We start from the raw sequence: 71,679 nt of genomic DNA, 5'->3' as shown, positions 1-71,679 counted from the left end.
TCCTCTCCAACACTTTTTATTTTCTATTTTAAAAATAAATTTTTTGATAGCCATCCTAATGGCTCTCACATGGTATCTCATTGTGGTTTTGATCTGCATTTATGTAATGATCAGTGATACTGAGTATCTTCTCATATCCTTTTTGGCTATCAGTATATATTCTTTGGAGAAATGTCTATTCATATCATTTTCCCATTCTTAAATGTCACTTGCAATGTTTCTGACACAAAGCTTGCTGTCAACTTTATCTTTGTTCCTCTGTAAATAATGTGTCTTTATTTTTCTGGAGGCTTTTAAGATATTCTCTTTATTACTAGTTTTGAGCAATTTGGTTATGATGTGTCTTTGTTTCCCCAACCAGAGGGACTCCAATCATGCATAACATAGAGATAACAATAGAATTGACAACATAGGGTTAGGGTCCTTGTGGTCAGGAAGCAGAAAAACATTTGAAAAAATAATGGCTGGAAACTTTCTGAATTTGATAAAAACTATAATCCTACTGATTCAAGAAGCTCAATGAACCCCAAACCCAAAATAGATGAAGCAAACTACACCAAGGGATATCCCCCCGAGACTGGAAGGTATTAAGGAAATCATAGATACCAAAAAAGTGATCCCATAAAGCTGTGTATGAATCCATGATCTCACCTCCAAGTAATGCATGTGTGAATTCCACCCACTGTACACCAAAATTTTGGAAATTGAACTATGGGGTAGAGAACCTCCCAGGTCTGAGACTGACAACTAGGTGGTGCACATACAGGAAGATCTGAACAGCACTGTAGCAGCTTTGAAAACTGAGCTAATGAAGTTGTAGTTCCCAAAAAGTTGATAGAATATAGAGAATTAGAGCTAACGTGTAGAGCACGTCAATGGCCTGCTAAAACAAAGCAAAGTAAAACAAACAAACAAACAAACAAATAAACAAAATCAACATTTTCCATAGGATTTATATAAGACCCAGGGTCTCGTAACACAATATTCAAAATGTTCAGGATACAATGCAAAATTGCATGCATATTAAGAACCATGAAAATATCAAATTATTTAAAAAGAGATTTTATTTACTTATTTGAAAGAGAGAAAGAGAGAGGGAGGGAGGGGTAGAGCAAGAGGGAGAAGCAGGCTCCCTGCCGTGATGCAGGACTTCATCCCAGGACCTAGAGATCATGACCTGAGCTGAAGGCAGATACTTAACTGACTGAGCCACCCAAGCACCCCGGAAATGTCAAATTCTAACAAGAGGAGAGACAGTCATCATGTAGCTCAGAGGTGACACAGACGTTGGGATTATCAGACAGACTTTAAGTTCATTATAACCATGCTCCAAGAAAAAGGATGAGCACACTTGAAACAAATGGAAAGATAGGCGGGTTTGGCAGAGAAATAGAAGATTTCAAAAAGAACCAAAAAGAAATTATAGAGTTGAAGAACACAATAACTGAAAGGAAAAAAAAACAGCTAGATTGGATGACTAATAGAATGGAGATAAGGGGAAAAGGGTTGGTGAACATGAAGACAGTTTAAGCTGAACAACAGAGAGAGAGAGAAAAAAAAACTAAACTAAAAACAAAAAAAGTCACAAGGACATTTAGAACAATACCCAGAAGGTCTAATGTTTATGTCATTTGAATTCCAGAAAGACAGTAGGAAAAGCACTATGTGTAAAAAGTATTTGAAGAAATAATGGTCTGAAACATTCCAAATTTGGCAACAGATTGAAATTACAGATTGAAGAAACTCACCAAAATCCAAACAGGATGAACAGATCCATCCCCAGACACATCACAATTAAACAACTGAAAATAAAAGACAAAATCAATATTCTAAGCTGCCAAAGAGTAACAAAGAACTACATATAGGGAAAGAATGATTAAAATAATTTCCAATTTCTCATCAGAAAACATGGGGGTCAGAAGATGTGGGACAACATTTTTCAAGTGCTGAAAGAAAAGAACTGCAAACACCTAATTCTACATCCCACAAAAATACCTTTCAAGAATTAAGACAGACTAAAGACATTCTTGGAAGAAAGAAAATGAAGAATTTATCACATATAGACCTGATATAAAAGAAATCTGAGGGGTATCTGGGTGGCTCAGTTGTTAAGTGTCTGCCTTTGGCTCAGATCATGATCCCAGGGTCCTAGGATTGACCCCATATCGTGTTCCCTGATTGGTGGGAAGCCCGCTTCTCCCTCTCTCACTCCCCTTGCTTGTGATCCCACCCTCGCTGTCTTTCTGTCAAATAAATAAGTAAAATCTTTGAAAAAAAAAAAAAAGAAATCTGAAAAGAGTTCTTCAGATGGAAGGGGAGGGAGGGATACCAGAGGGAAACCTGAAAAGGTAGGAATAAAGAAGAATAACAGAAATGGTGACTATCTAGGTAAAGCCTTTTTTTTTCCTTAAATGCTTTAAATTTTTTCTTCTTAGATTCTTTAAAATATATATAATGTTTGAAAACCAAATTTATAATATGGTCTGTGAATAGCCAAAACAACTTGGAAAATCCAAAACAAAACTGGAGGTATCACAATTCCAGACTTCAAGTTACAAAGCCATAGTAATTAAAACAGTATGGTATCGGCATAAAAATAGACACCTATATCAATGGAATAGAATGGAAAAGCCAGAAATAAATGAACAACTATATGGTCAGTTAGTCTTTGACAAAGGGGGAATGAATATACAATGGGGAAAAGACAGTCTCTTCAGAAAATTGTATTGGGAAAACTAGACAGCTACATGCAAAATAATGAAACTGGACCACTTTCTTCCACCATACACAAAAATAAATTCAAAATGGATTAGAGACCTAAATGTGAGACCTGAAGCCATAAAAATCCTAGAAGAGAGAACACTCAGTAATTTCTCTGACATTGGCCATAGCAACATTTTTCTATATATATCTCCTGAGGCAAGAGAAATAAAAGCAAAACCAAACTATTGGCACTACATCAAAATAAAAAGCTCTGCCCAATGAAGGAAACAATCAACCAAACTAAAAGGCATCTTACTTAAAGGGAGAAGGCATTTGCAAATGACATATCTGATAAAGAACTAGTATCCAAAATATATAAAGAACTGAAACAACTCAACACCTAAAAAAATAAATACTCCAACTTAAAAACGGGCAGAAGACACAAACAGATATTTCTCCAAATAAGACATCTAAATGGCCAACATACACATGAAAAGATGCTCAACATCACTCATCACCAGGGAAATGCAAATCCAAACTCCAGTGAAATATCACTGCACACCTGTTAGAATTCCTAAAATCAACAACACAAGAAACAAAAAGTGTAGGCAAGAATGTGGAGGAAAAGAAACCCTCTTGCACAGTTGGTTAAATGCAAACTGGTGCAATCTTTGTGGAAAACAGTATGGGTATTCCTCAAAAAAATAAAAATAAGGGGTGCCTGGGTGGCTCAGTGGGTTAAAGCCTCTGCCTTCAGCTCAGGTCATGATCCCAGGGTCCTGGGATTGAGACCCGCAACAGGCTCTCTGCTCAGCAGGGAGCCTGCTTCCCTTCCTCTCTCTCTGCCTGCCTCTCTGCCTACTTGAGATCTCTGTCAAATAAATAAATAAAATCTTAAAAAATAAATAAAACTAACCTTTGATCCAATAATCTCACTATTGGATATTTACCCCCAAAATGCAGAAACACTAATTCAAAGGGCTATGTGCACCCCTATGCTTATTGAAACATTATTTACAATAGCCAAACTCTGGAAGCAGCCCAGGTACCCACTGATAGATGAATGGGTAAGGAAGTTGTGGTATATTTTATACAATGGAATATTACTCAGCCATAAAAATAATGAAATCTTGCCATTTACAACAACATGGATAGAGCTAGAGAGTATAATGCTGAGCTATGGAAGTCAGCCAGAGAAAGACAAATACCATATCAGCTCAATTATATGTGGAATTTAAGAAACAAATGAGCAGAGGAAAAAGAGAGAAACCAAGAAATAGACTCTTAGCTGAAGGGAGGTTGGTTGCAGGATGGGGGAAATAGGTGATGGGGACTAAATAGTGTACTTACCATGATGGAAAAAATGTATAGTAAGATCTGATGGGGTTTCCAGTGTTTGTAGATGTAAAATGTGACAACCACAACAGAAAAGGGGAGGGTAAATGGACCAAATAGTGATAAGATTTGTATATTCTACTTGAAGTGGTAAAATATTTATTCCTAGTAGTATATGAAAAGTTAAATAAGTATTGTAATCCTGGAGTATATATTGTAACCACTAAAAAAAACTCAATAGAAACATGAAAAATAATAAAAATGTCAAGTAATCCAAAAGAAGGCAGGAAATAAAACAACAGAGAATTGAAAAACAGAAGAAACAAACAGAGAACAAGTAATGAAATGGTAGGTCTAAATCCAATTACATGCACGATTACATTAAATATAAATGTTTTAAACACACACATTACAGAATTGAGATTGTCCAAATGGATTAAAAAGCTGATCCAAGGGGCGCTTGGGTGGCTCAGTGGGTTAAGCCTCTGCCTCATGTCATGATCCCAGGGTCCTGGGATCGAGCGCCGTGTTGGGCTCTCTGCTCAGCAGGGAGCTTGCTTCCCCCTCCCTCTCTCTGCCTGCCTCTCCGCCTACTTGTCATCTCTCTCTCTGTTAAATTAAAAAAAAAATCTTAAAAAAAAAAGTTGATCCAAGTATAATTTACCTGCAAGAAACTCACCTAAAAGTTAATGCAAAGAAAAAAAGTAAAAGGGTAGGAAAAGATATGCTTTGAAACACTAGTCAAAAGAAAGTTGGAGGTGGCTGTATTACTGTCAAACAGTAAAATTGTGTAAAGAGAGTTGTGCATAGTATTCTCTTATTACCCTTACAGTATTTGTAGATTCTGTAGTGATATATCTTACAAGGAAAATTAACAGAGATAAAGATAATGCTGAAAGAGTCAATTCATCAAGAGGACATAACAATCTCAAATGTGTATAAACTTAACCTCAAAATATATGAACAAGATTGATTTTAAAAAGTTGAAATGGACAAACCCATAGTTATAGTTGGAGATTTTAACATTGCTCTGTAAGTAACTGATAGAACAAGTAGACAGAAAATAAGCAAGGAAATAGAAAAACTGGGGGCGCCTGGGTGGCTCAGTGGGTTAAGCCTCTGCCTTCAGCTCAGGTCATGATCCCAGGGTCCTGGGATTGTGTCCCACATCAGGATCCCTGCTCGATGGGGATCCTGCCTCTCTCTCTGCCTACCGCTCCCCCTGCTTGTGCTCTCTCTCGGACAAATAAATAAATAACATCTTAAAAAAAAAGAAATAGAAAAACTGAACAACACCATCAAACAGCTGTATCTAATTGATATTTCATACAACACTTTATCTGATAACAGCACAATACACATCCTTTTCAAATGCACATGGAACATTCCGCAAGATGTTCATAACACAGGTCTTAACAAATTTAAACAAATTGGAATCATACGAAGTATGTTCTTTAAATAATGGAATTAAAGAAGAAATCAAGAACAAAAACGTAACTGGAAACTTTTAAGTACCTGGACATGGAAGAATACACTTCTAAACAGTTTATGGGTTGAAGTTGAAGTCTCAAGGGAAACCAGAAAATATTTTGAACTGGATGAAAATTAAAATATAATATATCAAAATTTCTGAGATGCAGCTAAAGCAGTGCTTAGAGAAAATAGTATGGCATTACACATTGTATTAAAAAACAAGTTCTTAAATCAACAACTTAAACTTCCAAGAAAACTACAGAATAATATCATTCATGAACATAGGCACATAAAACCTCAACAGAATATTAGCAAATTGAATTCAGCAATAGATAAAAAGTCATACAATGACTAACGGGTTTATCTCAGGAATGCACGAGTTGTACATTGTTTGAAAATCAATGTAACCCATCATATTAACAGCCTGAAGGAGAGGAACTATATGATCATATAAACTGATGCATGCAGAGAAAGCATTTGTTAATATTCAACATGCATTCATGATTAAAAAAAAAAACTCTCAGAAGACTAGGCATAGAAAAAGGAACTGCTTAATCAGATTTTTTAAAAGTGTCTACAAAAAGCTCATAGCTAACATGATTCTTAATGGTGAAAAAATGAATTTTCTCCCAAGATGAGGAAAAAGGCAAAAATAATTTTTAAAATCCTAAAACAAAACAGCTAATCAACACCCAAATATCTTAGTATTTAAAATCCTTGAGCCTTGGGGCTCCTGGGTGGCTCGGTGGGTTAAAGCCTCTGCCTTCGGCTCAGGTCATGATCTCAGGTTCCTGAGATCGAGCCCCGCGTCTGGCTCTCTGCTCAGCGGGGAGCCTGCTTCCTCTTCTCTCTGCCTGCTTCTCTGCCTGCTAGTGATCTCTGCCTGTCAAATAAATAAATAAAATCTTTAAAAAAAAATAAAATCTTGAGCCTTCAATTTTTATGTAAGAAGCAACTGGACAATGAATGTCATGGTATCTTCTACTTATTTCATATCTCAGGAAACTACGAAACAGACATACTCAGTACATAGTATATTTTTTCTCGGTTTTTGACATATAACACACATGCCATAATCTTTCACCCTTTCACAATTTAGTTGTATAATTCAGCTGTTTTTTGTATATTACAAGGCTGTGCAACCATCATCACTACTTAATTCCAGAACATTTTCTTCACGCTAAAAAGACATTGATTTCCCATTAGTAGTCACTCGCCATTCCCTCCTACATCCTCCTATCTCCTGGCAACAATTAATTTACTTTCAATCTCTATGGATTTGCTTAATCTGGACATTACATAATTGAAATTATGCAATTTGTGACCTTTAATGTTTGGCTTCTTTTACTTATCATGTCTTCTTGGTTCATCCATGCTGTAGCACGTGTCACAATTTCCTTCCTTTTCAAGGCTGAATACTATTCCATCGCATGGATATACCACATTTTGTTTATCTGTTCATCAGTTGATAGGCATTTGGGTTGTTACTACCTTTTGGTTATTGTGCATAATGCTCTTATGGGCATCCATGTGTAAGTCTTGGTGTGAATATGGTTTTTGCATATTCTTGGATTTATACAAAGGAATGGAAGTTCTGGGTCAAATGATAACTAAGTTTACCTTTTCAAGGAAGTGCCAAACTGTTTTCCAAAGCTGTTGTACCATTTTACAAGCCTACCAGTAATGTGTGAGATTTCTTGTTTTATGTGCTTGCTGCATTCAGAATTTCCAGTCTTCTCAATTTTTGCTGTTCTGGTAGGCGTGTAGTGGTATCTCACTGTGGTTTGGATTGGCATTTCCTTAATGAGCAATGATGTGGAGTGTCTTTTCTGTGCTTCCTGGCCATACCTTCTTTGGAGAAATGTCTATTTATTCATGTTGCTCATTTTATGATTGAGTTATTTGTCTTTTTACTCTGAAGTTGTGAGAGTTCTTCACGTATTCTGAATAAAAGTCCTATTCCAGATATATTTTCTCTCATTCTGTGGGTTATTTTTTTACTTTCTTGGTAGACCCTTTTGAAGCACAAAAGCTATAAAATTGTGTTGAAGTCCTTTATTTTTTCTTGGGCAGGGCATATTTGAAATATACCCTGACACCGCTTTCCTTTTCAGTCAACTAGCTGCTCCCTCTTAACCCAGGTTAAGATTTCTAAATTCTAAAATTTCTCTCTCTATAGCAAATGAAAAGCATGGTATTCTATGCCTTGGAGAGAACTCCATGCAAAGGGAGTTTCTAGATACCTAGGGAGCTATGGGAAAATCTTCCAGAACCAGGAGCTTGAGAGGAAAATTAGATAGGGAAGCAGTCAGATGTTGGCCCTGGCTTCTTCTCACCCTGAGTCAGAAGTCTCAAGGGGCAGGTCGGTTAGAAACCACAGTGTTCCCAGAGCTCTCCTGGCATCAACAGGGAAGAAGTTAAGTCTTCTCTGAGACAGATCATGTAAACTGAGGCCTGGGTCAATGTAGCCCCTCAATGGCAGGCCTGCAACATCTGTGGGAGGTGTCTCCAGCATTAAGTGGACCTGAGATAGTGTCTTGCACAGGTTATGCTGTGACTCACACATGCCCAGTGCTGCAAGCAGAGTGGTTAGAACATGGAGGTTGCAATGTGGGGACTTTGTGAAGAATCAAAAGGCCAGGACCACAATCTTCAGGAGCTGGGGCAAGCAGACAACCCCAAAAGGCTAAGGGGGTCACATGTACCTCAGGGTAGACCAACTTAGGGATCGGGGCAAGTACAAGAAGCTATACCCTGTGGAGAGAGCAAGAACAGTGGGCAGATCCAAGCTTCTGCCCTGCTACCACCAAGGAGACGTTAAGCTTTCTTCTTGTGGACACCATGTTGGCAGGGTGGGATCCCCAGTAAACAGTAGCCTGGACAGTGGAAGAAGAACAGGCTCAAGGGTAGGGGTGGCAGTCAGGAGATCCTTATCTATTTTATGCAAAGACAATGTTTTGTCCTCAACCCATAGGGCGAAATAATCCTTTTTATCATAAAAATCAGCTCTTGTACACTCTGGGCTATTTTTAAATCAAGAACAACTTTTTGCATGCCTTTTGTGTGCCAAGCATAGGAAGGAACCTGGGGAAGTATGTAGTGAATCACAGCTTTGGCCTGTGAGTGAAAGAGAGAACATATGGAAAGCCTTTGGTACACAGCAAGCCCTCAATAAATGTGAGTTCTTTTTTTTTTTCTTGAAAGGTTTGTTTATTTTAGAAAGAGAGAAGGGGGAAGGGGCCAAGGGAGAGAGAGAGAGAGAGAATCTCGAGCATACTCTCTCCTGAGCGTGGAACCCCATGTTGGGCTCAATCCCATGACCCTGAGATCATGACCTGAGCTGAAATCAAGAGTTAGACGCTTAACTGACTGCACCCCCCAGGCACCCTTGGCAGTTCTCTGTTCCACCCTAACCAGTTAGCAGAAAATCTAGGTTAATGCAGAGATTGGAAGATCATGTGATGGGAAGGATTGGTTTGAAGTCATACGGGCTTGAATCACAGGTCAAATGTGTTAGTTCCTAGCTGTGTCACCTGGGAAAAGTTACATCACCTCTCTGAGGCTATGTCTACCCTGTGAAATGATGATGCCTACCTCATACGGTCATCATGAAGAAACAACAAAATAAAGTGCTTGTACACTGTGTGTAGGTCATCACGTTTGAGAGAAATCAAGTATCAGGTAACACAAGATCAACAACTCTCAAGGTAACACAACTGATAGACACCGAGTGTCTACTTTGTACAGGACTCCGTTGTGAATGCTGTAAGCTTAAAAAGTCATGTGATTCCACAAGAACCCTAGGAGACAGGTGCTACTGTTATTCCAATTTTGCAAATGAGGAAATCTGTTTAAAGACATGTCAAAGTGTCATAACTGGTAAGTGCCAGAATCATGATTAAAACCCAGGTGGTTGATGTCCAGAGCCTGCAGTCCCTGGTCACTGCACTGCAGTGCAAACATCAGGCACCAGGCTCTAATCAAAGTCTCTAATAGAGAGAGACCATTGCATGGAACCTGGTGCATGAGAGACACTCATTTAAAGGTAGACGTCATTATGTCCACTGTGTCAATTGGAGTCTGATTGGACTGACCTGAATCCCAGCTCTAATGCTTGCTGGTGACCTAGTGTATTTGCAAGCTATTGATGTGTAAAAATTACCCCCAAACTTAGAAGCTTGAAACAATGAACATTTGCTATCTCACCATTTCTGAGTTACAAAAGTGAGAGCAGATGAAGTGGGTGGTTCAGGGTCTCTCATGAGAGTATAGTCAAGATACCAGTTGAAGCTGCATCATCTGAAAGCTTGACTGGGGCGGAAGGGTCTGTTTCTAAGATGGCTTGCTCACATGACCATCAGGGGAACTTCCGTTCCTCTCTGGATTTTGGCAGGTGGTCTGAGTTCCTTAACATGAAGACCTCTCCATGGGCCTGCTTGAGTGTCCACAAGCATGGCAGGGAGAGAAATGGGAGAGAGAGAGGTCACAATGTCTTATATGACCTATTTTTGGAAGTCAAAAACCATCATTTCCACCATAGTATTGATCTGAAGTAAATCCAGCCCATATCTAAGGGCACAGGAATTAGGCTCCATTTCTTGAAGGAAGAAATATTGAAATCATTTGTTTCAAATGACCACACCAAGGGGCGATTATTAATCTCTCAGTTCTTCAGTGCTTTTATCCTTTAAAATGGGTTAATATTAGTATTCTTCATGGCAACTTTGTGGGATTAAGTTGGACAATTCACACAAAGAGCCTAGATGGTGCCTGACACAAGAGTAGGTAGGCATTTGTATGTTAGCTCTGATTACCATTTATTATCAGCTATTCGAACATGGCTGTATCTCTTGTCCCTTAGTCCCAGTGTTGTCACCTATCAAATGAGATCAGCAATATCTGCTGTGTTCAAGGCACACAAAAACTATTTGTTGAATACTTACACAAATGAATTTATTGAACACATACTGTATGCCAGGCCCTTTTCTAAGCACTAGGGACATATAACCAAACACACCATGCAACACACATTATCCCCATGCAACATACATTCTAAAGGAGAGACAAAAAATAAAAACCCATAAGTAAACAATAAAGCAAATCATTTTATTTTTTATTTTTATTTTATTTTTATTTATTTATTTTTTTAAAAAGATTTTTATTTATTTATTTGACAGGTAGAGATTACAAGTAGGCAGAGAGGCAGGCAGAGACAGAGAGGAGGAAGCAGGCTCCCTGCTGAGCAGAGAGCCTGATGTGGGGCTCGATCCCAGGACCCTGGGATCATGACCTGAGCCGAAGGCAGAGGCTTTAACCCCCTGAGCCACCCAGGCGCCCCATCATTTTATTTTTTAAAAGATTTTATTTATTCATTTGAGACAGAGAGAGAGAGAGGGAGGGAGGGAGCAGGAGGAAGGAGAGAGGGAGAGGCAGACTCCCTGCTGAGCCAGAAGCCCAATGTGGGGCTTGATCCCAGGATCTGGAGATCATGACCTGAGCTGAAGGCAATCGCTTAACAATCTGAGCCACCCAGGCACCCCTAAAGCAAACCACTTTAGAAATAAAAAACATGGTGATGTATGCAAAATAGAACGGAATGGGATACCACCAACACACCCACCAGAATGACTAAAAAGACTGATAGCATCAAATGTTGGCGAGTATATGGGACAAACAGAACTCTCATACATTCCTTGTGGGTGTGTAAAATGGTGCAACTGGTTTGAAAAATATCTGGCAGGTTTGTTTTAAGATTTTATTTTTAAGTAATCTCTATACTTCACTGACTGAGCCAGCCAGATGCCCCTCTGGCAGTTTCTTATAAAAACTAAACACTTACCTTTTTCTAGGACTCAATGATCTCACTTTTAGGTATTTACTCAAGAGAGAAAAAAATCCACACCAAGACTTGTATGATTCATAGCTGTTATATCCATGATGGTCCAAAACTAGGAACAGCTCGATGCCCATCAATGGGAGAATGGGCAAGCTGACGTATATTCACGCATTTAAATAGAACTCAGCAATAAAAGAAACTTCTGATACAATAACATGAGTGACTCAAAAACATGCTGAGTGGGAGAAGTCGGTCACAAAAAAGTACACAGCATAGGATGCCACTCATAGTTCTAGAAGAGGCAAAACTCATCCACAGTGAAAAAAATTAGAAGAGTGGGAGATTGGGTTGAAGGAGAAGAAGCGGGATGGAACTTTCTGGGAAGATGGAGATGTTCTACAGCTTCACTGTTTGACATGCTGACCAGACATGTGGATTATTTAAATTATTTAAAGTTAACTAAAATGGAAAACTTGGTCCCATAGCTGCAGTAGGCACCTTTTAATTATTCAACCACCACATACAGCCAGTGGCTACTGTATCTGGATAGCGTTGTTCCACATTTTCCTAAGGATGCATCCCTTGGGGGATGGTTGTCAAAAGTCACAGAATGGTGAAGTTAAGATTTGTGCATTTCACTTGTAAAATTTACGTTTAAATACATTGAACTCCGGCGCCTGGGTGGCTCAGTGGGTTAAAGCCTCTGCCTTCGGCTCAGGTCATGGTCCCAGGGTCCCGGGATTGAGCCCCACGTCGGGCTCTCCACTCAGCGGGGAACCTGCTTCCCCATCTCTCTGTCTGCCTGCTTCTCTGCCTACTTGTGATCTCTGTCTGTCAAATAAATAAATAAAATCTTTTAAAAAAATCTTAAAAAAATACATTGAACTCGCTTTAAGCTATAGAGGCTGATGTGCATAGGGGTAAAGTATGCTGATGTCTACAGCTTACTTTGAAATGCCTCCAGGAATAAGATGGACTGATGGAGGGATCGGGAAACGCACTGATGTATGGTAAAGCAAACACAGCAAAGTGTTCACCGCAGAATCCAGGTGGTGGGTACACATATCTTCCTCATACAAGTCTTTCAACTCATCTGTGTGAAAACTTGCATAATACAATTAAGAAGAAAAAACAAGGTGACATAATTAAAGAATAAAATCAAGATGGAGAAACACAGTGGGGAGTCTTAGCTAGGTGGTCAGAGAATAACCAGAAAAGGTTCCTTCTGGAATCACATTCATTCATTCATTCATTCAGGATGCAGGGATGAATCACACTTGGTCTCTTCCCTTGAATCCAGTTGGTTCCATGAGAGTAACCATTGTGCGAGGGTGCTGAGGACCTACTGTGTGCTTCAGCTGGAGCACGGGTCCGTGGGACACCACGGCCCAAATACTTTTTTTTTTTTTAAGATTTTATTTATTTATTTGACAGATAGAGATCACAAGCAGGCAGAGAGGCAGGCAGAGAGAGGAGGAAGCATGTCCCCTGCTGAGCGGAGAGCCTGATGCGGGGCTCGATACCCAGACCCTGGAATCATGACCTGAGCTGAAGGCAGAGGCTTAACCCACTGAGCCACCCAGGCGCCCCCAAGTACTTCTCAAACTGTGCCGCACTGCTTCTTGTGGCCTTCATTTTCTCTCTGGCCTGAGAGTGCACTTCCCTACCCTTCCTTCACCATAGTTTCGGACAGATCCAAAACTGTCTGTCCGTGAGGGTGGGGACTTTGTTCACCGCTTGATACCCACCACCGAGCACATAGGAGATGTTCAGCAAGTCTGCGCCAAAGAGATATAAGAATGAAAATTGTGGTTTCAATTGGCCTCTCCACTCTCTGAGGCCTTGGAGCTTGCTGCTCAAGCTGTCTGGACCCCTATGTCTCTTTAGTTCTTGCATCCTCTTTTCTCACCATTTCTGTCTTTGCTCCAGCATCCCCTCCTGCAAGAGGCCTTCCCTGAGAGCCCTGCCTGTCTCCCCACCTCTCCAATGTCATGTCATCCTGCTTTTTGTTTTTTTTTTCTTTTCTGTTAAAAAAAAAAGAAGGCACTCAAAGCAATCAATACCAAACAATATATGTTTATAGATTTATTTGAAAATCACCAGTTTTATCGGGGCTTCATGATGTTTGCAAGGTATTTATTTGTCCTACTAGTATCAGTCTCTCCCCAGATGTTCACTATAAAGCAGGGAGGCTCTCCAAGTGAACCTCGTCCTTGTTTTCGTTTCTTCATACTACTATCATCTTTTTTGCCTGTTTTGTACGCTTGGTTGCTTCTCGCCTGTCTCTTCTTCTAAGAGGGACTTTCCAGGATGGCAGGAACCTTGTCCGTTTTGTCCGCAGCCTCATACGGTAAGCGCTCAGCGACACAGCCTTGCTCCATCAGCGGGCACGGCTCCCGCAGCCTCGCTGCTGCAGTGGGAGGAGGGAGTCCAGGCCCACGGTCCAGGCAGAAGATGCTAGTGGAGAGTCTGGGACTGTGGACAGTCCCCAAAGCCACGCCCCCGAGCCCCGCCTCCGCCCGGGCGCGTGCCGCAGCCTCGATCTGGGGCCAGAGCCTGCGCGCTCGCGCCCCGAGCGCCCCGCGCCCCGAGCGCCCCGCGCCCCGCGCCCCCCGCGCTCCTCGCGTTCCCCGCGCGCCCCGGCGGGCGGGGGTTTCTTCCCCTCCTCCCCCACCGCTGTCATGTCTCCGGGCTCGGCGCGGCGGGGTGGCGTGGCCCAGGCCCCGGCGCCCGCGGCGAGCGACCGCCAGGGGCCATGATCCGTCTCGGCGGCTGGTGTGCGCGGCGGCCCCATGGCGCGGCGTGCCCGGCGGGGCGGCGCTGGGGGTCCGGCGGACCGGCGGGCCGGGCGGGGGGCCGCGCCCTGCGGGTGCTGGTGGACATGGACGGCGTGCTGGCTGACTTCGAGGGCGGCTTCCTCAGGAAGTTCCGCGCGCGCTTCCCCGACCAGCCCTTCATCGCGCTGGAGGACCGGCGCGGCTTCTGGTTGTCCGAGCAGTACGGCCGCCTGCAGCCCGGCCTGAGCGTGAGCATCCCCCGCCCCGGCCCCGCTCGTCACCCGCCGCGGAGCCGCCGTTCTCGCTCCGGGGCCCCGAGCCCAGTCGAGCCCGGCGGGACTGCGGCCCTCCTTCCCGGTCCTGGGCCGGGAGCCCGCGTGACCTTGGGTGGGTCACCTCTCCGAGCCTCGGGGGTGGTCCTCTCGTAAGACAGGGGGGCCTGGGGAGGGGTCCGGGGAGGACTCAGGGCGCCGCGCCCCGCGCAGCCCCGCGCGCGGGAACTGTTGGCTGTCATCGAGGGCTTCTCAAAAGTCAGGAGAATGCGAAGCGTAAAATACGATCTTTGTCTTTAGCTGACTTTTTAATTTTTGGCCGCCAAGTCCTGAAATTCTTTAAATGAAATAAATGTTACAAGTAAAGTCCTCTTTGACCCCGGCCACAGTCACACGCCCATTTCTTCATCCTCACGAATTTGATGTCTTTGCCGTTCTTTTTTGTCCTTTTTCCATGAATGCATAGCTCCCAGTGGTATTTGAGGCCCAGAGACGTTGAATGACTTTCTGGACATCACACAATGAGTCAGTGGTCAAGATGGGGAGGGTTCAACTCCTTGGTTTACCCCATTGCTTGGGTGGCCCTGCTGAACCTGAGCCCACCACATCCCCCTGACTCCTGCTGTGCTTTGCTCTCTGAGTCCAGGACGGATGGAGGGGAAATATACAGGCTTGTTTCTAGACAGATGGCTTAGTTTTTGAGTTGAAACTATTTCGGGAAAGGAACGGGATTTCGCCTTGCACAAACTTAAAGAGGCGGGTGTTTTCTGGCATCCTTTGCTTGCCTACCCAGGGTCACCACCAGAAACTTGATGATGATGATATTCGAGCCTAATTTGTACCACAGGTTGACTGCATTGTCTCCCGTGTGAGGCAGACATTGTTATCTTCATTATGCAGATGAGGAAACTAGTCCCAAGCCCAGTAGCTAGGATTCCAACCCAAGTCTGCCTGCCTGCCCAAACACATTTAGGCTTCCCCACCCGCAAAGTCCTCTTCTCTGTCCTGCTCTAACAACTGGCATTTCTTTTGACTTAAAAAAGGTAACTTAACCATAATTGGGAGGCAGGTGTGAAAAAGAAAATCAAGTGCCACGGCTCTTCCTCACCACCAGGTACTTGAGGAAGGTGACTTTCCCAGAGCTCTGTGTGCTCGCTTCTCCCAGCCCTAACACCCAATTACCAACTTCAAGCTGGAGAGAATACCCTCGTGGTTTCTGTAGTCTCAGTAACAGACTCCCCTGCTCCATGTGGGTGTTGGTGTATAAACAGTACACAGTACTGGCAGTCCAGGCACCTCATTCCCTCCCAGGAGTATACTGAGGTGAGGACATAAAGCCCACCCCAACTCTGAAAAGGACAGAAGCCTTTGTAGTCCTTTGTACAGACATGCAGACTCCACATCTAAGAAGATCAATTTACCATTTTCTAAGGGCGAGGCAAAGGAAAGGGACTCCTGGGACACGAAGGAGGCAGTGTTCTTCTTCTGGGACACGAAGGAGGCAGTTCTGCTCCTGGGAACATTGCAAGATTTTCATAGATGAACACATCCCCTTGGTTCCCAGCAAAGCTCCCAGCAGACATCCCTGGGTCTCCCCTTGGCTGAGCTGGCCCAGCACCTAGAGTTAAAAACAACCTATGCACCAGCCCACCTTAATTATGAAGGCATTTCTGCTTTACAAAATACCACTTTATTGGTATCCCCCTTGATCTTGTCAGGGCTCGGAGAGGTAATGAGGGCAGAGATGGAAGGCAAAGCTCATTTTAACTGACTTAGAATCCCGCAGTGTTAAGACAGTTGAGGAACTCAGCCCAGAGGGAGGAAGTGCCTTGAGCAGGGTTTCAGAGCCAAGTTAGTGATGGAGGGAGGGAGGGGATGCTGGGACACTGATTATTGAGGAAAGACAGTGAGGCCAAGGTCATGCAGCCGGGGCCATGCAGTACTTGACTTAATCCTGTGTCATGTACGCTTTACCCTGGGCCCCACTGCCTTCCTGTGAGTCAGAAGCCCTGAGTCAAGTTCTGACAGTATCACCCATAAGTGGCCTTGTAAACAATCCTCTGTAAGCCTCTTTCCTTATCAGTAAACTGGGATAGTGATTCTTGCCCCTTGTGGGAGGTGACGGCCAAACAAGAGACACCGTCTATTAGCAGTCACCGCTCATTTGCTTCAGCCCACATAGCTCGCAGACATAATGCCAGTGTGATCTCAGGGCACTCCGCCTCTAAGGGGGACATGGTGGTGGGGCTTGTTCCAGAGTGTGCGGTTTCTGGCCTGGCAGAGACACCCGCAGCTGCCCACATAGGATTTAGGTCCCGTTCCTCGGAGTCTGGGGGTCCGTCTTCCCTCCCCTTGTCCTGGGCCTGGAAAAGTGTAACATTCTGCAAACTCGATTTTAGCCCAGTGACATAAGGCAGAACCTTGTAGCTTTGTAGCTGGGAGATAGTGTTCAGCTCTCAGCGATGTTTTGCTCTGTGGCATTGAGTAATTCCCTTCCCCATTCAGAGCCTTGATTTTCTCATATGAACAATGAGGGTCTGGGTTTTTGGCTTTCAGACTTTAAAAGCAGTAGAATGCTTTTTAAACAAAGTACTTAATGATATACCAATGATGATATGCCAATGCGGAAGACAGATATGAGAGCTGTTCCAGTTGATGTGGGGAAGGAACCTGGAGTTCTGCTCATCTGGCCTTCCACTCGGCTTCCGGGCCCCCTTACCCCACATGGCACAACGGGGCTCTTAAGAATCTCTTGAGTTTCTCCAGCTCTTGAAGTTAAGGACTCTAGTGCCATGGCAAGACCTGGTCCACCTCAGAGGCCCTGAGATGCCTCTGGCCGTGAGAATCAAGCAAGCACATGATTCACGATGACTTGCCTTTGGTCCCAGACAGCTCTAGCCGTGCCTCAAGGAACAGGCTTTGGAATCCATAGCTCCTGATCCCTTAGCTGGTCTCTGCTGGATCCTTGCAGAAGTCAGACCCCCTGGAGAGGGGCTGGAACACACATGTGCTCCCCCCAGGATACAACCTTGGGAGTGTGTGTGTGTTTGCAGGGGGGGGGATGTGGAAGGCTCACACTCTTCTTGTCAACAGATCTTTCCAGCTGTGCCATCGTCTCTGTGGTAAGGCAATGTGCTGAATCCCCTGAGGTCACCCACTTCTCTCTCATCTTCTTAGGAGAAGGCCATTAGCATATGGGAATCAGAAAATTTTTTTCTTGACCTGGAACCTCTCCCAGGGGCTGTGGAAGCTGTGAAGCAGATGGTCAACCTAGAAAAGTAAGTTTGTCTTCCTGCCTGTGCATTCGTGCCTTCCTCTTGTCAGCGCCTACCCTACTCTTCTGCTTCTGCCCCCCCCAACCACATCCCTCGCTCCTCTCTCTTCACCCCTGCACAGGTCCATGCTTGTTCCTTTGGTGCTCAATCTGGTAAAACCCCGAGTGAAACAGACTCAGCTGGTAAGCTAGTGAGGCATTTTGATCTGGTAACAGGAGAAAATATTGAGTCTAACTGGACCTGGTTGACTGGGTGCCAGACATGCATTTATTCAGCAAATAACTGAGAACTGACTGTTAGATGCTACAGGACATAAGTGATACAGAGATGACCGTGGTCCTGCCCTCATGGAGCTCACAGAGTAGACATTAAACAAAGAATCTCACAAGCAAAGATAAGCACGATTGTTATAAGTGCTGAAAAGGAACAGAGGAAGGAGTACAATGAGGTCTAACAGAAGACCTAACAACACATGGTGAGGACGCAGCCAAAGGAGCAGTGTGTGAGGTATTTCTGTTTCGTTCTAGTGAAGTCCCTGCTTCTGGGAGCTGAAGCCCCAGTTCCATAACTGTTCACTAAAACCCATTAGCAGTTACAGATGATGTGCTTCCCCGAGGACGATGTAAAAAACAACAGCCATATTGAGATATAATTCACATACCCTCCACCCATTTAAAGTGTACAATTCAGTGGTTTTTAAGTCTGTGCCCAGAGTTGTAGTCAATTTCCAAAACCTTTCAACAACCCCAAAAGAAACCCTGTACCCATGAGCAGTCACTACCCCTTCCCCCTCCTTCCCCTGCTGCCTAGGCAGCTGCTGTCTTCTTTAGAGCTCTGTAGATTTGCCTGTGCTGAACATTTGTGTATATTTCACGTACATTTCACATAGTCCTCTATGTGGTCTTTTGTGATTGGCTTCTTTTATGCAACATTGTGTTTTCTGGGTCATCTCTTTTATAGCATAAATCAGTACTTCATTCCCTTTCATGGCTGAGTAATATTCTGCTGTATGCACATGACACATTTTTGTCTATCTGTTCATCAGTTGGTAGACACTTCGTTTGTTTCTGCTTCTTAGGTATTAAGAATAATACTGCTGTGAGCACTCATGTATGAGTTTTTTTTTTTTTTTATGAATGTCCATTTTCATGTATAGGTTGTATAAACCTAGGAGAAGAATCACTGGGTCGTGCGGTAAATTCCTGTTTAACATTTTGGGGACTGCCAAGCTGTTTTGCAAAGTGACAGTACCATCTGACATTCTCATTAGCAATGGGTGAGGGTTCCAACTTCACACCCTTGCCAACGCTTGTGGTCTTTTTTATTCTAGCCATCCTAGTGGGTGTGAAGGGGTATCTCATCATGGTTTTGATCTGCATTTCTCTGATGGCTAATGATTTGAGCATCTTCTTCTGTGTTTTTGGCCATTTGTTTTTGTTTTTTGGAGAATTATCTTTTTTTGCTATTTTTTTCAATTGGTTTATTTATCTTTTTATTGCTAATTTTTAAGAGTTCTTTATATATTTTATTTTTTAAGAAGGTTTGTTAATTTGAGAGAGAGAGAGAATGAGTAGGGGGAGGGGCAGAGGGAGAAGCAGACTCTTGGGGAGCAGGGAGCCTGATGAAGTACTTGATCCCAGGACCCCCGGGTCATGACCTGAACTGAAGGCAGACACCTAACTGACTGAGCCACCCAGGCATGTGAAGAATTCTTTACATATTTTAGATGATAAGTCCCTTATCAGATATGACTTGCAAATATATTCTCTCATTCTGTGGATTGTTGTTTTAATCTCTTTGTGGTGTCCTTTGAAAACCAAAGTTTTTATGTGGATGTTAAATTTACGTGTTTTTTTTTCTTTTTCCTTTTTTGAAGATTTTATTTATTACATAGAGAGAAAGAACATGAGTGGGGGGAGTGTCAGAGGGAGAAGCAGACTGCCTGTTGAGCAGGGAGCCCGATGCGGGATTCAATCCCAGGACTGTGGGGTCATGACCTGAGCAGAAGGCAAATGCTTAACCAACTGAGCCACGTAGGCATTCTCTCTTTTTTTCTTTCTTTCTTTCTTTCTTTTTTTCTTTTTTTAAGATTTTCTTTCTTTCTTTATTTGAGAAAGAGAGCATGAGCAGGGGCAGAGGCAGACTGAGAGGGAGAAACAGACTCCCCACTGAGCAGGGAGCCTGACACGGGGCATGATTCCAGGACCTTGGGATCATGACCTGAGCCAAAGGCAGACCCTGAACTGACTGAGTCACCCAGGTGCCCCTGTTTGTTTTTTTTCCTTGGGTCATTTGTATTTTTTATTTCATATCTAAGGATTGTTTGCCTAATCCAAAGTCACAAAGACTTGCTCCTATGTTTTCTTGTACAAGTTTTATGGTTTTAGCTCTTACATTCAGGTCTTTGATCCGTTTTGAGTTAATTTTTCAATATGGTGTGAGGAAGGCATCCTACCTCATTCTTTTGCATGTAGAGACCCACTTTTCAGTACCATTTCTTGAAAAGACTCTTCCCCACTCCCACCCCACCCACTGAATTGTTTTGGTTTCCTTGGCAAACATGGACTGACCATCAATGTTAGAATTTATTTCTAGGCCTGTATATACTTTTTTTTTTTTTTTAAAGATTTTACTCATTTATTTGACAGACAGAGATCACAAGTAGGCAGAGAGGCAGGCAGAGAGAGGAAGGGAAGCAGGCTCCCTGCTGAGCAGAGAGCCCGATGCGGGGCTCGATCCCAGGACCCTGGGATCATGACCTGAGCCGAAGGCAGCGGCTTAACCCACTGAGCCACCCAGGCGCCCCTAGGCCTGTATATACTTTTATTGGTCACAGTTTTGCTTGAATTTACCAACCTGAAACACCAATGAAACAAAAGGTATGGCTCTGTCTTTATTGTGTCATATAAATGCCTCCAAAGATCATCAGCATTCAAAGTTCTGACGTGATAAATTGGCATCAGAGGGACACAAAATGCTTAGAGTTTGAGTTGAATTGTGGACTCATTCAGTAATTTATTTTTAGACTTGAGTCAGGCCGTGCAGAGTAGTCTGTTTCATTCTGGTTTAGGATTTGAACTTGATTTATAGTGGAGTATTTTTGTATAACTTTTTGCAGCTTCAGGAAGAGCCCAGAGAGGCAAAGCAGTGTATTTGTACTGAAGCTTTTCAAAACTCTGTTTGTGTCTGGATTAGCATTTCCTGGACCACATTCAGCCAACTGTATCCTGGGGCGCTAGATGGCATAGCGGTTGAGGTTATGTCCCAGCTGGAGTGAGACTGTCCAGGCTCAAGCCCGGGCTTTTCTAGAACCTAATCCTCAAACGTTGGGCACATTATTAAGTTTTCTGGGCCTCAGTTTCTCCAATTGTGAAATGAGGGGAACGAAAAAAGCCTCACTATAGCACCTGGCACATAGTAGGTGCTCAGTAAACATTAGCCGCAGTTGTTAGTATTCTGCAAGATTTAATAGGTATGGAACAAAAAAGCATTCTTTAAGTATAACAGTGTGGGGGACATTGAATTAGAAGGTTTCTTTACCACAGGACTTCAAAGGGCTTCAGGTTTGCTAGTATGCTTTGTGATTCTTCACAAGTGGAGGATGAAGCTTTTATTCACATGTATTCTAGTCCAGAACTCTCTTTCCCACAGCTTCCCTGTGAAGCCTTTTGTGAAAATGCAAGTCTAGACCATACCAGCGGTCTGTTACCTCCATTTTGGCTCTTAACAAGGTAGCTTCCCAAGGTCAGTTCACGCCCAAAGTGTGGACAGAGACAGCAGTCTAGTCCGTAACTAAGTGGATAGCTTTGTGTCTGGTGCTGACGTAGCCAGAAACCAAGATTTAAAATGTTACTGAAGGCCTATTTGTAAGGCAGCTGCTATGGGCGGGACCCTCTACCAGATGCCACAGATACAGAAGTAGGTAAGAGACAGTTCTGGCCTTCGAGGAGTTCTCTAGGAAACCAAGGACTAGAACATAGATCCGAAAGAGATGTGGTAGATGTATGCGGATGGAGATAGGCAGGGCAGCTCCCCAGGGTGGGCAGGCAGGGACCCTGGAGCCCTTGTGCTGAACAATGAAAAGAGATCTGCCAGGTGGAGAAGGCAAAGGGGTTTCTGGTAGGAGGGGAACAGTGAGCAAACACCTTATCTGCCCGCTGTCCTAGAACCGCCTCCCTGGCAGGCTGTGGACCGGCTCTGGGAGCACTGAGTGCAAGGCTGTGCCTCCCTGGGAGTCATCGCATGTTTAAGAGCTTCCTTGGAACATCTTCAGGGGCGACTACCCTTTATTCAGGACATATGAGTGTATTCGTACGAAACACTCCAACAGTAGGAACATACGTGAAAAAAATGTGAGTTGCCCATTTTGTCCCTCTCTCCCCATGCACATCTCCCCCCATCCTGCTCTTCCTGTCCTGGTGAACAATGCGGGGTGCGTGCTTCCAGACCTTCTCAAATGCATTTACGTAGGTATTTGTATGTGGGTTTGTAAACTTATCCGTTCTACCCGGCAGCCAGAGCGGTATTTCTAAACGGAATTCTGCTGATGTGTGTCCCCTCTTAAAACTCTCTCTTGGCTTCTTTTTTACACTCCAATAAAACCCAAACTCAGCCAGGCTTGCAAGGTGGTCTGCGACCTGGCCGTGCTACCCTCTGACCTCTTTGCACCTGTTCCAGCCACGCTGGCAGAGTTTCTGTCTGTGGATGTGCCATGCTCGTTTCTGATCTCACAGCCTTTGTTCCTGACACACCCTCTTGGAATGTTTCTTCCGCTACTTGGCACGTGGCCACATTGTTTTTAATCCTTCCGTTCTGAACACTTTGTGTGTCACCTTGTGTGTGTGAGGCCATCCTGCTGTAGCTAAAGGCGCTGCTGTCCCCAGCTAGTCATTCTGCCGTGCCCTCCTCAACACCTCCCCGCCCCGGCTAAGCCAAAGTTGTGTGTGTGTGTGTTTGTCCCTTCCTCTGTCAAATGTCAGCTCCCTGAGGGATTATCTTGGTCCCTAGAGTGCTGCCTGGCACGTGGCACACACTCAGGCATCTGCTGAAGAGACATTCACATCACGGCATCATAGTTGTTGCTTATAAAATAGGATTGCTCTCATCTATAGGATGACACTGCTTTCTCTCTTTTACTTAACAATATGTGTTCGCTATCCTTCCATAACAACACTATCGAATTATTTTATTCTTTGTAACTACTGCGTAGCATCTTATTGTATACCGTGTACCGTGTAAGGTAATGATTTCCTCAGAGACATTGAAGTCGGTTCTTCTTCCTGTGCGTCAGAGCTGCAGGGAGCATGGACGTATGTGTGCAAGTGTTTCTGTGCAACAGTGGGCTAGCCGAATCAAAGGCCTATGCATTTAAAAATAATTTTTTTCAAGGTATAATTAACACATGAGTTCTCTTAGTTTCAAGTGGGCCATATAGTCCACAATTGTATACGTTACTCAGGCTCATTCCCATAAGTGTAGTCTTTTATTTTAAATATTTATTTATTTGAGAGTGAGCGAGCACATGCACACGAGTGGGGGAAGGGACCAAGGGAGAGACTCCCCAAGCAGACTCCCGGCTGATCAGAGCCTGATGAGGGTATTGATCTCACGACCCTGAGGTCATGACCCTGAGATCATGACAGTGGAAAGCGAGAGGTGGATGCTTAACCAACTGAACCCCCTGGGTGCCCTGAGCAAGTACTTTGACACTGGGGACTCCATACAGTTTACTAGTTTCATTCAGGGTAACATTGACAGGGGATCAGGTGGCTGAGGATCCTGGGCTGCGTAGCTGTTCTCTGCAAAGTCCTGATCTTAAGCCATAGATTTTGTAGAGCAAGGGGATGTACAGAGGGGATCGTGAGGTCAAACACTTAACAGATCTCGTGGTGCCATCTGTGTGCCGAAAGAGGGTGGGGAAGAAACTATGTTACCTCTTCTAGTTATCTAAACAACTTCAGGGAGATCAGAAAAAGCCTTCCCGCATTCCAGTCAGGGCACATGTTAACCTCCCAGAGGCCTGGAACACGTACCCCCAAGGGAGGTCATTATGTGGACAGGAACAAGATGGAGTCAGTGTTGTCAACCCACCTACATTTGAGGAGCCTGGCGTAGGAGGCGATGTATTCATTCACCCACTAGACAGATCTGTTTTGTGTCACTTACTATGTCCCTGCCACTGTGCTAGTCCTGGGGATCTATTTGTAAATAAGACACCCAACCTAAGGTCTCAGGTCTTGAGGAGTTTTCGTTAAAGTAGCGGGGGATGGCAAGTAAGAAGAAAGATAATTTTAGTTTGCAGCAAGCTTGGTGAAAGAAATAGGCGATGTGTTTGAAATTAAATGGGGGAAAGAGCTACTTTGGGTGGGGTAGAAAGGTGTCTCTGAGGAGGTGACAGGGGACTTCAGAAATTAATGTTAAGACGACCTAGTTAGTAAGAAGCGAGGGTGCAGAGGTCCTCAGATGGGCAAGGATTTTGCTTACCTGAGTAATATTTTGGAGGAGACCAGTATGGCTAGAATTCAGTGAGCTTGACAGGGATGGGAGGGACAGTGCCCTGGTGGACTGAAGAGACAATGATGTGATATAACTTAGTTTTTTTTTTTTAAGATTTTATTTATTCATTTGACATAGAGAGGCACAGCGAGCGAGGGAACACAAGTAGGGAATGTGGGAGAGGGAGAAGCAGGCTTCCCACTGAGCAGGGAGCCCAATGTGGGTCTCAATCCCAGGAGCCTGGGATCATGACCTGAGCTGAAGGCAGACACTTAACGACTGAGACACCCAGGCGCCCCTTAACTTAGGTTTTAAAAAGAATATGGGCTTGGGGTGATAAGTTTGGACAGGTATTTCTCCAAAAAAGATAACCAAATGGCCATTGAATGCATGAAAATTGGCCCGAACATCATTAGTCTGTTGTGAAATGCAAATGTCAAAACCACAATGAGATACCACTTCACACCCACTAGAATGACAATAATGAAAAAAAAGTGGGGGGCACCTGGGTGGCTCAGTCAATTAGGCATCTGCTTTTGGCTCAGGCCATGATCCTGGGGTCCTGGGATCCAGTCCCACATCGGGCTCCCTGCTCACGACCCAGCCCACCTCATACTTTCTCTTTCTCTCTCTGTAATAAATAAATAAAATCTTTAAGCGGGGTGGGTAGGCACTTGGGTGGCTCAGTCGTTAACAGTCTACCTTTGGCTCAGGTCATGAATCCGGGGTCCTGGGATCAAGCCCCCCCTGGGACCACAACCCGGGCTCCCAGCTCCACGGGAAGGCTGCTTCTCCCTCTCCCACTCCCCCTGCTTGTGTTCCCTCTCTCACTGTCTCTCTCTCTGTGTCAAAAAAATAAATAAAATCTTAAAAAAAAAAAAAGGACAATCGTGTTACCAAGGATGGAGAACATTTGGACTCCTCATCATCACTGGTGGGATTGGAAAAATGGTGCGGCTGCTGTGGCAAACACTTGGGAAAACATTTCCTCCAAATGGTAAATATAGAGTTACCATATGAGCCCGCAGTCGCACTGCTGGGCGTATGCTTGAGAGAAATGAAAACACGCATCCACACAAAAACTTGTGCATGAATGTTGCTAGCAGCATTGTTCGTAATAGCCAAAAGGTGAAAACAACCCACACGCCCATCAGCTGATACGTGTGTGAACAAATGAGGTCCATCCATTCACATGCACTGGGATATTACTCAGCAATTAAAAGGGGTGAAGCCCAGGTACATTCTACAGTGTGGGTCACCCTTGGAAACCTTTTCCTGAATGAAGGAGGCCAGCAGCAAAGACCGTGCACTATCGGATTCCATGTATGTGAAATATCCGGAACAGAGATAGGAAGTAGGTTCGTGTTCTCCTAAGGCCAAGGGCAGAACGCAGAGTAACTGCTAATGGACGCAAGGTTCCTTTTGGGGCTATGAAAATGTTCTGGTCATTGTTGTCAAGTCTGCAAATGTAATATCCATTGGATTACAAACTGAAAATGGGCGGCTTTTACGGTTTAAGAATTAAATCTCCATGAAGCTGTTTTTTACTTTTTTTCCCCCCAACTTATTTATTTATTTATTTAAAGATTTTATTGATTTATTTGACAGACAGAGATCACAGGTAGGCAGGAGAGGCAGGCAGAGAGAGGAGGAAGCAGGCTCCCTGCCAAGCAGAGAGCCTGATGCGGGGCTCCATCCCAGGACCCTGGGATCACCACCTGAGCCGAAGGCAGAGGCTTTAACCCACTGAGCCACCCAGGTGTCCCTCAACTTTTTAAAAAATGATTTTTATTTATTTACTTGATAGAGATTACAAGTAGGCAGAAAGGCAGGCAGAGAGAGAGGGGGAAGCAGGCTCCCCACTGAGCAGAGAGTTTGACACAGGGCTCGAACCCAGGACCCTGATATCACGACCCGAGCCAAAGGCAGAGGCTTAACCCACTGAGCCACCCAGGCGCCCCTGTTTTTCACTTTTTATTTATTTTTTTAAGATTTTATTTATTTATCTGACACAGAGATAAAACAAGAGAGAGAGACACAGACAGACAGCGTGCACAAGCAGGGGGAGCTGTAGGCAAGGGAGAAGCAGGCTCCCCACTGAGCAAGGAGCCTGATTCAGGGCTCCATCCCAGGATCCTGGGACCACGACCCGACCCGAGCTGAAGGCAGCCACTTAACTGATTGAGCCACCCAGGTGCCCCATGAAGCTGTTTTTTTGTTTTGTTTTGTTTTGTTTTAATGAGTCTGCTCAAAAATGAAAGAAAACAAAAACAACCAATTATGGATGCATTTAATAACATGAGTGACTCCCAGAAATACCTTTACTGGATGGAGGAAGCCAGACAAAAAGAGCACATACTCTGTGTTTCCATTTATATAAGATTCTAGGAAATACAGTCTGATCTGTGGTGACAGAGAGCAGATCAGTGGTTCCCTGTGGCCCGGGCGTGGGGTAGGGACAAGGAGGGGCAGGTGGAGAGAAGACAGGAGGAGGCATGGAAAAATATAGGGAGCTATTTATTATCTTGATTGTGGAGATCTGTGTTTCCTATGCAACTTATCACATTCTACCTGTGTAGTTTACTGCATGTCAATCACACCTCAGAGAAGCTGTTTAAAAATAATCCGTCCAGGGGCCCCAGTGGCTCAGTCAGTTGAGCGTCTGACTCTTGGGTTTTGGCTCAGGGCATGGTCTCAGAGTTGTGAGATCAAGCCCTGCTTGGGACTCTGCTCAGCACTGAGTCTACTTCAGATTCTCTCTCTTTCTGCCTCCTCCTCTCCCTGCTCACGAGGTCTCTTTCTCTCTCTTGAATAAATAAAAAGAAAATCTCAAAAAAAAAAATCATCAGTCTGGATGCTGGGTGGAGAAAGGCTTGGCGGGGGCAGAATTGGAAGGAGAGAAACCATGAAAGGTGGCAGTCCTTAAGATTGGGGTGGCAACCATGGAGGGAAGTTGATGGAATGAAACACACATTGAGGAAGAACCCATAGATCTGGGGATGGATACTGGGAGTTGGGGGAAGGGTAAGAAAAGCGGTGATCTTTAGGTTTTTTGCTTGAGCAGCTGGCTCTATGTAATAGTGCCATCAACAGGGGAAGGAGCAGGTTTGGGGAGTAGGGAGAACGCCGTGTGCCATTTTGGAAAAACTAAGGGTTAGTGAAATGCCCTCGCAGAGATATTCGGCAGGATATTAAGGACGTAAGCCTGGCCCTTTGGTATAGGGCTGAATGGTGAAGGTAAAGTTGGGGGGGCGCCTTGTGTAAAGCCTTGGATGACACCACGGAGCAGGGAGTGTAGATGAAGAACCCCTGAGTGGTTCTTAAGAATCACCAGGGAGGCCAGGAGATCATGCTGGGGTGGCAGACGACGGGCAGGCGTGCCAGGACAGGAGCTCGCACAGAGGGCAGGCGACTTGAGTGCTGGTGAGCCAGAGAAGGAGAGGGCGGTATGCACTGGCTACAGTGACATGAGGGTCCTTGGTGACAACAGGCACTTTCTGGGGAGTGGAGGGGATGTTGGGGTGGATCGAAGCACACACAGGAGGTGAGGAAGTGGGGTCAGCAGGTGCAGGGCACTTGGTAGATGTCTTGGGAGCAGAGAGATGGGAGGTCACAGGAGCGGGTATGAGGTCAAGGTCGTGTGTGTGTGTGTGTATATGTATGTTCAGAGATGCAAGAGAGCAGCACACGTTTGAATGAGTTGCGGGGAAGAGCAGTCCCAGAAAAGGGAATGCGGCAGGGTAACTCCTCCTTGTGAAGATGGGGGGATGGACTCCAGCGCACGAATGAAGGGCTTGCCTTGACAGCTGAGAGGGATGGCTATTCCTCCGTGCGGCGGAAAGGGAGAAGGAAGATCAGACACAGACGTGGTTCTAGATTCCACCATGAGAAGCCAGGGAGTCTCAGAGCCGAGAAGGTGGCGGTCACGGGTATGGCGCGTGGCTGCTGTGCTGGAGACAAGTAAGGCAATCACACCCTAGGGTCCTGGGGACAGGCTGCCTGGCGATGGCACCCTTGCCTTGGGGTTGTGGTTATGAATTTAAGGTGAAAATGGCCAAACTGGGACGCCTGGGTGGCTCAGTTGGTTAAGCGGCTGCCTTCGGCTCAGGTCATGATCCCAGCGTCCTGGGATCGAGTCCCACATCGGGCTCCTTGCTCGGCAGGGAGCCTGCTTCTCCCTCTGCCTCTGTCTGCCTGTGCTCGCTCACTCTCTCTCCCTCTGTCTCTGACAAATAAATAAATAAAATCTTAAAAAAAAAGAAAAAAGAAAATGGCCAAACTGTTGATGTGAGGGGTTTTTTTTGGTTTGGTTTGGTTTTTGTTTTTTTCCTCCAGCAACATTTTTGGTTGCTTGGGTGCAGGTCGAAGAAGCTGGAGAGTCAGGTTCTTTCTGTTCCCAGTGGAGGGAGAGGAAAACCAGCAGGGGGATGACAGCGGGGCCCCAGGGGCCCCAGGGAGGATGGAGGCATGCTGAGCCTTGGCGGGATGACGGCAGGTAGCAGGGTGGTGACAGCAGGGGGAATGGCCACATGCGGGTGGTCACGGGTGGGGCACGGGCTTCACCGAGTCAGGGATTTTGAAGGACTTGCTGGATGGACTGGGGGGCCGAGGTGGCCCGACCAAACAATGTCGCTGGAGGCTCTTGGTCTCCTCTGGAGAAAGGCTTCATAGGCTATGTTTATGTAGCATGATGAAGGAATGATACTTCGTCAGCCATCTGGAGCCTATCTGGTTGGATCCGGTTTCTCGTGGTTTTGTTTTGGAATGCTGCCTGGACAGGCCTCTGACTTTCCTCCTAGTTGACCATGACGTCCTCTCGGCCGGCCTCCAGGCATCCCATTAAGTCCTAACTGACCACCCACTCTAACGGGAGGAATGGTCTGGAAGTGACAAGGGAGGGCGAGGGAGACCCTTGTGTGTCTGCAGCAGGTGAGGCATGGGGGAAACACAGCTTTGTCTCCAAGGCGCACAGGGGAGGTGGCTTCCTCGTGTGGGGCCAGCTTTCAGTGCAGGCAGGAGGCAAGAGATCAGGGAGGAGAGGCTGAGGACCTAGGTGACCGGCCGCGGGAGGGGACAGTGAGTTGGCAGAGGCCGAGAGAGCTGAGACTTGGGGTAACTAGGAGGCCCGTGCTCTCCGCCGAGGGACCTGGCAGTCTGACGTAGGCAGGACTCTCAGGGGACTAATTTGCCAAAGAGCAAAGGAGCCTGGAAAATCTAGGCTTCCACAGGCCGAGTGCGTGGAGCCGTCCATGGCGGCTTTCTGTGGGTGTTGGGGACCATAGGGCTCTGTTGGTGAGGTTCTGGGGCCTGGGGCCCTCGCAGTCAGCTCCCCCACTGTCGCCAGACTGTGGGAGGGGGTGGTCCTCAGCAGAGCCCTTGCCTATTGTGAGGGAGCTGAGCCTGGCCGAGAGGAGGGGGCTCCTCCTCCCTCCTCCTCTGCCAGAGGGCTTAGCAGGCACACTTGACCAGAAGACTGTCCCTCACGGGGTTCTTTGCTTTGCAATGCACGAGGCCCACAAGTCACTTGCTGTACATCCCTTTCATGCCTCTCTTATGGCAGATGCTCCTTTCTCTCCATATTCCCCCGTTCAGATTCCAGAGAACGCGGGTGCTTCGCCCAGCTAAGCTCGGGCTCTGGCCATGCAGAATTGCCATGCATGGATGCCTGTCCCTGAGAGGCTCACTGGGCCAGAGGAGAGGTCACACGTGGCTGCTCAGGGCTGGGGGACAGGATGTGTCTGGCTGGGAGAGCAGTGTGGGGCAGTGGGTTTTCCTGTTCCAGTACTGGGCACACACCCGGAGGGCCTGACGCCCGCAGAGCAGGGGGGCAGGAGGGCAGGGGAGCAAGGGGGCGAAGGCTGACTCTCCTTCCTCTCTCTCACAGCACCGATGTCTTCATCTGCACGAGCCCCATGAGGACATACAAGTATTGTCCCTACGAAAAGGTAAGATGAGCAGCCTCCTCTCACCTTGACCCCATGTGTTGCGGGTAAGGGGTGCTGGCGCTCAGCACACCCTGGGGGGAGGGGTGCGGACCCTCACAGCACCGCCTGCGGCAGCTGGGGTGGCTTCATTGCTGCCTCTTCTCCCGTCCGTCCCTCCTGTCTGTGCCTCCCTCTCCTCTCCCAAAGACCTTCACTAGCACCAGTCTGACATTCCAGCATGTTCTCTGCAGGGAGCCTGGCGAGGATGCCAGGTTCTCTGGAAGGTGACCATGCCCACGGTAGTGAGCGATCATCTGCGAAGGGCGAGGCAAGGAGAAGACGTGTGGCAGGAGGCACCGGAAGCCACCCAAAGCCAAACCCAGACATTATGCGTGAATTTATTTATGCAAAAGTCTTAACAAAGGTGTAATGGTTACATTGCATTTGGCTCCACACTCATGCCCTCATCTTCATTGAAAAGAAATAGAATTACGTAAAACTGAGGCTTTTATGGAAATTGGGAACCAATTCCATAAATTCCTTGGTGGCCAAGCCCACAGGAAAGGTGTGTTGTCCAGGAGATGGGCATTTGCACCAGAGGTGGGTTCAAGGGAAATGGGAGCAGCCTTCCCAGTCCAGGAAGGCAGGACTGGGGACCCCACAACCTCTCTGCTCTGGGCTGGGGGTGGGTTGGGCAGAGCTCTCTCAGCACAGACCTCTAGGCATGAGTTTTCTCAAGTGTGTTCACATGATCTCTCTCTCTCTCCAACTCCACAAAATGCACAGTCTGCCAACGTTTAATGCCTTTGGTGTGCGTTGACTGGAACGGGGACTCCCCCTTACTCAGTAGTTAAAAGCGGAGTATGGAGAGGTGCTTGGCGGCCTCTGAGTCATCGCATGCTCCCGTGCCCATTTCCTGCGTCTTGTCACGGGAGTTAGCTAAACTCAGGGGAGTTAACGACGTACCATCAGTAAGTGTGGAGTGAGGACTGAGGCTTGGTCCTCCCTGGTCCTAGGTTTCTACTAGAGCAGTGATCTGAACTCAGGTCCCCAGACCAGTGGGATCCACGTCCCCCAGACACTTGATAGAAATGGACGTTCTCTAAACCCTCCTGAGAACGTCTGAGCTGCCCGGTGTGTTTTAACAAGTCCCACAGGTGCACCCTTGAGTGTGAGTGATTGTCAAGCTGGAGCACCTGCTTCTGCTGTGGTTGTAGTGGGGCCAGTGCTTGTTGGGGGAAGAGGGATACGCTGGTTGTCATCCATGCATTTCTGAGGATCCAGGTTCCATCTTTCTGCCCACAAACCCACATGTGCAGTTCAGCCCGGGGCTGCTCTCTGAGCTCCAGACAACTTGAACCTGATGCGTCTGTCACTGGGCTCCTGACGTCCCGGTCCCGTGTCCGTCCCTCCCCTCTCGGTAGACTGGCATTGTCCACCAGCCTCTGAGGCTGAAAGCCAGGGAGCCATCCTGGTGACACCCTTCCTACCCCTCACACCCAGTGCATCAGCAAGTTGTGTGTCCTGCTCAGAGTACCTGGTGTCTGCCTACTTTCTCTCCATCACACCACCTTTGCGTTTCTTCCCAGAACCACTAAGAGAGCCTTCTACACTGCCTGTTCATTTCATTTCCCCCCAGAGCCAGTGAAGGTCTTTCCTAAAGTAGATCATGTCAGCCCCCTACTAGAAAACCTTTTAACAGTTCCCCATTGCACTTAAAATGGAATTTTAAAACATATACATACACACACACAAACTCCTCGCCAAAACCTGCAAAGCCCCTCCCAGCCACCTCTCGCATCATCGGAGTTCCTGATTCAGCCTTCATGATGTTCCATGTTCCTGTTTCTTGAACATGCTTTGTACCCCTAAACCTGTGGGGCCCCTCTGTGTACCTCCTTCCTCCTCATCCCTCGGGCCTCACTCAGCTGCCCCAGCCCCATTTCCTGACCATATCTTAAAGCTTACAGCCTTGCTGTTCCATCCATCAGCCCTTGTTTCCTGTATAAACACTTGAAATGGGTTTGCATCTCTGTCTCTGTCCTGTTACCTGTCTGTCTCCCCAGTGGACTGCAACCCCCACGAAGGCAGCGAGCATGTCTGTCTTGTTGGTCCCGGTGCCGGACATGCTGTCAAATGAATAGATTAATTAGCTCAACAGAGACTTATCAAACATACCTTAGTAAGAATGTTTGCCATTTATCCAATGCCTTTGATGTGCCAAGCTTTATACTTTCCTGATCAGTACAGCAGTTCCCTGTGAAACAGTACCCCTCTGGTCTGATGGAGGAGGAAGGAGGCTGTGAAGGGCAAGGCAGCTGGTCTCCTGGGTCTAGTGATCTACAGGTGGTGGGGCTTCGTCCTGACCCATGCATACCCGAGGCTGCGCCTTGTGCCCCTCCCACGAGCCGCGCATGCTCACTGCCAAGGGTTTGGAGTCCAGTGAACACGCGGGAAGAGGATTCACTTGGGACCCCTAAGATGCAGCAACAGGAATGGCATCCCACCAACTTGAACAAAAGTAGAGTTTATGAGGACGCTGTTGGCTTGCTCAGAGAATCACAGGAGAATCTGAGGGAGCAGCCTCTTGACAAGGAGGTTGGGAGCCAGAGCTGGTAGGCGGTCTCCCCAAACATACGTGCTCGCAGAAGACCACAGCCTAGTTCATTCTCCATCTTCAGGTGTCTCTTCCTGGGATTCACGTTCCCAGGAGGGAGGCTTACCAGCTGAGCTCAGGTCACACTCCCAGCCCTTGGCCAGGGGAGGGTGGGCATCCTGACTGACGTCCTATTAAGGACAGGGATCTTTGCAGAGAAAAATCAAGGGGCTGAAATCAGAGGAAGGGGCGCAGTGATAGTGGATGGTGGATGCCCTGACTGAAGGCGGGGGGAAAAAACAACAAAACCCCAGCTACAGACCTACCACTTAGCATTAGAAACGCTGTTGGCATTTTGAGGTGTTTCTTTCTAGTTTTTCTTTGATGCATATTAAATATAATACATATATTTTAACAAAACTTGAAACTCATGTAGCTTAGCACCCATTTTCTCCTTAATGGAGTTTTAGTCTTTTTTTCTGTCCCCAAATATTCTTCAAAAACTTGATTGCTAAGAGCCGAAGTCATCTTGTACCAACATCTTCATGCGATTATGTCCATAGGACAGATTCCAGGAGATAGAATTCCTGGCTCCCACAAGGAAGGCACATCGTGACACTCTGAAGGGAGGGGCATATACTGTTGTCGCTGTGCTGGTGGCCGGCCGAGCACCCTCCCCACCCAGGGGCCAGACCCGGCCACCAGGTCGGTCAGTGGAGGAAGTGGGACACTGAACAAAGACATGAAGACAGCAAAATGCAGAGTATGTTTGAGGAACTTTGGGTGAATTGTGTTGGCTGGTGGCCCTAGAGCCTGTGGAGATGGGATCAGGTTGGGTTGCAAGTGTCTCTCCCAGCCATGTTTTCACCTCCTCCGACCCACATACATTGGAACTAAGTCAGTGGAGAAGACAGACGGAGGGTGTCTTGTGAAGAGATGAAAATAGCCCCAGCCACCTCCTCTCCCACCATCCACGCACCCTCCCATCCCTAGTAGACATCGTGTCCTTGGCTAGTTGGGGCTGGACGTAGATGGGGGCTGACAATTGTTTTGCCTGGTACCTGTGGTGGGGGAGAATTGGGGCTGGTTCTCAGGACATCAACTGAGGATGGATGTTTTGCTCTCATGGTGATCTCAGTGGGGGCACAAGACCAGACCTCTCACAGAGTTCTTCCCTCTGCTCCTGCCCCCCAGAGCAGCATCAGCCTCGGGCAGCCGAAGTGGGAGTTTTTCTCCTTAGGTGATTCCTCTCGAGACCCAGTCAAAGGACGGAAGCCTAATTGCTAAGAGTTCAGCTTCTTTATTATACCTAAGGAGTCAGACTTAAGTGCTATTCAGTTTATCAGAACCTTCTTTCTGGCTGGAGCTTGCTGACATTTTAAAGCCAAACTGGCTCTGTAGTAGCTAACTCATGAGTTAGTAATATATGCAAGGGCTTCCCCTGTAGTGATCCATTAGCCTTCATAATAGCCCTTTGAAGTAGGTGCTATTATTATCCCCATTCTACAGATGAGGGAACTGAGGCACAGAGAAGTTAAGTCACTTACCCAAGGTTGGCAGCAAGATATGGTGAGTCAGGGTTGGGCAGTCTGGCTCCAGAGCTTGTGCTTTGCACCTCTGTGCTATGCTGACCCCCTTTTCTGATTCCACCTCACTCAGAACTTAGCACAATATTACTAGTTTATCCCCCCAAGAGATTTTTTAAAAATCCATGTTAAATTCTCCATACTTGAGCATGACATTTTACTGTTCCTTTCCCTCATTCCACAAGGTGAGTGATCACAAGGGGGATTAAGCAAGATGCTTGGATGTAACAGTGGGACGTGTTCTTTTCATTTGAAGTCTGGTCTCCTGATGATGTCTTCCAGATGCTGTGTTTGGATTGAAGAATAAATGTTAAACATTTCCACCACATCATCAAGCCTCTTCACTTAAACTCAAGTAAAAAAAATGTAGATAATGAATTAAATTTCATCACACCTTTCACACCAACTTGTCCAACTGCTCCCAGAACTTGAACCTCTTTTAAGACATACACTAAAAGGTGCATCACTTTCTCTTGCCACCAGCAGAAACCATAGATACTTTTAGGAGCAGTGAGAGCCACACTCCAGCCTTCCAGGAACTTCCTCTGGTGGTACCTCCCACTTTGTGTGCTACCCAGTGTCTAAAACTGGGGATGATGCTATGTTTTGGCTCAAACTACTATTTATAAAATAATTGGCAGTTCATGGTAATTGGCATAGGGTTTTTTGGTAAGATGATGGGAAACTTCTGTGGATTAGATAGGCAATCGTTGTACAACATAGGGGATTACTTAAAAAAAAACACTGAAATGTGAAGTCTAAATTGCCGAATTTTATGGTATGTAAATTATATATAAAAATGACTATAAAGTGAAATAAAAGGAAACAGCCTTTTATAGTATAGAAAAGTGATACACTAAAAAAAAAAAAGAGGTCTCAAATAAAACCAGAAATGAGAGAGTTAATGCAACTGTGGTTGATACCACAGAAATACAAAGGATCATAAGAGGCTACTAAGAATAATTATATGCCAACAAATTGGACATTGTAGAAGTGGATACATCCTAGAAACACAACCTTCTAGGACTGAATCATGGTGAAATAGAAGATCTGAACAGACCCGTTACTACCTAGGATATGGAGTCAGGAATCAAAAACTTCCCAACGAATAAAAATCCATGACCAGATTACTTCACTGGAGAATCCTGCCAAACATTCAAAGAAGAATTAATCCCTTTCCTCCTCAAACTCTTCCAAAAAATAGAAGGGGGCTGGAGGGACTCTTCCAAACACATTTATGAAGCATTACCATGATACCCAAACCAGACAAGATAAAAAACAGATAAAATTATATGATTATTTCAATAGGTGCAGAAAAAGCATTTGACAAAGTTCAACATCCATTTTATTATTTATTTGTTTGTTTATTTTAAAAAATTTTTATTTTTTTTGAGAGAGAGAGAGTGTGAGCAGGGGGGCAAGCAAAAACAGATGGAGAGAGAACCTCGAGCAGGCTCCAGATTGAGTTCAGAATCCGATATGGAGGTCAGTCCCACAATCTTGAGATCATGACCTGATCCAAAACCAGGAGTCAGTCGCTCAAGCAGTTGAGCCACCCAGGTGCCCCTGAACATCCATTTTAATTAAAAAACTCTCAACAAAGCAGATACAGAGGGAACGTACCTCAACTTAATAAAGGTCATACATGATAAATGCACAACTAATATTATATTTAATGGTGAACAACTGAAAGCTTTTCCTCTAAGATCAGGAACAAGACAAGGATGTCTACTCCTAGAAGAAGAATAGGTGGTAAGCTCCTTGACATAGCTCTTGGCAGTGGTTTGAACCTGACACCAAAACAAAACAAAAGCAACAAAAGCAAAAACAAACTAATGGGACCACATCAAACTAAACATCTTCTGCACAGCAAAGGAAACCATCAACAAAATGAAAAGGCAACCTCCTCAATGAGAGGAAATCATTACATATCCTATATCTGATAAGGGGCTTATATCCAAAATACATAAAGAACTCATACCACTTAATAGCAAAAACCACACAACCCCAAAACCAAACAATCCGAGTAAAAACTGGGCAAAGGATCTGAGTAGACATTTTCCAAAGAAGGTATATAGAGGCCAACAGGTACATGAAAAGAAGCTCAACATCACTAATTATCAGGGGAATGCAAATAAAACCACAATGAGGTGCCACCTCACGCCTCTTAGTTTGGCTGTTATCAGAAAGGCAAGCAGTAACAAGTGTTGGTGAGGATAAGGAGGAAAAGGAACTATTGTGCACTGTTGGTGGGAATATAAGTTGATGTAGCCACTGTGGAAAACAGAATGAAGGTTCCTCAACTTATTAAAAATAAAACTACCATATGATCCTGCAATTTTACTTCTGGGTATTTATTCAAAGAAAACAAAAACACTAATTTGAAAAGATATATGCACCTCTCTGTGTACTGCAGCATTATCTACAATAGCCAAGCTATGGAAACAACCTAAGATGGATGAATGGATAAAGAAATTTCGTTATTATCTGCAGAGGAATGTGATTTCATCCATAAAAAAGAATGGAATCTTGCCATTTGTGACAACATGGATGGACCTCGAGGGTATTATGCTGAGTGAAATGACAAACGGAGAAAGACAAATACTGTTTGATGTCTTATATGTGGAATCTGAAAACAAACAAACAAACAAACAAATGGGTTCCTGGGTGGCTCAGATGGTCAAACATCTGCCTTCAGCTCAGGTCATGATCTCCAGGTCCTAGGATCAAGCCTCATGCTAGGCTCTCCGCTCAGTGGGGAGTCTGCTTCTCCCACTCCCTCTGTCTCTATCCGGCCTGTGCTCAAATAAAATCTTAAAAAAAAAAAAAAGATAATAAAAACAAACAATAAAACAAAAGAAAAAAACCCAAACTTATAAATGCAGAGAACAGATTGGCAGTTGTTGGAGGTTGGAGGTGAGGGGTGGGAGAAATGGATGAACTGTTTGTTTTATTTTAATTAAATAAAAATTTAAAAATATAATAGAACTGCAAAAGGAAATAGATAAATTCATAATTCTTACAGAGACTTTAATATGCCTGTTTTAATAGGTGGTAGAGTACACAGACATCCCCCACCCCCAAAAATCAGTCGGGATGTAGAAGCCTTGAACAAGCATTGGCAACCAGCTTGACTAAGTTGGCATTTATATAACACCTCACATAACAGTAGATACCTGTTCTAGTCCAGTGCACACAGAACATTTAGCAAGATAAGCCATGTTTCGGTATAGCGGATATGCGAAAAGCCCTTGAGCTGTATACTTTAAATAAGTAGATTTTATGGTATATGAATTATATCTAAAGAAATTTGGCCATTCAAATGGCTGATAGTTCCAAAACCAACCAAATGCCCCATCTCTGCTTTAGGAAGATAGGTGGTTATCACTGCGTCACAGGTTCTGTGGTCACCCAAGAGGAGGAGGCTAGGGTCAGCTTCTTGGGGAGAAGAAGAATTAAGTTGAGTCATGGAGATGAGAAGACAAAGAAGTGGGAGAGCGAGCTCTGAGTGGTGGGAACAGCATGCACAAAGGCAAAGAGGAATTCCAGGGATCTTGGTGTGGGTATGGGGTGTGCAGGGGTAAGGACAGAGAGGGATGGGAAGGAGATGGGGCTGGCGGGGGTGGGCAGTTGGGTTGAGAGGGGAGAGGCTAGAAATGAGACTCAGAGTCAGGGCCTTTGGTAATCAAGAGTTTGTACTTCAGGCCACAGGATCTGAGAGGCTTTTGAAGGATATTTATGCAAAGCTGTTGTAATGGGTGTCTTTGAACACTCACTGCAGTGGTATAGGGGGTTCATCGGGGAAGCCACATAGAACTTGCTGCGGTGACCCAGATGGGCTATAAGGAGGACCCAAGCCAAGACAGTGACAATGACCCACGCAGACTTAACTGTTACCGTGGGGATGACTTGAGAGTCTTCTTACACCCATGGGAAACAGTGAACACCCTAGAGACAAATGGGCTGTAGAGGTGAATAGAAAGCTCCCTGAAAGCAAAAACCTACAGTGAACTTACACATACATAGAGCCCTTAACTTTATTAAGAAAGAAATTACACTTCAAGTGCTTTTTTTTTCTTTGCTATTAGGGATAATTGTTTAAAAATTATAATAATTAGTATTAGGTAAATGTTTGCATTTTCAGATATGGCTGATGGAAGTAAATACAAAACCTTTCTGGGTGGCAATTTAGCAGAGATCTCAGATGCCTTAACATTTGCCTTTATTGCTGTATTTTTTGCATTGTTTATTAAGATATAATTGAAACTCAACAAATTTACTTCCTTAAAGGGTAATCACCACCACAGTCAAGATAGAGAAAACGCCCAGCACACCAAAATGCTTCCTCTCGGGCCCCAGTCATAGGGGGACCTACACTGTTGTGAGTTTTGCTTTTAGGAGGTTTGCCAGGTTCTCACAGTAAAGCTCAGAGAAAAAGAAATCCCCTTGTGCTTCCAGCAAGGGGAAGAAAAAGTAACTATTTTGAAATATGCCAGGATATTCTGTTCTTCTTAACAAGGCCTGCCTGCAAGAAAAACTTTTAAAAAAGTCTAAATTGCTGCAATTTCATCAGAACTTACCTGACCTTTCCTCCACCCCATTTAGCTATCCTATCCCACTTAAGAGGGAAGTACTGTGAAACACAGGTGAACCTCAGAATCCAGGGGCATGGGCTCATGGACAGACTGAGGCCTCCTCACAGGACTAGAGAACACTGCCCCTTCCCCCACACCTCACCACCACATTGCTAAAGGCCTGTTCACTACAGTTCCTTTTACGTAATATATCCTGTGTGGCTTTCAGGAAAAGTTACAAGGCATACTAAAAGGCAAAGAACAGAGTTTGTAGAGAGAGCAAACAAGTCTAAGAAAGAATAAAAAATGCTGGAGATGGAAACACTGTAACAGAAATGAAGAATGCCTTTGATGTTCTTGTTAGACTGGACACAGCTGAGGAAAGAATCTCTGAGCTGGAGGATATCCTGGTAGAAACTTTGTAACTGAAAAGCAAATGGGGAAAGGAGTATAAGAAACCAAAACTAAAACTCCAAAGTATCCAAGAACCATGGGAAGGTATAACATACATGTAATAGGAATACCAGAAGGAGAAGAAAAAGAGATAGGAACAGAATACTTGAAGCAATAAGACAGAATTTTTCACCAAATGAGTATCAGATACCAAAGCACAGATCCAGAAAACTTAGAGAACACCCAGCAGGATGAATAGGAAAAGCAAAACAAAACAACCCATACCTAAGCATATCATATTCAAACTACAGAAATCAAAGATGAAGACAAAACCTTGAAAGAAGCCAGAGGAATAAAAATCCTTAGTTGTAGAGGAACAAATATAAGAATTTTATCTGAGTTCTGCTCAGAAATCATGCAAACAAGAAGAGAGTAGAGTGAAATATTTAAAGCATTGAGAGGAAAAAACCCAACCAAACTATAGTTCTTTCTCCAGGAAAATGCTCTTTCAAAAGTGAAATAGAGGGGCGCCTGGGTGGCTCAGTCATTGAGCGTCTGCCTTCAGCTCACGTCATGATCCTGGGGTCCTGGGATTGAGCCCAGGGGCTCCCTGCTCAGCGGGGAGTCTGCTTCTCCCTCTCCCACTCCCCCTGCTTGTGTTCCTTCTCTTGCTGTGTATCTGTTAAATAAATAAGTAAAATCTTTTTTTTTTTTAAAAAGTGAAGGAGAAATAAAGATGTTCTTGGACTTTCAAAAATAAATTGTCCATAGACCTGTCTTGCATGAAATTTAAAAGAAATTCTTCAGAGAGAAGAGAAATGATATGTCAAAAATTCAAATCTACATCAAGGAGGAAAGAGCATTAGAGAATAAATGAAGGTAAAATAAACATTTTCATTTTTAGTTCATCTAACAGTTTTTTCAGAATAGCATTAGCAACAATGTATTTGATGATTATAACTTCTGTGCAAGTGAAATGAATTGCAGCAATGATATATACATGGGATGGGAGGGAGAAACTAGGAATCTGTTGCTATTTTAATGTACTTTCACTGTCTGTGAAGCAGCACACTGTGTTTTTGAAAATGGCCTTGGGTTAGTTGTAAATGTATACTTCAAACTCTGGGCCAACCACTCAGAAAAGTAAAAAAAGAAACAGTTCATGATTCTTGATATGCAAAGAAAGGGTAGAAAGTGGGATCATATAAAATACTCAATTAAAATAATAAAAGGCAGAAAAGACTGGAAGATAGAAGGGCAGAGTCAAAAATGGTAACAAATACAGCAGATATTAATCCAACTATATCAATAATCATTTTAAACATCCATGGTCTAAATGGTCTAAATTAAAAGATTTTGATAGTGGATCAAAAAACCAAGACCCACATTTATGCTGTCTGCAAGAAACACAGTTTAAATGTATAGACATAGACAGATTGAAATTATATAGATAGAGAAAGAGATATCATGCTAACACTGTCAAAAGAAAGTGAGAGTAGCTATATGAACTTGAGACAGAACAGAGTTCAGGCCAAAGAAAATTATTATGGATAAATAAAGGCATTATATAATGATAAAGGTGTTAGTTCTCCAAGAAGACATGCTAATCCTTAAAGTGTAAAGTGTATCCATTTAACAACAGTGTCAAAATATGTGAGGCAAAAACTGATAGAACTTCAGGAGAATTTGATGAATTTACTATTACAGTTGTAGACTTCAACATCCCTTTATCAGAAATGGACAGATCCAGAAGGTAGAAAATCAGTAAAGATATGGTTGGATTCAATAATGCCATCAATCAACTAGATATGATTGACATTTATAGACTACTTTATCTAACAACAGCAGAACACACTGTCTTCTCAAGCTCACGTGGCACCATCATCCATCAAGGTTGACCACATTCTGAGCCACAAAACACACCTTACAAATTTAAATAATAGAAATCATACATGTGTTCTCAAACAAGACACCAGTAATAGAAAGATAGCTGGAAAATCCAAAAATTCCTGGAGATTAAACAACACACTTAAAAATAACACATGGTTCAAAGAAGGAGCTCAGTAGAAAATAAGACAAGTATCTAGAACTAAGTGAAAATGAAAACAACTTATCAAAGTTCGTGGGGTGCAGTGAAAGCAGTGCTTAGTGGACAATGTATAGCAAAGTCTGGATGACCTTGGACATGATGATGGCTTTTTAGATACAACACCAAAGGAACAAGTTATGAAATAAATCATCGATAAGCTGAGCTTCATTAAAATGAAAAACCTCTGCTTTGCCAAATATGATGTCAAGAGAATGAGAAGACAGGTCACAGACTGGGAGAAAATATTGGTAAGAGACAACTGACAGGCAACTGTTACCTAAGATATACAAAGCGTTCTGAAAATGACAAGGCAATGGACAGCCTGATGAAAAAGTGGTCTTAAGACCTAAACAGTCACCTTATCAAAGAGGATTTACAGATGGTAAAGAAGCACACATAACAGTGTTCAATATCCTATGTCTTAGGTAATTGCAAATTAAAACAACAGTGAGATGCTACTGTGCACTTATTAGAATGGCCAAAATCCAGGACACTGACAACACCAAATGCTGGAGAGGATGTGGAACAACAGGAACTGTCCCTCATTGCTGGTGGGAATGCAAAATGGTGGAGCCACTTGGGAAGATAGTTTGGCACATCCTTGCAAGACTAAACCTGCTCTTAACTGCATGATCTGCTAATCACACTCCTTGGTATTTATCCAGTTAAGTTGAAAATGTGTGTCCACTCAAAACCCTGTATACAGATGTGTATAGAAGCTTTTTCCATGATAGCTAAGACTTGGAAGCAACCAAGGTATCCGGCATGGGTAAATTAACTGTGGTACGCCCAGGTAGTGAACTATTTTCAACACTAAAAAGAAATGCACCCTCAAGCCATTAAAAGACATGGAGGAACCTAAATGTATATTACTAAATGAAAGAAGCCCATCTGAAGAAGCTATAATACTGTATGATTCCAGTTATATGACATTCTGGAAAGTGCAAAACTATGGAGGCAGTAAAAAGATCAGTGGTTGCCAGAGACTAGTGGGGAGGGAGGGATGAATAAATGGAGAGCAGAGGATTTTCCAATTAGTGAAATTATTCATGGCGGATGCATGTCCTTTTATCTCTGTCCAAACCCAAAGAATGTACAACACTGAGAGGGAACCCTCATATGAATTATGGACTTTGGGTGATAACAATGTGTCAGTGTAGGTTCCTTGAGTGTAACAAATGCCCCACCCTGTTGTTGGAGGTCAGTAAGGGGGAAGTTGTATATATTTGGGGATAAGAATTATATGGGAACTCTCTGTACTTTGTGCTCAGTTGCTGTGAACCTGAAACCGCTCTAAAAAATAAAATTTAAAAAATAATGTGTGTTTGTGTCTTTTTCAATCAGTCTTTTTCCCTGTACCTTCCCTTTCTGGGTATTGTTGGTATGAGTGAGCTACTGATGTGTTCTCCATTGCTATAGTTTTGCCTTTTACACAGTGTCATATAGTATAGACTCATACAGTCTGTCCCTGGCTTTCATTTAAAGACATAATATTTTTGAGATTCATTCATTGTTGCTGCATATATCAGTAGCACATTCCTTTTTATTGCTGAATATAATTCTACTGTATGACCATATCATCATTTGTTTATCTGCTAGTGGATGGACATTTGGGGGTGTTCCCTGCTTTTGGCTTTTATGAATAAAGTTGCTATAAACATTCAGGTCCACGTCTTTGGGTGGATGTATGCTTTCATTTCTCTAGGGCAGATAGAGTGGGATTGGCTGGCTTGATAGATGATAGATGATAGATGATAGATGTGTGTTTAGTTTTTAAAGTAACTGTCAAGCTGATGTTAAAAGAAACTGTCCCATCTTGCATGCCCACCAGCAGGGCATGGGATGTCTAGCTGCTTCACATTTTTAAAAAAGATTTTATTTATTTTTTTGACAGAAAGAGCACAAGTAGGTAGAGCAGCAGGCAGAGGGAGAGGGAGAAGCAGGCTCTCTGCCAAGAAGGGAGCCTGATGCGGGACTTGATCCCTGACCCTGGGATCATGACCATGACCTCAGCAGCTTAACTGACTGAGCCACCCAGGCACCTGCTGCTTCTCATTCTTATGTGCACTTAGTATTATCAGTCTTCTTTACTGCAGCTGTTTTAGTGGGTTCCTCATGATATTTCACTGTGGTTTTGATTTGTGTTTCCCTAATGACTAGTGATGTTGATCATCTCTTATGGGCTTATTTGTCCTTTTTGATAAAGGGTTCACATTTTTTAAAAAATATTTTATTTATTTATTTGACAGAGTGAGAGAGAGAGATCACAAGTAGGCAGAGAGGCAGGCAAAGAGAGAGGGGGAAGCAGGCTCCCCACTGAGCAGAGAGCCCGATGTGGGGCTCGATACCAGGACCCTGGGATCATGACCTGAGCTGAAGGCAGAGGCTTAACCCACTGAGCCACCCAGGCGCCCCAAAGGGTTCACATTTTTGACTGATTTTTCACTGGGCTGTTTGTCTTAGTTTCAGTGGGGGAAAATCTTTATTCTAGATACAAGTCCTTTGTCAGATAATGGGGTTTTTGTGGCTTGTCTTTTCATTTTCTTAACCATGGCCTTTGAAGAGCAGCATTTATAATTTTGGGTTTTATATTTAGGTTACGGTCCATTTTGAGTTAATTTTTTTACATGGTAGGAGTTAAAAATAGACGTTTTAATGTGTGTGGTTTTATGGGTTTTTTTGTTTGTTTTTTGTTTTTTGTTTTTTGGCCCAGGGATACCCAACTGTTCTTCTGTTGGAAAGCCTCCCCTTTCTCTATTGAATTACCTTGACATCTTTGGGTCTGTTTCTTAAATATATTCTGTTCCTTTGATCTAAATGCCTATCCTTTTGTGAGAACCACTCTTTCTCGGTTACTGTAGTTTTATAGTGACTTTCTAAAAAGATTTTACCTGTTTATTTGAGAGAGAGTGATAGACAGCAGAAGTGGGGCGGCGGTGGGGCGGGAGGAGCAGAGGGAGATGGAGAAACAGACTCCCCGCTGAGCAAAGAGCCAGATTCCTGAGCTTGATCCTGGGACTCCAGGACCTGACCTGAGCCAAAGGCAGACGCTTACCTGACTGAGCGACCCAGGTGCCCCTTTATAGCAACTCTTGAAAACAGTGGGAATTCTCCAGCTTTATTCTTCATTTAAAAAATTGTCAGGGCACCTAAGTGGCTCTGTCGGTTAAGCATCCAACTCTTGGTTTCAGCTCCGATCATGATCTCAGGGTCAGGGGATCCAGCTCCACATCGGGCTCCGCGCTCACCCCAGAGTGTGCAGGAAATTATCTTCCTCTCCCTCTCCCTCTGCTCCTCCCCCTGCTCACACTCTCTTTCTCTATATAATAAATAAATAAAATCTCCAAAAAAAATAAATGTTTGATGATTGTGGCGAAGTGCATACAACATGGAATGTATCATCTGAACTATTTCTAAGTGTGTAATCATCTTATTTCATATTTTTGGTGCTATTATAAAAGGTATTATTTCCTTCATCTCAGTATCCAAATGCATAGAAATATAAGTGGTTATTGTGTGTTGACATTGTATCCAGCCACACACACACACACACACACACCCCATATCTTCTTTTTCCATTCATCTGTTGATAGACATCTGGACTCTTTCCATATTTTAGCTCTTGTGGACATCACTGCTATAAACGTTGGGGAGCAAGTGCCCCCTCGGATCACTATGTTTGAATCCTTTGGATAAATACCTAGTTGTGCAATTTCTGGGTCGTAGGGTAGCTCTATTTTTAACCTTTTGAGGAACCTCCTTCATATGGTTTTCCAGAGTGTCTGCACCAGCTTGCATTCCCACCAGCAGTGTTAGGGGGGTTCCCCTTTCTCTGCATCCTCGCCAGTATCTCTTGTTTCCCGACTTATTAATTTTAGCCATTCTGACTGGTGTGAATTGGTATCTCATTGTGGTTTTGATTTGTATTTCCCTGATGGAGTGATGTGGAACATTTTCTCATGTGTTTGTTGACCATTTGTGTGTCTTCTTTGAAGAAAAGACCTTATCAAAGTCAGCACCCAAAAAACCAAAAAATCCAATCAAGAAATGGGCAGAAGACATGGGTTTCATATCTCACAGACAAAGGGGCCCACAAGAAATTGGGAATTAAGAAAACAGCCAGTCCTTGGCCATAGGCAGTTTGTGAAATGGAGCTCTAATAGATAACCTGGCTGACTTAGAACAAGGGGTCTCTCTCCACAAGGCCTGCGAGGCCCCACGGGACCTGGCCTGCCCCCCGCCTCTCTCTTTTCTCCTGCTCCTCTGTTCTCTGCACTCCAGCCACTCAGATAAACACCAAAGTGTGTTCCTGCCCTGCACTGTTTGCATTTGTTGTTCTCTCTTTGTGGAACTTTCTAGACCTTTAATACCCAGTCTCCGCCGTGTCATGCCCAGTCAATGGCAGGTGTCCCTTCTTAGAGAGGCCTCCTGTCACCTCCCTCTGTCAGAGCTCCTGGGTGTATTCCTTCGGAGCCCTCATCCCACCTGAACTTGGTTATCTGTTTCTGTGCCGTGTCTCCTGCATTTAGAGCGTGGACTGTGTGAGAGCATCTCTCCCACACACCATAGGCTCCCATGTCCAAGTGGATGCCCAGTAGGCACTACTGCATAAGGACGGAATGCAGAGAGCTCTGCCTGCTGTGTTGGCTGTGTGACGCTTAGATATGGTGATGGGTGGTGGTGAGTGTTTGCGGAGTAGATATGCTGGAAACACGGACCCCAGGCCATGACTGCCTCCCACCACGCTGCCCCACGCTGCTGGGCGGCAGTCTCCTTTGTGTCATTTGATGAACTGCTTCAATGTGTCTTCGAGCTCTGTCCCCCCTTGCCTCTGTCCCTGGAGCCCAACAGAGTGCATACACATGGGGAATGGAGGAGGCACTCCTGGCATGAGTGTTGGATTGTGTAGACCAGGCCTGGGCAGACGGTGCCATGTAGGACTGGAGCTGTGGGGACATGGACAAGTCACAGCATCTCCAGAGTGTCTGTTTGCTCTGCTGCCAGTGGGATCATCACAGATCCTAGACAGCGGCCCTTCTTCCTGGAGAAAGCCTGGCTGGGCCCCCGCTCCCTCTGCGTCCAGGTTTGATGGCACTCTCTTCTCCCCCTACCTGTTTGTGTTCCAGTATGCCTGGGTGGAGAAGCACTTTGGCCCTGACTTTCTGGATCACGTCGTGCTGGCCGCAGACAAGACCGTGGTCTCTGCCGACCTTCTCATAGACGACCGGCCAGACATCACAGGCAAGTGGCCTGCGGCAGGTGAGGAGCGAGCATGGAGCTGAGAGCCGCCGGGACAAACAGCACATGGGGCTGGCCTCATGGCCCCGTCCTGGGTGGTCCCCACTTGGTTACCAGCAGCGTAGTGGGCCTCCAGCCTTCAGCCCAGCACTGACCACCTTCCCTACCAGGAAGACAAGGCTGTTCTCAGCATCCAGCCTTGGGAGGGGTGCTCCTAGGAGTCAGAAGAAGCAGGTCCTAGCTCCTGGGGTAACTCATTGGGTGGCCTGGGATGAGTCCCTTTATATCTCTAGGCCTTGCCTTTCTTATGTAAAATGAGGGCCAGACTGGCTTCCAAACGTTTGTTTTTAGCCTCAAAGCCATTTTCCCCCCAAGAACAATTTGGAGTGAACCTACTGTATAAAATGGAAATGCAAAGCATCATTTAAAAAAAATGTTTTTTTAATTTTATTATTTATTTGACAGAGATCACAAGTAGGCAGAGAGGCAGGCAGAGAGAGAGGAAGGGAAGCAGGCTCCCCGCTGAGCAGAGAGCCTAATGCGGGGCTCGATCCCAGGACCCTGGGCTCATGACCTGAGCTGAAGGCAGAGGCTTAACCCACTGAGCCACCCAGGCGCCCCCAAAGCATCATTTCTTTAGTTGAAGGTGGTTTTGGAATTGTATTTATCCCTTTTGCTTATAGGTGACTCCTTCCCAACAAACAAACAAACAAACAAACAAAACTTAAACTGACTTAGAAAGGAAAGGGGAAATTTATCAGCGCACCTACCTGGCAAGGTGACGTAGGAAGGCTTTGGGCACGATGAATCTAGGGGCTCAAACAACATCAGTCCAAATTCAGTTTCTTTGTCTCCCAACTCTGCTCTGGTTTCTTTGTACGCTGGCCAGCTCTCTCCTCTCGGCAGCCATCAGCAGATTTGGGGGTAAATCCTATTCTTTTGGACACCTCAGTGGAAGATTCCAGAATATTGCTTCCCTAATGGCTTTTGGAAACATGTCCATCTCTGCACTAGTCACAGTGTCCAGAGGGGAGAATTCATGGGTGTGCCCACTTGTGACCTCCCAAACCACGTGGTTTCACAAGGAGAGTCAGAGCACATGGGGGGCACAGGGCCCTGAGCCGCTTCTATGTCCAGCCACGGGGATTGGGATGGGGGCGGGGATGGGGGCGGGGGGTCAGGCCAGAACGAGAGGTGCAGGAGCAGCCCCGGCTTGCCAGTGTAGACAGGTGGACATGAGGGATGGGAGCTTAGGGGGGCTCGTGGGGCTCATGGCCAAGAGCCGGGAAGCTGTGGGAGCTGGCCCTGGCTGGGGTGGGAAGGCTGAGCCCGCCAGAGGGGACGGGCCGGGCATCAGCGGGGCTCAGCCTCTGATGCTGGCCGCCATGGTGGCTGGCACAGAGGTCCCCGTGCGCTGTGCCTCTGCTGGGTACAGCCCTCCCCCACGCCCCGTGCTTCCCATGGGCCAGCTTGCGTACTCTGGGCCACCTGCCACAAGACAGGTGCCAGCTCAGTCACCACTTTCATGATGGGGAAGAGGACACGTTGGTACTCTGGGTACTGAAACGCTGCTTTCCCACCCACAGGGGCCGAGCCAAACCCCAGCTGGGAGCACATCCTCTTCACGGCCTGCCACAACCGGCACGTGCAGCTGCAGCCCCCCGGCCGCAGGCTGCAGTCATGGGCAGACGACTGGAAGGCCATTCTGGACAGCAAGCGGCCCCGCTGAGCTGAACTGTGCTCTGGGCTTCTCCAGGGGGCCCTGGACCTCAGGGCTCCCAGCTCAGGGCCCCAGTGGGGGTGGGGGCGCCTAGGGCTCTGGCCCCGGGGTGGCGGGGGGGCTCCCTTTCACATGGCCCAGGCCCACTGCATGTCTCCCCTCTCTCCCCAGCCCTGCCAGGCCTTAAACTGATCTTGGGGCAGGGCTGGCTCGCCCAAGGGCCCTGGACAAGACACGTCCAGCCAGGCAGCTCAGGCCGACCTCAGGCCATGGCCAGGCTGGGACTAGGGGCTCCAGACCTCAAGGAGCGGAGGGCCGGCAGGCCTCCCCCCGTCCCTCAGGGAAGTCCCCCCATCTGCGGCCCCTCGGCCAGGGAGCCAGCAGTGAGGTGCTTCCGGGGTGAGAGGGCTACAAGCAGGAGCAGATGGGACGAGCCCTCACATTCTGGGCCACGGCCCCTTCCTCCCCTGCCCTCCCACCCGGTCTCCGTTCCCCCCGGGGGCCCACCATGGATTCAGCAAACACTTCCTGAGTTCTAGGGCATGCCAGGCTCTGTGCTGGCACCACAGGCTGCCCTGCCTTGGACCCGCTCAGAAGTTTCTCGTACCCGTGTCCGGGGGGCCTTGCTCTGAGTCCAGCAGTCAGCAGCCTTGAACATTTGTCAAAAGCTGGCAAAATAAATGGGTTTCAAGTGTTGCCCCATAACGTGACCCCCTCTAGTCCCTGCCCTGACATCCTCTGGCATCTGGCCCCCGGGCACTGTGCTGCACATCTTGTAAGTACTTGGGTGGCCCCCTGCACCCCTGAGGGGGCTGAGCAAGGTGCGGCCTCACCGCCCACTTCGCCACGGGTGCTGCGGGGGACCGAGGAGGAAGCGGCTGAAGGAGGAGCTGGCGGCCATGGTGGTCCCCTGGGTAGGCCCCCTACCACGCTGACCTGTCCCCCCCCACCAACATGCCTCCTTCCCATGCATGCCCCGCCCTCCAGCCTCCAGCCCCTCCTGCCCTGCCTGGTTCAGAGCCGGGCCCCCACTCTCTGCTCCCCTCCTACACCAAGATCTTCCTGAGATCCCAGGAGCTGTGTGGGGAGGGGGCCGGGTGATGTTATTCTCTTCCTTTTGTTCTTTCCTGCCTCTCTTCTCGGCCCACTGGCAAGTGGCAACTCGAACCCATCCTCACCTCCCCAGGCTTTCAGGCCTTCGCCCTGCCACCCCCCTGCTGCTCCCTTGCTATCCTCCCCATCATTGCCCTGCAGAGAACCCCTAACTGTCCCATCACGGGCACACTTGGGCTGCCCCAGCAGGTGGTGTCTCTGGTGACATCAAGAGAAAGTCTCCGAGGCTCGGGCTGGCTGACCGTCTTGGCTCTGTGGCTCTCGGGCCAGCCTGGCCATCCTGATGGGGAGGAAGCACCATCTGCTGGGTCAAAGGCAGTCTTCCGTGGCGCGGCCCCACCTTGGCCCCATGTGGGCTGTATCCCTCCGGTGGTGGCGAGGGGCTCTACAGGTCCCCACCTACGAGGAGTGTATTTGGGGTTGCGTCATCTGACCAAGCTGGGCAGCGTCTGGGGCGGTTCTGGAGGTCTTGGCCAGCCTGAGGCTCTGGGAAGAACTTAGACCCGGAGGGCTGGCTCCCAGCTGCTTCCCGGAGACCCTCCATTGCTGCTCACTCGAGGACCAGGCCACTGTCTAAGAGCCGCGAGACGGTGTCACCTGCATGATGTACTTTCTGCCTGTGCCTGTGGCTTGTGGTCTCCAGCCCGAGTCGAGGGCAGAGGCCTGCCCACTGAGCCTTCATGCCCTCTCCTAAGATTCTCCCCTGCTTGGTGGTCGGGCAGAGACCCCCTGGGATTCCGCGGCCCGGGACTGGCAGGGCATCACAGCTGCTGGCTTGGCAAGATCCACCGTCTCCCTGGACTTGACCTTCTGGCTGGGAGGAGGACCCGCAGAGCACCTGCTGCTCGTGGGGTTGGGCTAGCTCAAGGCCACTGCAGTGGACCAGACCCAGCTAGCCCAGTGCCCTCAAAACAAAAAAGCCACTTGCTCATTTCTGTCCTGGGGCCTCGTTCTGCTGAACGGACGGAAACGTAACCCCATCAGGCTTTTCTCAACCACATCTGAGATTCTCCGGGGAGTGGCCCCAGCATGGAGTGGTGGGCGTGTTTGGATGTGGGGACACTTTTCTCGGTGTAGTGATGGCAGTGGTGAAGGGAACCCCCTCCTCATCCTCGTTCTGGTGTCAATGGACCCATGGGTGCTGGCACTGCTGGCATCGCCCGTCTCCCCGAAGTCAGCTTTAGGGCCCCGTGTCTGGGGGATGGGCCACCTCGGTCACAGGGAGACAGTTGCCCCGACTGTACCCTGCTGAGGACAGGGAGACCCCTTTGCCTGCTCACCTCCTGCAGCTTTTCCTTCCCCTGCTCCTGGCTCCTAGAGAGAGATCTAGGGCCATGGGCTTGCAGAGGGGTGGGGTGGGAGTCCAGGTCACAGAGCCTCCTCTCAGGGTCTCCCTCCCCTGCATCTGCCAGCCCCTGCTGTCCGCTCCCAGCCCGTGGGGGGCCTGATTCTAGGTCTGCTCCTCATGGAGCTACGGCAAGGGCACAGTGCTCCGAGTCTTCCAGAGCCTTCCCTCTTCAGCTGATGGGCACTAGGAGCTTTAAAGGCCAGTCTAAAAACTCCAGAGCTACACACGGCCGAATCCATTCTTTGCTCCTCGACTCACTCGCCCTGGGGTAACACTCACCACTTCAGATGCCTCATTCATTTAAAGGAGAAAAAATAATTGCGGGTCAAAGTTGCTGTAGTCAGTGCTTGGGAATGTGCCCCCCACCCCCAGGCCATCCAGAACTCACTGTAATTAGAGCCAGCGCTCCAGGAGAGAGGCCTGGGCATTGCGCGGGGTCAAGCAGAGTGGGGCCCTGGTCTGCCTGACGTCCCGGAGAGGCCCCTTCCGGCAGGGGGCACTGCTGGGGTCTGGGTAGCCAAGGTTAGAGTCCTCTGGCCTGAGGGAAGGCCGTGCAGAGGTCCTGGGGCTGGAGAGTGTGGCCAAAGAGCAGGAGTGAGTATAGGAGGGAGGATCCGCAGAACGGGGAGCTGGAGAAGAGAAAGGGGAGGTGGGAGGTGGAACCTGGGCTGAAACCAGCGCGGACGGCTGCCCAGCCGGTGGCACTCATTCTGTCATGGCACCGACCGCTGCCCTCATGATGCTAGGAGGGGCGGGGGAGACCTGCAACAGCCAATGACAGACACCAGGACTGCACGGCATCGTGATTTTGTTCTTGCTGCCGAACGGAGACACACAACTGGAGTGAAGATGACTTTCTTCAAAGCCTGAGAGGCATATGTTTTGCTTTTTTTTTTTTTTTAAAGATTTTATTTGTTTATTTGGCAGAGAGAGATCACAATTAGGCAGAAAGGCAGGCAGAGAGAGAGAGAAGGAAGCAGGCTCCCTGATGAGCAGAGAGCCTGACGCGGGACTCGATCCCAGGACCCTGAGATCATGACCTGAGCAGAAGGCAGAGGCTTAAACCACTGAGCCACCCAGGCGCCCATATGTTTTGCTTTTGAACCATTGCATGGCCTACAAGGAAGGAAGTCCGCCCTCCCAGTAGGAAAGCCAGCTTGTCCTGCCCTGAGATGAGGTGGCCCTGGTCAGAAGTGGAGATTTACCCCTTTGGAAATATTGGAAATGGTCTGGGGCCTAGGACCAGAGCCCCTGGAAGGAGTGACAACCTCTGGGTCAGCCAGCGGTTTTAGGCAAAAAAACTCAGTACAGCTCCTTCACTCTTCTGGGTCACACTATCCCCACTGGGACACATTCCACTATCATAACTGTTGTAACGATCATTTCCTCAGCACTGACCCTGTTCAGAAGCTGATGGGCATGTTCTGTGGCCTCATAAGCCTTGGGGTCACTCCCACTTAACTGATGGGCTGTGGTCTCAGCAGAGTCCGGGGTCCTGACCGAGGCTATGACGAGTCACTTGTGCCACCAGGATTGTAGCCCAGGTGACTGTGCTCTGGGGCTTGTGACCTCTACATAACACCATACTCCAATCCAGAATTCTCTAAGGGCTCAGGTGTCCATGGGAAAGCTGTGTCCATGGTCCAGGGATGGGCCTCTATCTGAAGGTGAGTAGACCTGATGATGGCAGGTGGGAAAGGATCAGGCCAGACCTGTGCATTGCCTAGAAGTCAGAAGAGTTGGCCAAGTTGGCCCTCAGTCACAAGCCCAAGGAAAGTGGTGCTGGGGAGGGGAGAAGAGGAAGAGGTAGAAAGAAAAGGAGGAAGAGGAAGGGGAGGGTTAGTGGGGGGGAAGCTCACTGATTCCCCTGCAAGCCAGGCAGAAGGACGAATGTAACATAGCATGCGTGACACTTGGTACATGACCTGTGGGCCCGATTTGCCCATGGTCGTCCCCTACACTCCTGGCATTCAGGCAATGCCTGGAGTCCCACTGTCCCAAGGGAAGTCAGACACGGGTTGTCTAGATCAGGAAATGCATGATGTGAGCAAGAAGGAGGAGATGGCCTGGGTCAGTCCCCACTAGAGAGAAAGTGACCTGCTGGAGAAAGTGACCACAGCTAGAGCAAGGATGAGCAGGGTTCCTAGAAAGGGGCCCCCTAACCTCTAGCAAGTGTGTGTCAGGTGTGGGAGAGACATGTTAGCAATTCCAGCAGCCAACCCAGCTGGTTGAGGAGGATAGTCTCACAAGCAGGGGAGCCACTGAGCTGGTGAGGCCAAGGTGACCCCCAAGATCCTGGCTCTCCCTGTGGCCCAGAAAGGAATGAATTCAGGGTCCCCGCATGCCTATACAGAAGATGGAGGAGGACCCTGGCTGGGAGCTCATTAGGTGGCCACCAAGGAGGGACCAAGTGGCCCCGGGGCTGAGGGCTGCAGGGGGACCCCCCCAATCTGGCTGGAGCCAAGAGCAGACCCTCATTACCCCTGAAGGAGGGACTCAGGAGGGCCAAAAGGTAGGGTGAGGCTCACGACCTGAAACCAGGAGACGTGAGACCTCACCTGTGCCCCACACAGAAGCCAGCTTCTGGATCCAGACGTCCTCTTGGCCAGGACAGAAATGAGGGAGACCCTCTGAAAAGCCGGAGGGATATCAGCCCCTCCGAGGAATGAGGACTTTTTGAGTTAGATGACACCAAAGAAGGCCATTTAAGGTGGAAAGAGGCTGAGTAAGTTCTAGTTGGCAATTAAAAAAATGGTTATCAGTTATAGTTAATAACAAATATGTGTCTGCTTATCTATAGAGTTTTAGCCTACGTTTATTTCGTTTTTCCCACAACCTGCCCAGGAAGCAGGGCTCAGAGAGGTTAATTGATAAGCCCTGGGCCACCCAGTGGGCAGAGATGGGCTCTGAAGGCAGCTCCCAGAGCCTGCAGGAAAGAGTCAGAGGGCAGCCTGGCAGCGGGAGGGCCTGGGAACAGGGAATCTGGAGCGTGGGTTTGCCACCCGCTTGCTGTGGGAGCTCTGCAAAGCCACGTCTCTCTCAGCCTGTTCCAGAGTTGGTCAGCTTCCATGATTGCATGAGAAAGGGTTGCAGGAAATAGGGACGTTTATTCCACGATGCTTCTGCTCCCTGGAGGAAACTGACTTGCTCCGTGAAACAAGGTAGTGTGTAGCGGGGAGCGCACCTTGGGGTGGAGGGGTGGGCTCTGGACACTGATGGGATCCAGGGGCGCGTATCCTGGCTTGACCACCAGGTGGCAGCACAGCCCACTCTTGGAATTGTTGGGGGTTTGGTCACAGGGAGAAGGCAGGGACGGGTCGCTAGCGGTTAGTGAGTACACAGGCCATTGCGGGGAAAGAAGGAAGGGCCAGATTCCCTAAACTCCCTGATCCCTCCTGGACCAGCTCTTCTTGCCCCTTCCTCCTGGGCTGTTGTGGACAAGGTGGAGCCCTGGGTGTCAGGCCTGCCTGGTGGGCAGGATACCCTCAGGTCACAAACCTCAAACACTAGCCACCCTCAAGAACTTCAGGGGGCCCAAAGAGAAAAGTCATCTTACTTCCGAGTCAGGAGCTTGTGCAGATCCCAAGTCAGCCTCGGCTCCCTGGGGGTACGGGGGAGACTCCTCGGAGCTCAAGGAAGACCCTTCCCCACCTACCTCTGCCTGCATCTCTCAGATACCTGGACCTCTGCAGCTCCTGGAATGCATCTTATCTGTGTCTTCACATGTGCTGTTTGCTGCCCTTTGCTGGAGGGTTTCTGGGCCAACCCTGACCTCCAACCTCATGGTGGAGAGGCAGGCTGCCATCTCTCCCGGCCCTGCACCATCTGCGGGAATGAAGGGTTGGATTGAGCTGGTGGCTGCAGTTGCAGGGGTGTGTGTGTGTGAGAGAGAGAGGGGACTGTGAGCAGTGGGCAGAGGGCAAGGGAGAGCGAGAATGTTAAGCAGGCTCCATGCTCATTGCGGAGCCCAAAGCGGGGCTCAATCTCATGAGCCTGAGATCATGACCTGAGCTGAAATCAAGAGTCAGATGCTTAACTGACTGAGCCACCCAGGCACCCCCACATTTGCAAGTCTTTACCCAAAGCTGCCCAGGCCCGGGGGCCAGGCCTCAGAGACAAAGGTGTCAGCCCAAGCCCCAGAGTGGCAGCCTTCCAAGGATGAGGTTGGGACTGTGACAAAATGACTCTTTAGGATAGAAATTCATAGAAATAGGAACCAAATCACCTGTCCAGCGAATACCTCAGCCCTGTTGGCAATTTGGATAATTTTTTTTAAAATCCTGGGTTAGATTCCACGAAGCTGGTTCAGAAGCATAGGCTGGAGTCTAAAAAAGGGCAGACATCATCAGGGTACTTAAAATTTAGAGGCCAGGGGAGAAGCGGGGCTGAGGAGACCAAGCCTGTGATGCGTTCAGTGTTCTACCAGGTTCTGCAGCGTCCTCCCTGGCTGGGATCCTCTTGGGCTCAGACCGGCTGGAGAGCGGGAGCTGCAGTTCACACAGATGGCCACAGGATGGAGCCAGAGGACCAGCTCCGAGAGCTCTGTGCCTCCCTGGAGTCCCAAGAGAGACATTGGCCTCCTGGACCAGACTTTCCCATATTCTGGTCCCATACTAGTATTCCCAGCCACCAGCCTCTCTTTCTGACCCCCTGTACGCTCTGGAAACTCCTGTGGGCTGAGCCTGGACTGTGCACGGAGGGGACCTCAGCTACTGATTACTGAGTAGATGGGTAAATGGCATCTGCTCTAACCTTGACCTAAGAGAGCAGAGTCAGTGGGAGCAGTTCAAGCTCCAGGGAGAGAGCAGGTGGGAGACTGTAGTCCCGGGCAGGCCTGGCTAGGGGAGAATGCAGGCGCTGAGAGACCTTATGGGCCCCTCTTCCCACGGAGATGGCATTGCTGCGGGATCCCACCCTAGCTTGCTGCATTCTCTCCTTCACAAGGCGCCCCACACAAACTGGAGGCACGTGTTATTGGCTAACGGTGTTTTTTTCAGGGGAGCTTTTATACCCTCCCACTCAAGTGCCCGGAGCCTGGCTGGGGACAGCGGGCGACTGTCCTGGTTGGGCAGTGCTGGGCAGAGATGCTGGATGAACGGGCTCACGCCTGTGTGCCCTGGAGGATTTGTCTCCACTCCCTCCATGACCCAGGCCTGTCCACACATTTAAGTCATCTCCTGGCCCCTGGTGGCAGTTGAGCCCCTGGCCTCTGACCTTAAACAAGGCTTACCATTGTTTGCCCAACACTCCCACTCTTGACCTTGTCCTGTTCCCCCCAACCCCCACAGCCTGCAACTCCCCCCTTTTCCTCTCCACTTAGTTCTCCCCTGCTTGCCTCTGCCACCCCCCCGCCAGAAAGTTCTCGCAGACTGCCCTAGCCCCGCAGGGACATCTCCCTCTTCTGACCCCCCTCAGCACTAACCTCCTGAACCACTAGCTTCAAACTTAAGCTCCAGGGAGGCGTTTCCTGTCTAGCGGATGAAAGAGTCGGGAGGAGGGAAAGGACCCCACATTTACTGAGTGTACTCCAGATGCTTTATCACGTCATTAATCTTCCCACATGACTACGAAGTCAGACCAGGATAATCTGGTTTTAATTTTGTGAAAATTGAAGCTGTGAAAGTGGAGCCTGGGTTCTGTCCAACTCTGAAGGCCATACCATTCCTGCTATCCAGAGCCGCTGCTCTGAGTAGAAAGGAAACACCCACAGGCACACACAAGTGGAGAGTCAAGTGACAGCTGACTCACACCGAAGCCTCCCAGCATGGTCCCAAATCCCAACAATGTGAAAAACAAGAATGGTGCTGTTGGTGAAAGAGACATGCCTAACACGTCAAAGGTGGAAGGTAGCTGGGCGTTGTGGAAGGAAGGAGCCTTGGGAGAAGGGTGGCCAGAGGTCCTGGAGGGGGGATCTGGGGACTCAAGAGGGCCCTGTGCTCCTGGCAGAATAACTATTTAACTGTTTAGGGTACCTCAGCGGGAGCCACCAGGTGAGTTGAACCCTCTTCCCTACTACCCACATGCTTGTCTCTCTCTCTCTCTCTCTCTCTCTCACACACACACACACACACACACGCACACAACTGGGCCAAACAGAGAACTCTAGTATCTGTGTTTTGGGGAAGTGAGGAGGGGCAAGTGTGGGTGCTGTAGCTGAAGAGTTAGGAGTGTCCCAGAAAGCTGGTGACACCCAGGGAGAATGGAGACCCCCCCCAACACAGAACACTGGGGATCGCATAATGGTACATTCTGTTCCCCCCAAATGAGTGAAGGCAGGCTGTGGGAAGTCAATGTAGTGCCTCCAGCTAGAGTGAAATTCACATACAAAGATGAATCCATGAATGATGGCATCACACTCCTCAACAAAAGAATTGAGACCCAAGGAAGGGGAGTTATGTAGCCAGAACAACAATTTGGAACAGGTGTGGTCAATGTCCTTAGAGAGATGTTGTAGAATACTGGACCCTCAAAAAGATCAATCAATGAATTTAGAAAACTAAAATCTAGTCATGGGAAAAAAACCTCAATAAATAGGTTGAATAGCAGAGTGGACATAGCCAAATAGCAAATAGTGAGTTGGAAGATTAAGCTGAGGACTCTTACAATGCAACACTAAAAGGACAAAGAGATGGAAGGTACAAAATAAAAGGAGATACAAAGAATGAGATTTTGTTTCCTAGTCCAAAAGGAGACAAGAATGTGGGGGAGAAATTGTCCAGGGTTGAGGCTTGACAGTGTCCTAGAATTCTGACTAAAATAGGTCACCAGTGCCAGGCAGGATGAATGAAACGAGATTGACTATTGGACAGAGTATTGAAATTTTAGAACGCTGAGGATAACAAATTCTAAATATTTCTGGATAAAAACCAGGCTACTTTAAGCAACATAATGTTAGAAAAAAGAAGAAAATGAAGTAATTATCTTCAAAATCTAAGGGAAAATAATTTCAAACTCAGAATTCTATACCCAGCTAAATGTAAGAAAAAACTCCCTTTTAAAAAGAATGCGAATTGATGTGCTCTAGCAAGAAGAAAAATTAATCCAAGCAATTAAGTACAAGAAACAATGATTAACCAAGAACCAATAAAAGTTATTAAATTTAAGTAAGTGTTGATTGTGTAGGAATTAATCACAATCTGGAGCTAAGATCATGATATTACCAACCGAGAGAAAAAGAAAACGAAAACATAACTAGAAAAATATCAGGAATAATTTCAAACATTTCAATATTTGCAATAAATGTGAATGGATTAAAATTTGAAGAATTTCCACATAAAAAATACAGTCCTGGGTAGGGAGAGGGTGGTTGGTTATGGACATTGGGGAGGGTATGTGCTATGGTGAGTCCTGTGAAGTGTGTAAGCCTGACAATTCACAGAGCTGTTCCCCTGGGGCTAATAATACATTACATGTTAATAAAACTCTTTTTTTTAACTCTAAAAAAATACAATCCTGCCTTCAAGAGACACATATAAATGGTAATGACTCAGGAAGTTTCTGTATAGGATAATAGACATACTACATGAGTCCTAACAAAGGGTTATCGGTGAGTGTACATCAATATCAGATGAAACAAAATTCAAAGAAGAACATTAAAAGGGGACAAAGTTGGATTCATGTTGCTAAAAGAGACAATCTACCAGAAATTGGAAATTTCCCAATCAGAGCAGGAAACTTGAATACATTTTTCTCAGAAACTGACAGATCAAAGAGGCAAAAATAAGGAACATGTATATTATACATATATTTATATAGAGAATTGAAAAAAGAAATTACACTATTTTCAAATATACATGGGATGACTGGGCATGAAATTGAAGTCTTGAAAAAGAAGACATAAAGCAAATTATTTTTTGGACAATATTTTTTAGACAATATTTCTCCTTAGAAAAGGGAAAAAGAGCCAATGGCAGAGTTGTTGGATTGTAAGACCACATGAGAGAACCACTGATTCCCTGGCAGTGGGAAAGGGAAAAAGCAGGACGATTTTGAGAGATGACATTTGGAAAGCAGGGAAAGGGGGCTGGGAGGGTGAGGACAAGAGGACAAAGGGAAGCCTTTTCTGGCTGAGGAGGTGAGAGCTGGGAGGGATTGTCTCCTAAGTGGAGGGAAGGCGCAGAGCAGATGAATCTGGGCTTGCCAATGGTTAGTGAGTGCCAAGCATCTCCCAAGTGGTATATATGAATTATCTAATCTTTGGGTGGGTACTGTTAATACATCCATTTTGCAGATGGAAACCCCAGGATGTACACAGGGATAGTGAATCATAGCAGGGTTGGGATTTGGACTCGGTCCATCTTATACCAACACTGCTCTTAATCTCTAAACCATACGAAGAATATAAATCACCATAAACAGGTGCTTTTAACCCTGCTTTGTGTACCCTTCTAGGGAGAGTGTCTGTTGGGTTTATCCAACTTTCAAAGAAGTCTATGATCCAGGAAATATTAAGAATCCCCGATTCCCATGTTGGGCTACTTTCCAGAATTTGAAAGGAGGAACTCTGAGAGCCTGGCAGGGGGAGGGTGTTGGCCTCACAGCCCTTGGGGCCACTGTAAGCCTGGGCAAGAGGTCCTGGGATAGACTGTGCTGCCCGTTCTCATGCTCTCACGGGTCAGGACAGAACATATGGTTCCATTTAAGCTCTCAGAGAAAGGAGAGACAGACTCTCTCTCTAGTACTAGTCCAACCCTGCCATCACAGGTAAGGCCTCTGAAGCTCAGAGAAGGTGCCCCAGTCACCCATTGTCCTACAGCTGGTTGGTGGCTGATAGTCACAACAGCTGAGTGGTCAACACCCTCCCATCTCACTGCCATGATCTCGATGGTCCAGCCTCTCCTCCCATGATGTGATATCCAGGGCTGAAGGAAGAATCCAGTTCTACAGGGAACCTGTGAGGCAGCAAAGGGACCAGAAGAATAGGTCATCCTGTGGCCAAATGGGTTGATTTTTAAAAATTGTGGTAAAACACATATAACATAAAATTTACCATTTTAACCATTAAAAAATGCACAATTCTGTAGCATTAAGTACATTTGCCATGCTGTGCAGCCAGCACCACCATCTAGTTCCAGAACTTTCTCATTGCTCCAAACCCATTTGCTGTCACTTTTCATGCTTCCCTCCCTCAGCCCCTGGAAACCACCAACCTATTTTCTGTATGCTCATTTGCCTATTCTGGAGATTTCATGTGAATAGAATCCAACAATGACCTTCCATGTCTGTCTTCTTTCACTTAGCATATTTCCAAGGTTCATCCATGCTATGCCACGCACCAGGACTTCATTCTGTTTTATGGCCTAATAATATTCCATTGTGTGGATAGATTACATTTTAATGTTTACCATTCTTCTGTTGAAGGACACCTGGGTTGTTTCCATCTTCTGGCGATGGTGACTAGTGCTGTTATGAACACTGATGTACAAGATTTTGTTTGAACACCTGCTCTCAGTTCTTTTGGGCGTATACCTGGGAGCAAAATTCCTGAGTCATATGGTAACTCTATGCTTAACTTGTTGAGGAACCACCAAACTGAAGTCCACAACAGACCAGATTTTTCCTGGCCCTTCCTCTCTGCGTTCAGCACCCTCTTCCTGGACAGCTCCCCCTCCTGCCCCCAGCAGCCCCACCTGCTCTCCTGGGCTCCAGACCCACCTCTGGGGCCTGCATGACCCCTCGGACCTCCCAAATATATTGTCTTTCTCAAATCTTCTCCAACTGTGCTTGCCTCTTTTCTCCGACATTCAGTGTTGCTGCAGCATGGGTCCCAGCAGGTGACAAGCCCCCGCCTCAGGCTGGCCCCTGGGCCACAGGTCATGAGGGTAAGGATGGTAACCTACTGTGTGCTGCTGGTCTAACTATGCATATTGTCCCACTTGTCGTCACAGCAAGGCCTGATGCAGGTACTAGTATTGTCCCCATTTGTGAATGTGGAAACCAAGGCTCAAAGAGGTTCAGCCACTTGCCCAAGACCACACAGATAGTAAGGGGTGGAGTGTGGGCTTGAAACAGGCAGTCTGTCTCCTCAGGGGTTAAGACAGATCACTGAGCTCCTGGGAACAACAGAAAATCCCTCTGACTTTCAGAAAAAAAGGTCAGAGATTAGGACCTGGGCTCCAGAGCAGACAGATACTGGAGAAATGGTGGCTTTTGAGAGAAGTGTCTCTCTCTGGGTGGATAGGGGGTGGTGAGGTCAGAGTGAGGGTCCTCTCAGGCCGGCTGTCATCAGATCCCATATTTCCTGGCTACTGTGGCCCTCAAGGGTCTGCTGAGCCTGGGGGGAGTTGATAGATAGCTGAGATTATGATTTTGCTCCAGTGTGACTGGGACACAACATGCGATTTCTTGGTGAGATGGTTTGTATCCCTACTGGCAGGCTGAGAGTGAAAGGATACACCCCAACAGCCCCATCAAGGACCCAGGTGGTACATGGAGGTGGGAGAGGGTGCTTACGTACATATGTGTCCATGTGCTGGGGCCTGAACACAACACAAACACCCAGCTGGTGGCCGTTCCACAAGCCCTTCCTCCGGATGAAGAACCAGCCTCCAGGGGCAGTGACTGGCCTCTTGGTGGGCCTCCTCCTCTTCCTTGGTAGGAAGGCTTGGCGTTCGTCTGTGGCTGCATTAGACTTGAGCCAGGACTCATGCTCTCTTCTCAGCCTGGGCTCTGGTTCAGGTTCCAGCTGATCCCTGTAGGCAGAAGGCAAAAAAGAGGTCTTCAGTATGCTGAGCCCTGTCCTAGGTGCAGGATCGTGTGGAGGAAGACAGACCCCAAACCTGCCTTCCTGAGCATAGGCCACACAAGCAAAGGAGAAGGTGGTGGTGGGCCATGAGGAACCCCACTCTCTCCCCTGTATGGATTCCGAGTAGGGGTGGCCATCGAAGATGCTCAAGAGGCCCCAGAGCCCCAGGGCAAATATGCCAGCACTGAGTGGACACCAGGACCTTGAACCTGAGCCATCCAGTTGGCTGGGGGACCTCGGCTCTCCTGTGGATACGGTGATCTCCCAGGTTCCAGGCCCCAGAAACTCCTCCCCACTGGAGCCTCTGGAAAATGGTTTCTGGATCCAGGAACCTGAAGATCAAGTTCCTGATGGTGGAGACCTTGATGGGCACCCACTGCTTTGTGGGTTCCATGAGAGGGAATGAGGGCCAAAGGGAGGGAGGGACAGACATATGAACTGGGACAGGAAGGAGGAGAAGGAGTTATCTCGGCAGAGGTGGTGGTCGCGGGGATGGGAAAGGGATGATGTGTGAAGATGCCGGGGCAGGAGGGACATGAACTTGGTGGGTGGGGCACTGAAACAAGGCCCGTATAGCGACTAGTAGAGACAGGAACAGGAAACAGGTGGGGGAAGAGGCAGGGGTAGGCAGAGCCTCCGCTGTGTCCCTACCTGGTCCCTAGCTTGTTATGGCACCTTTAGCTATCAGCCAGCTTAGTACAGTGACCTGCCCACACCCTATACCCCTGGGTGACTGTAAGTGTCTTCCAGGTCAGCCTGTCCTTCTTAGCCTCATCTGTACCCGACACAGGGACTGGTTGGCGCCTGGTGATTGTCTTACAGGACCCATAAATAAATAGATGTTCGAATGAACCATCCAATCTCACAGAGAGATAAAAACCAGGATTAGGTGAGGTTGAGGGACCCGTGTCCCTGCTATAACCCTGAATTCCTGGAATGGATAGGGCAGCCCCCTGGGTGGAGCTTCCAGACGCCAAAGTGAGTGTTTAAGGGAGCCAGACAGGGGGTGCCTGGGTGGCTCCGTTGGTTAAACAACTGCCTTTGGCTCAGGTCATGATCCCAGAGTCCTGGGATCAAGTCCCGAATCGAGCTCCCAGCTCCATGGGGAGTCTGCTTCCCCCTCTGACCTCCCCTCTCATGCTCTCTCACTCTGTCTCTCTCTCTCTCTTTCCCAAATAAATAAATAAAATCTTTAAAAATGAATGAATGAATGAATGAACCAGATAGGGAGAAAGAGAAATCAGGCTTCACAGGAAACACCTTCTTGAAAACTTGGAGGGTCCCTGGAGGAGACGATCCCAATATAGCTGGCTCCTCTCGCCTCACTGGGCTTCTGACTCACTCTCCCTTCAACCTAGAGACCCAGGGCATTCGCTTTCTGGCAGGGGCTCCTCTCCTCTGGTCTGTGGCCTGGGAGGGAGCAACAGGAAGTGGGAACAAGGCAGTCGCCTTGCTCAGGGACACTGGTTAATTCATTGGGCTTTGCTGCTTTCTGAAGCTCTGCACCCCTCAGTTGAATATTCAGGCTGGCTCCTGGCTCAGCACTGCCTGCGTCTGTGCAGCTCTATTTTTACAGTCCAGGGGATGGCTGACGAAAACATTTAAAAAGACACAAAAATTAAAAAATTTAGAAATCAGGTTGCCAGCTGTTCTGTTTGGAAAGCAGGATGACATCTGTGTTCTGTCTCATGGGAGGGGACGCTATCCCTGCCCCCAACCCCCACCCTAAGGGCCCAGGGGCTTCAGAAACCTGGTTCAAACACCTACTTTGCCACGCACCCTCTGTGTGACCTTAGCCAAGCCCCTTCCTGTCCTGTACCTCAGTTTCCATTATGTTATAAAAAGAAGTTTGGACAAGTTGATTCTTGTTTAAATTTGGGTGATTCAAGAAATTTTTCCCTGCAGGAGACAGATGTGATGGGGAGGCAGCTTCCTTTCTCTGTTTCAACATCCCGTCCTTCTCCATCCCATTGACTAATTCCCCTAAAAAAGCTTCACTTTTTACCCTGGTAGAGAGGTCCTGCCAAGACCCTTGTGGTGGGTTGGGAGGCTGGGGTACAGAGATCAGCACTCCCAAGTCCTAGTATTGACCTTGCAAACTTTTGGGTCTGTTTCCATATCTGTCATAAAGGGGGGGAATAACAGTGCCTACCCTGCTTACCTTACATAGTAGTGGTGGGACTCCAGTGTCACAAAAAATGTATGTAGTTGATGAGACTGAGGGTCCCTTCAATGCCACCAAATTTCATGTACTCTAGTCCAGATACCAAAGGAGCACTTCAGGTACCGAAAAATTCGTGAGAGTTGACACTCAGGGTGGGGGCAGCTACCTGGGCAAGGTGATTTCTGAGGTCATCCTGGTGAGGAGAAGTGGTTCCTCTCAGTTCCCCTTGCGGAGGTGGAGTCGCCAGGATGGGGTGAGGGCTCACCCCGATGACGTCTTCCTTTGCAGGATGTGGTGGCCACAGCAATATCTCTCTCCCACATGTTCTCTGCAAAGTGACCTCAACTTTCCCCTTGAACCTGGGTGAACGTGAACTTGCTTAAGGGCAATAGAATATGCAAAGCAACCTGAAGCTTAGGACAAAAAAGGCAATGAGGTTTCCAATTCCTTGGTGGCTTTGACATTGGGTAGCTGTGGACCCCTTGCTGAGCTGGCTTCTCTGGGACTCCGGGAACCTCTTCAGTCAAGGGAGTGATGGCAAGATGATGGTTGTGATCAGCGTTACTGGTGCTTACCCGAACTTCCATCCCTCCCCCCTACCTCGGTCCCTGGAGGAGGTATGGCCACATGACTTGACCAGGGAAACCAAAGCAAAAGTGACAGCTGAAACATCCTCGAGGAAAAGCCCACGTGTGGTCCTCCATGGTCTCTGACTTGGACTCATGTCATGATGATGGTGTCACAAGACACCAAACACCTCTTACTCTGTGAAGTTCTATAAGGAGAGAGACCCTTCCCACTAAGCCCAACCTTTGTGGTATGAAGCCATTGAGATGTGGGGTGGTTTGTTACTGAAGCATGAAGTAACTATCTTGACTGATACACTGATAAAAACCAACAATAATAAAGGTTTCTCACGGTATTGTTGAGAGTCTGAGTCATTGTGGGCATTCAATTAAATGCTAGCTCTTACTAAAATACCAGTTGCCTATCTTGGGTGGATTTCCCCAAAGCACACGCTGGGACAAAGATCTGAATGCAAGAAGTGTATCTGGAAAGTGATTCCAAGGAGCATGGATAGGGGAGTGGAAATGAGATGGGGAAGAAAGGGGGGGTTCAGTTATAGTGTGTAGGCACTAGCCAGTTACTGCTGTGTGCACTTGGGGTTCAGTTCTTCCCGGGACCTCTGGGAGACCACTCAGCGTGCATCAAGTTGTCCAACCCCGAAGCGAGGGAGCTGGGGATTTGCCCCTCAGCGCTCATTGTTCTTTAGCTGAGGGCTGCTGGGTGGTGGGGGGTGTAGGTCCCAGGGGCTAGAGTGGAGAAGCAGGATGCAGGTGCAGGGGAAGCATCTGCCTTCACAGCCAGGAGGTGGGGCTCCGGGGGTGGGTGCCGCAGACCGGAGCTCAACCCCGACCCCCTAACTTCTGGACTGGCCTGGATCGCCGGCCCTCCAGGTGGGAGAAGTGCACACCAGGACAGGCCCTGGGTCCAACACGAGAGCCGGGTGGGAAAGGACTGTCTAGCATGCACCTGCCAGAGTGACTGTGACCATGTGCCATGAGAGTGAGCCCCTTGCACATCGGCTGGGCCCCAGCCGCCAAGCCTCACTCCTGCCCGGTGCCAGCACCCATGACACCTTTCATCTTTCTGCCTCTCTGCTGCCTGTCGCCCATGGGCACCCGACTGAACCAGACTGGGCCGTTGGGCACTTGGAAACTGAGAGAACTGGAGGACACCAGACATTCAGTGTGGCCTGAGCATGGGGTGATGCTGCCTGGAGAACCCTTCACCTGAGAGTCAGGACCTGCCCATGGTCCTGGAGCAGCCAAGTTCTTGTTTGTTCTCCACGTCTGGGAGTGAAGAGATCCCAACATTAACTGGTTCTGACTTCCTCTCGTCTATGGGCAACTGACTGCTGAAATAGGATTTAAAACGACTTTGAAGAGGTATGCATGTAAACAAAACCACAATGGACCAAAACTTGTGGGATGCAGCAAAAGCAGGACTAATTGGGAAGTTTATAGCTGTAAATGACTACCTTAAAAAAGAAGGAAGATCTCAAATCATCAACCGAACTTCACAACTTAAGGAACTAGAAAAAGAATAAACTAAGCCCAAAGCTAGCAGAAAGAAGGAAACATGATTAGATATAAATAAATAAAACAGATAGATAAATAAAATAGAAAATAAAATAGAAATAGATAAATAGAAATAGATAAATAAAATAGAAATAAGAAATAAGAAAAAAGGGAGAAAATAAGTAAAACCAAACTGGGTTCTTTAAAACATAAGAAAATTTTAAAAATTGACAAGACAATAGCTAAGTGGACTGAGAGAGACCGGGTGGGGGGACTCAAGTTATTAAAATCAGAAATGAAAGTGAGGACATTAGGACTGATTCTAGGGAAATAAAACTGATTATAAGAGAGTACTGTGAACCATGAAAAACTTTACAACAATGAATTGGATAACCCAGATGAAATGGATAAATTTCTAGAAACATGCAACCTATTAATACTGAATCACAAAGAGATAGAAAATCTGAATAGGTGATTGAATCAGTACTCAAAAACCTCCTGTCATAGGCGCCTGGGTGGCTGAGTCATTAAGTGTCTGCCTTTGGCTCAGGTCATGATCGCAGGGTCCTGGGTTCGAGCCCTGCCTTGGGCTCCCTGCTTGTGTTCCCTCTCGCTGTGTCTCTTTCTGTCAAATAAATAAATAAAATCTTTAAAAAAGAAACCCAAAACCCTCCTGTCAAAGAGAAGCCCTGAACCTGATGGCCTCACTGGTGAATACTACCAAACATTTAAAGAACCAGCACCAACCTTCCTTGAATATTTCCCAAAAATTAGAGAGAAGGGAACACTTTCTAACTCATTCTGTGAGGCCAGCATTACCCTGAAACCAAAGCCAGGCAAAGAAACTACAGGGAAAGAAAAGAAAAGAAAGAAAAGAAAGCTACAGACCAATATCCTTTATGAATATTGATGCAAGAATCCTTAGAAAAATACTAACAAACCGAATTCAGCAGCATATTGAAAGGATTATATACCATGACCAAATGGGATTTATCACAGGAATACAAAGATGGTTCAATATACAAACATCTATCAAAATAATATACCACATTCACAGAACAAAGGGGAAAAAACCCTCAAGAATTACATGCAGGCCCTCAGACAGGTTTTTGTACACAGAGGCATTATTCACAATAGCCAAAATGTGGGAATGATGCAAGTGTCCATTGATAGAGAAATGAATAAACAAAATAGGGTCTACAATCCAATGGTATATTATTCAGCCTTAAAAAAGGAAGAAATTCTAACACCTGCTACAACATGACTGAACCTTGAAGACATTATACTGAGTTTAAAAAAAAAAAAAAAAGAAACAAACAAATACTGTGTGATTCCACTTACCTGAGACACCTGAGACAAAAAGTAAAATAGTGGTTGCCAGGGGCTAGAGAAAAGGGGATGAAGAGTTAGTTTTTAATGGAGACAGAGTTTCAGTTTGGGAAGATAAAAAACTTCTGGTGATGGGTGATCAAGATGGTTGCATAAAAATGTGAATGTGCTTAACTCTACTGAACTATATACACTTAAAATTAGTTAAGCCAGGCCCAGTGCTGCATACCTGTAGTCCCAGCAATCCGAGAGGCTGGGGCAGGAGGGTCACTTGAGTCCAGAAGCCATAGGTTGTGCAAGGAGAGCTGAATCTACCCAGGTCAGAAATGGAACAGGTGAAAAATGGTTAAAATAGTAAAATATTTATGTGTATTTTACCATAGTGAAAATGTATATGTAAAATTCACAAGACAAGAATAACAAGGTGACATATGAGCCCATGGTGTTGTGGAAAAACTTACACCTGTGACACATTTATAATATAATGTATCGTGTCAACAAAATGTCATAGGAAGCCAGAGTGGGGAGTAAATACTTGCACACAGAGGGACTGAAGGCTTCTTTTGAGCCGGACCTCCCAGGAGGGCAGAGTGGAGAGGGGTTTACAGGCAGTGGCACTGCAGAGATAAAGCCTGGAGGGGAGTGAGGGCTGTCCTGGGCTGATGTGCTATGACTGGTAGCAGGACCCAGGAGAGGGGCAATCCAGGGGAAAGCAGGCTTCCCTGATCACTCGTGGGGCTTGGGGCCCTGGTGACCCACCCCTGGAGGGGAAGGATTAATCCAGGCTTCTTAACTTCACATGGGAGGAAATGGGAGTCCCAAGTGGGTGAAGTTCTAGGAGATAATTCAATAAGGACACAACTGCTAAAAGTCTAACGTGACCATACCTAGGTATTCTAGGTATTTTACCTTTATCAAAGAGATTGGTGGGGCTGCTGTGTCTGTTATGTTACTTTCAAGTAATAAAAAAGGGAATTCGTTGCCTCAACTATCTTGAAAGAAAATCCCGAACAGTGTTGTTTCAGGTAGGGCATGCTCCAAGCTCAGTGAGGTCTCTGAGGTCCTACTCCCTGTCTCTCTGCCCTCCTTTCTGTGTAGAGACCTGTCCTAGGGAGGAGGAGGAGCTCCTCCTGGCCCTATGATGGGAGCTGGCAGTTCCCATGCTCAGTTTCAGAAGGACTGTTCCCAGGAAGAAGTGATTCCAGGTGGACCAGCTTGACACTGGCTGGGGATGGAATGTTCTAATTAGCATAGACTGAGTCCTATAATTAGTTTTACCCTAGGATCCAGGTGTGGAGCCAGAACCATATGTATCCCAATTGCAACCGGGGATTATTGGAGAGGAAGGGGAGGGAAATGGATGTTGAGATCAATTCTGAGTGCTTAATTTTAAGAGATATCACAACAAATGAAAAAAAAAAATGGTATAGATGTTAGAAATGCTTTTGGCTGCAAGTCACAGCAAATGCAACCAACAGTGAATAAAATAGATAGAAGCCTAGGATCTCCCAGTGGCTGGCACAATTGAACTGTCCAGCAATGTTCCCCCAAGAAGCCGGGCTCCATCTGTACTCTTGCATCTCCACTCTTAGTGTGGTCACCTTTATTCTTTCATTGCTTGATGACTGCCATAGCCTCAGAAATAATACCTATGTTCAAGCATGCGGATGGGGAACAGATCAAACCTGCAGGCTCCCTTCCCACATCATCCTTCTTATTGGGTGCAGGAGCCTTTCCAGATGCTTCTGAAGGGATTTCATTTAGGTCTTGGTCCAGAACTGGGTTATATGGGTACTTGAACTTGTAGGTAGGTTGTCAAACCATCTCGATATGCCTGGGACTGAGGGAGATCCAGGGACTTTTGGTGCTAAGACTGGACAAGTCCTGGGAAAATGAGATAAGATGATCACACTAACTGGAAGGAAGACTGGAGAAGTGAATTGGGGGCTTCCCAGGCTCTATTGTAAGAAGTTGCAAAGAAAGAGGGACTGCTGGTAGGTTTTAGCATAGCCATCAGCAGTGTCTACACAACCAGGTTGGTGAAGGGATTCAAAATCAAGACATACACAGAATAGGCAAAGGGACTTAAAAATTAGCCTAGGGGTGCCTGGGTGGCTCAGCTGGTTGGGCGACTGCTTTCAACTTAGGTCATGATCCTGGAGTCCCAGGACCAAATCCCACATCAGGCTCCAAGCTCCATGGGGAGTCGTCTTCTCCCTCTGACCTTCTTCCCTCTCATGCTCTCTCTCACTCTCTCTCTCTCTCAAATAAATAAATACAATCCTTTAAAAAAATAGCCTAAAAATGGGAGATGTTATATATTCTGGATATGAGTTGCAGTATACTCTTCCAGGCTATGGGTCGCCAGTTTATTCTCAGAATAGTGCCTTTGATCAACAAACATTCTTAATTTAGCTTCAATTTATCACTTTTCTCTTTATGGTTAGCAGTTTTGGTGTCCTAAGAAACCACTACCTTCTCCAAGATCATGAAAATACTCTCCATTTAAAAAAAAAATTTATTTTTACTTTTTTAAGATTTTATTTATTTGAGAGAGAGAGAGGGTGGGGAGAACACAGAAGGAGAGTGAAAGGGAGAAGCAGACTTCCCGTTGAGCAAGAAGCTCGATGTGGGGCTTGATCCCAGCACACTGAGACCATACCTGAGGCAAGGGCAGATGCTTAAGCAACTGAGCCACCCAGGTACCCCTAAAAAAGTTGGCTTTATTGAGAAATAGTTCACATACCATACAATCCATCTATCTAAAGTGTATAATTCAGTGACTTCTAAGATATTCACAGAGTAGTGCAACCATCATCACAGTCCATTTAAGATTTGCATTACCTGAAAAAGAAATCCTAAATCCTTAAACTATCACACCTCATCCCTCACTCACTCTCAGGCCTAAGTGGCCATTCTACTTCCTGTCTCAATAGATTTCCCTATTTTGCATGATTCATGTAAATGGAATCATACAATATGTGAGCTTTTGTATCTGGCTTCTTTCACTTCATATAATGTCTTCAGTGTTCATCCATGTGGTAACGCGAGTCAGAATTTCATTCGTTTTTGTTGCCAAATAATATTCCATTGCATGCGTATGCCACATTTTGTTTACCCATTCATCCTTCGATGGACACTTGGGTTGCTTTCACATTTTGTCTACTATAAATAGTGCTGGTTTGAACATTTATGTAAAAATTCCTGCATGGGCATATGTTTCCCATGGTTTCTTTTTAAAGGTTTAATGTTTTACTTTCTGTCTGTATCTGTAGCCCATCTGGAGCCTGTCTTTTGAATCTGGTATGAGGTCAGAGTCAAGATAATATTTCTTCTATAAGGATATCCGATTGACTTAGCACCATTTACTGAAAACACCACCTTTTCCCATCGCACTTCATCACAATTTAGGGAACCTGTATGTGTACTTGTTTCTGGCTCAATTCTTTTTTGTTATTGTTGTTTGTTTTGGTTTTTGGACTCAATTCTATTCTTTCAGTGTTTTTGGCCATCCTTGTGTCAAGCCCACACCATCTCACTAAATAGAAATTTACAGCAAGTCTTTTTTTTATTTTTAATTTAAATTCAATTAATTAACATATACTGCATTATTAGTTTCAGAGGTAGAGGTCAGTGATTCATCAGTCTTATATAATACCCAGTGCTCATTACATCACGTACCCTCCTTAATGTCCATTACCCAGTTACCCATCCCGTTTGTTTCCTATGATTAAGAGTCTCTAATGGTTTGTCTCCCTTTCTGATTTTGTCTTGTGTTATTTTTTCCTCTCTTCCCCTATGATCCTCTGTTTTGTTTCTTAAATTCCACATTTAAGTGAGTGAGTGAGCTCATATGACTTTCTCTTTCTCATTTGTCTTTCTCTGATTGACTTATTTCACTTAGGATAATAACCTCTAGTTCCAGCCACATCCTTGCAAGTAGCAAGATTTCTTTTTTATAGCTGAGTAGTGTTCCAATGTGTATACATACCACATCCTCTTTATCCATTCATTTGCTCATGGACATCTGGGCTCTTTCCACAGTTTGGCTATTGTGGACATTGCTGCTATAAACATTGGGGTGCAGGTGACCCTTCAGATCACTACATTTGTACCTTTGGGGTAGATACCTAGTAGTGCAATTGCTGGGTCATAGGGTATCTCTATTTTCAACTTCTTGAGGAACCGCCATACTGTTTTCCAGAGTGACTGCACCAGCTTGCATTCCCACCAACAGTGTAAGAGGATTCCCCTTTCTCTGCATCTTTGCCAATATCTGTCACTTTCTGACTTGTTAATTTTAGCCATTCTGACCTGTGTGAGATGCTATCTCATTGTGGTTTTGATCTGCATTTCCCTGATACCAAGTGATGTTGAACATTTTTTCATGTGTCATTTGTATGTCTTCTTTGGAGAAATGTCTGTTCATGTCTTCTGCTCATTTCTTGATTGGATTATTTGTTCTTTGGGTTCTGAGTTTGATAAATTCTTAATAGATTTTGGATACCATCATTTTATCTGATTTGTCATTTGAATATATCTTTTCCCATTCTGTCCATTGTCTTTTTTAAAAATAAAGTTTTATTTATTTATTTGTCAGAGAGAGAGAGAGAA

General features: G+C 46.5%; 1 protein-coding gene across 2 annotated transcripts; it reads left to right on the top strand.

Moving 5' to 3' along the window:
- Nucleotides 1-14,072: 14,072 nt before the first annotated feature.
- NT5M (5',3'-nucleotidase, mitochondrial) lies at nucleotides 14,073-48,895 on the top strand. Of its 2 annotated transcripts, none has more exons than XM_032841295.1 (5): nucleotides 14,073-14,372; nucleotides 17,574-17,674; nucleotides 30,051-30,111; nucleotides 46,455-46,587; nucleotides 48,153-48,895. In XM_032841295.1, exons 1-5 carry the CDS (start codon nucleotides 14,103-14,105, stop codon nucleotides 48,293-48,295), a joined length of 708 nt encoding a protein of 235 aa, XP_032697186.1. In that variant the 5' UTR covers nucleotides 14,073-14,102; the 3' UTR covers nucleotides 48,296-48,895. The 2 variants fall into 2 exon arrangements, with proteins under 2 accessions (XP_032697186.1, XP_032697187.1); XM_032841296.1 differs by having other exon boundaries at nucleotides 14,076-14,372; nucleotides 46,455-46,569.
- Nucleotides 48,896-71,679: the final 22,784 nt, after the last annotated feature.

The sequence above is a fragment of the Lontra canadensis genome, unplaced genomic scaffold (assembly GCF_010015895.1).
Source record: "Lontra canadensis isolate GAN:19392208 unplaced genomic scaffold, GSC_riverotter_1.0 scaffold122, whole genome shotgun sequence".
Lineage (NCBI taxonomy): Eukaryota > Metazoa > Chordata > Mammalia > Carnivora > Mustelidae > Lontra > Lontra canadensis.
Note: the sequence above shows the minus strand (reverse complement) of the source record. Positions and strands in the feature narration are given on the sequence as shown.

Excerpts from the sequence above, each read along its gene's own strand:
- NT5M (XM_032841295.1), top strand. The coding sequence starts at position 14,103 with ATGATCCGTCTCGGCGGCTGGTGTGCGCGGCGGCCCCATGGCGCGGCG. Across the intron at positions 14,373-17,573 it reads GCCTGCAGCCCGGCCTGAGC|GAGAAGGCCATTAGCATATG; the intron begins GTGAGCATCCCC and ends TCATCTTCTTAG. Across the intron at positions 46,588-48,152 it reads AGGCAAGTGGCCTGCGGCAG|GGGCCGAGCCAAACCCCAGC; the intron begins GTGAGGAGCGAG and ends TCCCACCCACAG.